Raw genomic sequence first — 72,089 nt, 5'->3', positions numbered from 1 at the left:
TGAGCTTGTCTAGAGCAGCTAGTTGCTTTGGTGATGCTACAGTGTGTCCTGCAATAGGACCAGGTGAAGGGGATGTTGCCTGTAAATCTTTTTGTTCTATTCTGAGGAGCCCCTCATAAGGCTTCCCCTCTTCTGTCAAAGAGAAAGTTTTTCTCCAAGTGAGAGATGTTTTCTCTTTCCACACTTGCCCCACTCTGGACAGGTCTCTTATCTGGATGATGCCTGCATCAGCAGTCCGAGCCACAAGGGGGTGATGTGTGACACCAAACTCTGAATGGGAAGGATATCTGCACCTGCCTGCAGGGCTACAAAGGGGCAGGCTGCACAGATATGAGGATGAGTGTGCCATGGGTGAGTACACAACCTTTCCCTGCTTCCAGTGAGTGTCAGATCAGTAAGCGTTTCACTGGGAGCTCATGTTACTCCAGGAGTGTGTTACACCCAACTCTCACCTCTCCCATTAAGTATCCTCTTTGCAATTAACTCTTCACCATCACCTTGTATTTCATTTGGAGAATTAAATATATGGAAGGTCTGTACTTGATTCTTCATATAAAGCCTTCCTCAGCAGCATTTTAGCTAGCTACAGCATACTGAAAGGCACTAGAGCATTGATAGCCTATACTCTTTTTCTTCTTTGTAAATTATGCAAAAAAAAAAGAGAGAGAGAGTAGAAGTCTACATGTAGCAAAATGAAATGTCACCCCTATCTCTCACCTTGTTCAAAAATCAACTCAAAGTGGATCACAGACTTAGGCACTAGGACAGAGACCCTTTGCCTAATAGAAGAAAAATAAGGCCCAAATCTCTACTATGTCATCTTAGGAATTGATGTCCTTAACAAGACTCCTATAGTGCACAAGTAAAATCAAGATCAATAATTGGGATGGATTCAAATTAAAAAACTTCTTCACAGCAAAGACACAATCAATGACATGAAAACAGAATCCACAGAATGGGGAAAAAAATCTTCATCACACACACCTCTGATAGAGCATTAATATCCAGGATATATTAAAAACTCAAAAAAAACACCAAATAAACCAATAACTCAATCAATAGATGGGCAAAGAAACTGAACAGACACTTCAAAATTAAATGCAATCAATCAACAAATATATGAAAAAAAATGTTCAATATCTTTAGCTGAAGTCAGAATTAAAGACAGACATTCAGTGTAGATAGGCAAGAATCTGATCTAGAGAAGGGAGTCCAGTTTAGGTCCAGGAAGTTGGAGACCCCCTCTGAGGAACTGAAATCTTAATGTCTTCAGAGCCCTTCCTCCACCTTTATCAAGATAACCTGCCAAAGCTCCAACCTATTGCTAAGGTAACCTGCCCCAGGGATTGTCCCTCCCTTCAGGGAGTTGTAAAAATTGTTAATTGATGCACCCTGGGACCACTTCCTGCCCACATCACTCCATCCTGGCCCCTCCAACCCATCTGCTTCTCACCTTTTGACCATCCCACCTGGGCAATCTCCTGAGCCTAGTCACACATGCAGGAAGGAAAGAGAGAAGGAGAAGAGAGCAGGAAAGCAAAGGGAGACAGAATGCTCTTGCTCTTTGGGACACCAGGATACTAGCTATGGCCCCCTTCTCTTTCACAGGAGAAGTTTGCATTACCCCTTTATAAATAAGCCCTGTCTTATATTCTTGCCTCCGCACCCTTTTTAAAGTTATATTTAAACATGTGAGGAAGCAGATCTCATCACTGATAACTGGTGTATCCTAGCCATGAGAGAAATGCAAATCAAAACTACACTGAGATTCCACCTCACTCCAGTCAGAATGGCAATCATCAAGAATACAAGCAACAATAAATGTTGGCAAGAATGTGGGGAAATTATACACTCACACATTGCTGGTGAGACTGAAAATTGGTGCAACCACTATGGAAAGCAATATAGAGATTTCTAAGAAAATGTGGAATGGGACTACTATTTGACCCAGTCATCCCACCCCTCAGTTTAGACACAAAGGACTTGCAATCAGCATACAACAGTGAAGCAGCCACCACTGTCTGTCCCTGGAGTCCAGTGCTGTTCCCTGACCCTAGCTGAAGGCTGCTTGTTAGGAGGAGGCCCTGCTGCTCCTTCTGGGCAGGATTTGGAGCTCTTTTCTCTAAGAGCAAGCACATTCTATAGGTTTCACTGGCTTCTTTTATATGCATTAGAGGCACAATTATGGATACAACAGAGATTAATAGAGAAGTAATATGTCCCAGATCAAAGAAAAATTTATTAGTGGAATATTAACTAGTGTGTACCTTTGCTAGAAGACAAACTGCCAATATCAGGGGAGATTTATTGAGATATCATCCTGGACTTAAGGACAATGGTCTCTGTAGGGGACAGAGGTAGGGGACATAGTTATCTGCCCTCATTTTATGATGCTATTTTCAAATCCATTTCTTCAACCTTGTCAAAGACTTTCATCCAGGGCTTCACACATTCCAAGTTTAAAGACAGTTTTTTCTTTTTTTTCTTTTTATTTTTTTTACTTTAATATAAATCTAATACACATAGCAGACACATGCTGATGGTAAAGAAATTTGAATTTTGAGAAACTACTAATCTAAATACTTAGATTAATCTACATTAATCTAAATACACAAATGAAAGAATACATTTCAACTTACAGTGACAGGAAGCAATTGCTGAGCCACAAAACCTAACTACTTAGGAGTATATCTATCAATATGTCATCATATTCTTCTCAATACAGTTTTTTCTGACTTCCCTGAGCATAAGAAACACATCCCATGCCCTTGGAGCTAAGAAGGCCTGCCCCTCTCCACTTTTAGATAAGTCCCTCAAAAGGATAAATAGATCTTTGTGAAACCTTCTGAATGTGGGTTCACAGGCTGCGCCTTGCTCCAGGCTGGGCCCCAGAGAAGAGAATAGCTGTATGAAAAGAAATTTGAGAGATTTACCTGCATCTTCTTGCTGCCTTTAGAATGGAGGTGCTGCTGTGGGCCATGCTGTAATTCTAGTTTTAACAGACAAGCTGAGAACCTGGGTGGGAGGTGAAGGAGGCTTTGTTTCCTGTGGGATTACATCATTATGCCAAGAAGCATCAGGTGTGTTTTCTAGGGAGGAGCGAGAGGGCTTGGTGTAAGTAGATACCACTGAGGGGCAACAGGTAGATATGAGTGGTCTGCAGCAGGTAGCTTAGAGAGGGATCCAAGGAAGGTCTCATGGCCCTGCCAAATTCATTCATGCAGCTGTTAGAAGAAATTAAATAAAGAAGTGCCAGCAACTAAAGAAATGTTTGCAGAATTATAGGTGATTTAAATAGTCTCTATCAATTCAAAATATATAAATTTAAATTATTCCAAACTTGACAAAGCTAACCTCCTAATTAGCACATCCTCTTTAGTTAAGCACTGAAGCTCAAGGCATTAGTAGAAATTGCTTCAAAGCTCAGTCCTGGAAGAAGAACATACTAATTTCAATTTCATAGACTCCTTGTGCTGTTGGAGGGTAAAATATTATAGAATTTTGCCCTCCAAAAGAATTTCTCAAAACCTAATGTTTGAATCACCTGCAAAATCTGAAATGTATATATTGGGCCGCACTCATCACAATCTATGTGATAGGGCATAGGCATCTCATTTAAACCAAGAACTTTAAGTGGCTAATTTGCACACTAAAGTCTAAGAAACACTGAGAGATATTGAATTGTTTTCTTAGTTTTCAGAGTTCCATAAAACTATGCAGAGAGTATTTCCTGAGGTACAATATATATTAACGAAACTCTAAGAATGAAAACAAAATGGTTTTCTTTTTAATAAATTTAATCATTAAACTAAGTTAATATTCCATCGAGTAAGTTTCCTAGTGGTTCCAATTACCATAGGTAGATATAAAAGAGGTTGACTAACTGAAAAGTGAACTAGTGGTAAGCCAGCAGAAAGCATGTTCCAGAGGTTTCTGGAAGTATACTCACAGCAACAGGAGCAGCAGCAGCAGGATAAGCCATCTTTGATGACATCTGAGGTTCTGAAGCCAGAATTAGTCAGGCAGTCTGTATAGACAGGCAAATTCTCAGGTCAGATCAAGGAGGCCAATTTTGGGTGAGTGCAGGAAGTTGGAGATGTCTCCTAGGGGATTGAAATGTTAATTTATCAGAAACCTTCCTCCACTCTTATCAAGAACCTGCCCCTGCTCCAGTCTGTTGCCAGGGTTAACTGTCCCAGGAATTGCCCGCCCCTTCCTACAGGGAGTCAAAAGGTTGTTAATTAGTGTGTCCTGGCCTGCTCCATCCTGCCCCCCTTCAGCCCACCTGTTTTCCACCTTTTGGCCAGCCCACCAAGCAGCATTTCCTAGGCCTAGTCAGGAACACACTCAAAAGGCTTTGTCTCAGTATGAATTCTCTGTTGTTTACTAAGAGTGTGTTTGTGGCCAAAGGATCTCCCACACTCACTGCAATCATAAAGATCTTCTCCACTATAGATACTTTTATGATGAACAAATGTGGATTTGAATATGAAGACTTTCCCACAATCATTGCACTTGTGAGGCCTTGCTCTCCTGTGCACTCTCTGGTGTACAATTAGGTTAGAATGAAGGCTAAATTCTTTTCCAATTTCACCACACGTATAAGGCAATTGTCCTGTGTGGATTCTCCTGGGCTGAATAAGGTTGCTTTTTCGACTGAAAGCTTTTCCACCTTCATTGCACTACTAAGTCCTTTCTCCAGCTTGAATCCTCCGGAGCTGGACAGTGTAGCTTTAGGACTAAAGGCTTTCCCACATTCCCTACACTTGTGATGCATTTGTCCAACATGCAGGATCCCCCTGCTTGCAGTTCTCTGGTCTGTTTTCCTCTTCTTTTAGGTGGTTTTTTGCGGCAAGGGCCCAAGCTCACCCAAGCTCTGCAGCCCCCAGAGCTCCTGGAGCAGCAGGGAGCCCACAACACGGAACCTCAGCCCCTCCACCCAGTCCTCCGATGCCCTGCTGGCCCAGTGCCTGCTCACCCTGAGATTATGCCCAATGAGATGTCTCTGCTCCTCGCCCTGGTGGAGAGCACTACCAGCCACTGGGCTGCCCTCCAGACTGGTGCTTCTTCTGCGGTGACACCAGCTCTCACCCCGTGACCACAGACAGGCTCCTCACGTGGTGCTCCCAGTTGGTGCAAAGGGGTACACAGCACCCAACTGCCAACAGCCTCCCCTCACGATCTCCCCATGACCATATGCACAGATGGGCCAGGTGCTGCGGGTCCCCTGCTCCCTCATAATTATTCCAGCTTTAAATGACCTTCTGTGGGGAGCCATTCTCACACGTGACTTGGCGACTCCCGGTTTGGGTCTGAGGCGCTCTGGCTATGTCGGAGCTTTCCCGGCCCTCTCCTGATGAGAGAACCCGTCTGTGTGGGGGACTGACCACTGACCCAGGGGGCCAATCCCTGACCCTGAGCTTGGAGTGCGGCCCCCCTCAACCTTCATTGGATGGAATTCTCCCCTGAATTTCTTGTTCCCCAATAAAAGGCTACTCCCTGGCGTGCTCGCTCTCTCTCTCTCCTGCTAGCCCTGAGTAATCCTTGCTGCCCTACAGGTGGTTCGAGGTTGGTGCCAGAGAGGGGAGCCATCTCGGACCTGGTCATAGAAAAAGGTAACTGAGTCTGTGTGTTTTATTTCGATCTCACTAGTTAACTTTTATGCCAAGGACCTCATTAATGAAACCAGTGCGCTGGCCACATGGTGGAAATGGAGCCCACGAGGGGGACATTCTAGATTAGCTAGATTGAGTGGGAGTGAGCTATAAAGATAAAGATAAAGATAAAGGAAGTGGTGACGATTTGGGTCACAAAAGTACCTGGAGATATTGAAGGAAAGAGATATTAAATTAATTAAAATGGGAAATTCAACTTCTACAGATAAGGAAATGTATCTAACTATTTTAGACAGTATAATTAATCAGAAAGGAAGACAGATAAAGAAAACTCAGTTATTACAATTCTTAAAGATTGTAGGTGAATATTGTCCTTGGTTTTGTGAACAAGAGTCTCCAAATTTATTTACTTGGGAGAAATTAGGAAGAAAGTTACAAAGGTTTGTCTTTCTAATGAATTACCTGGAGGCATAGAAAATATTCAGAAAACTTGGACAGCTCTGGAAGTTTGTCTTTTTGAATATATGGGCCAGAGTTCCTGGCCCCCTGAAGACCTATTAAAAGGCATGCAGAGAGCTATTAGGTCTATTCAAATGGAAAATCTGCCTGAGGCTAAGTTAATTCCCTTTCCATTGAGCCATTTAAAAACAAAGGCACTAGGGGCCAAACCAAAAGTTAGGAATGTGACTTTAAACTTGCAGGATCAGGCTAGCCCACCGGGAGATTATAGGGAGGAACATCATAGAGGAGAAACCTCTGCAGTTTTAGAAAATCCTCCAGAAGAGGTAGAGGATCTTCCTGGGGAGGAAAATCCGGATGAGATTCTCAGAGGGGCACAGTGTTCTTCTCCGCCACGTGGCTTAGAAGCCAAATTTCAAAATGGCGACAGCGCATGCAGAGTCTGACCATGACTCGAAGTCCAAAGGAGAAGAATCAGACGTTGAAATTCAGGACTTACAGAGAAATTTTAACAGGCTGCATTTAACACCACCTGCCCAGGCTATTCAAATTCGGCCATTACCTGCTAAAAGGACAAAATTTAACAGGTACGCTGGATTCACAATGACCTTTCTTACCCCATTCCAGCGAGGTATTAAGAAAGCACAGGAAGATGGGGAGGATACTAGCGGTTTTCAACTTTTTCCAGTTTTTGAGCAAGTTAATGAGCAAGATCAGAGAGTTAGAGTTCATGCTGTGATCTCATTTAAAACCATTAAGGAACTAAAAAGTTAATGTGAGACGTATGGTCTGAATTCGCCTTTTGTACAGAGCCTGATAGAAAATATTTGCTCGCAGCCCCTTCCTCCTAGTGATTGAATTTCCTTAGCTAGATCTTGTTTGTATGCTCTGGCATACTTATTGGACTGATTTTTCTACTGAACAGGCAGAAAAGAATAAAAGACAAAATTTAGAAACACCGGTAGAAATGTTTTTAGGAACAGGTGAATTTACTGATTTAGAAAGACAGTTAAATTATGAATTTGTAGTATACAATCAAATAACTGATTAGTTAGGTTAGTTGAGGAACAACTTCAGGCTGGTCATATTGAACCAACGCTTAGTCCTTGGAAAACACCTATTTTTGTTATTAAGAAAAAGTCAGGAAATTGGAGATTGCTACAGGACTTAAGGGTGATAAATCATGCAATTCGACCTATGGGATCATTACAGCCAGGTCTTCCCTCCCCCACAGCCATCCCTTTAGACTATAGCTTGATGGTAATAGATTTAAAAGACTTTTTTCTCTATAAGGTCACATCCTGGAGATTGCGAGAGATTTGCCTTCACTGTCCCAGCAATTAATTTTAAGGAACCTGTTAGAAGATATTGCTGGAAAGTACTCCCACAGGGAATGCGTAATAGTCCTACCCTGTGCCAAAAATATGTAGACCAGGCAATAGATCCCATAAGAAATAGCTTTCCTGATGCGTATATTATTCATTTTATGGATGATATATTATTGGCTCATGCTAATCCAGAGGTACTTTCAGAAATTTTTACTCAGTTAGAGACTTCGCTTACAGCAATGGGTTTATGCATAGCTCCTCAAAAAATTCAAAAGGTGCCTCCTTTTCAATATCTAGGTCAGATAATTCAAGGATGTACAATCCGTCCTCAAAATCTTCAGATAAGAGTTAAGGAGTTACATACCCTTAATGATTTTCAAAAGCTATTAGGATATATTAATTGGCTGAGGCCATCCTTAAAACTAACTACTTCTGAGTTAAGTCCTTTATTTCAGATATTACAAGGAAATCCCTCTCCAACCTCTCCATGTCAGCTGACCTTAGAAGCCAGAACGACTGTAAGGAGAGTTGAACATGCAATTAAAAATGCACAGCTTACTAGAGTTGATCCTAAAGAAATAGTGTATTTATTAATATTTCCAACTGAGCATACCCCAACAGGAGCCATATGGCAAAGATTAGGAGTTATTGAGTGGATTTATTTATCCCACTCCTCTCAAAAAACATTAATTCCTTTTCATGATTCTATAGCTCAATTAGTAATTAAGGGCAGGACTAGGATTTTACAATTAATTGGATCTGAGCCTGATATCATAATCATTCCATTTTCTGTTCAACAGACTAATTGGCTTTTTCAAACTTCTAGTTCATGGCAGATAGCTTTTGCTGATTTTCCTGGCCAGATAGATAGCCATTACCCTCGTGATAAGGTTATACAATTTGCATCATTAACATCACTTATTTTTCCAAAGATTGTATGTGCATATCCTATAGATGAAGCTTTATTGGTGTTCACAATACAATCTTTTTCCAAAGATTGTATGTGCATATCCTATAGATGAAGCTTCATTGGTGTTCACCTGTTTACTCAGGTAAAGCAGGTTTTTATAGTCGTGTTCACACAGAGGTAATACAAACTTCTTATACTTCTGCCCAAAGAGCAGAGATTCAAGCTCTGATTTGTGCCTTAAATTACTTTTCAAATGAGCCTATTAATATTTATTCTGTCAGCTTATATGCAGTCGGAGTTACTAAAAACATTGAAACTTCAGTTATTGGGTATACTTCATCACAGGAGTTATTTGAATTATTTCATAATTTACAAAAGGCAGTGCTAATGTGAAAATACCCATGTTTCATAGGACACATACGAGCTTGTACTAATCTTCCAGGACCTTTAGTTTCAGGTAATGACAAAATTGATAAATTAGTAGCTTTTTGTCAACAGATGTCTTCATATGACTGTGCACTAGCTTCCCACTCCTTACATCATCAAAATGCTTCTAGCTTACGTAAAAAATTTAGTATTACTAGAGAACAAGCTCATCAGATTGTAAGCCAAAGCCCTAAGTGTGTTATTCACACTCCATCTCTGCCATCAGGGGTAAATCCCCATGGATTAAAACCAAATTAAATATGGCAAATGGATGTAACTCATATTCCTCAATTTGGTAAGCAGTGTTATGTGCATGTCATAGTGGACACTTATTCTAGATTTATTTATGCCACAGCACATACTAAGGAAAATACTCAACATGTAATTTCTCATTGCCTAGCAGCTTTTTCTGTTTTAGGGTGCCCTATGCAGATTAAAACAGATAATACTCCAGCTTATGTAAGCTCTTCTTTTCAACAATTTTGCCAAGAGTTTAAAATTAATCATAAAACAGGAATTCCTTATAACCCCCAAGGTCAAGCCATTGTGGAAGACATAGAACCCAGATTCAAGCATCTGAGGATCGACCTGGAGGATCCCCTATCCAAAAGGAGGAGATATCAGAAAAGGATGAAGAAAGACCAGATTGACCCAGCTGAAAAGCTGATTTCATGGGAAGACGTGAAGAAGCTAACAACCCAGGCTTCCCGAATACTTCAACACCTAGGAGAGTACAGGACCCCAGTGACGATGGTAGCAACAGTAATTGCCCTGCTGGGCTGTCAGGTAAAGGAGGATCAAGTAGACACTTACTGGACATATTTCCCAGATCCACCCCTGGTACACCCAGCTGTGTGGACTGGAGAATCCATTCCAGTATTTACTAATGACTCATTCATGATGGGAGGATTTACAGATACTCATATTACTCCCAATCATGTGACTATATTTAATTATTCTGGCTACAGTGCCCAATTACCTTTGTGTTGGTCACATGATAAACATGCTGGCTGTCTGAAGGTATCATTCGAAGAAAAGACAGCGATTGGTAGACCTAGACTGACAAATAATTCTATTTATGGGGACTTAAAACCTTATACTAGATGAGTAATTGAGATGGGACTTTCCCATAACAAGCCAGTCATTTCTGCAAAACCTCCACGGATACACTACTGTCCAAATAGTTCTACAATTGAGATTGGCACCTTTCCTAGATGGATGGATTGTGTAAATGCCTTTCCTGTACAACATAAGGTGTCTAAAGATAGTGGGTATATTTTAGACTGGTCTCCAAAAATTGATGACACAATTATGAAGAAATTCTGCTATGACACCTACAGGATTTGTTAGTAATATTTTGACTTATAGTGAAGGTGATATTCAAAAGGATGTTTGGCGTTTAATTGCTGCCTCAGAATTCTTACATTTTACAGACAAGCCTTTACCAAAATTTGTTGGCAAGAACTGTAAAGAGGGATCTTGCTATGGCTTACGAACCTGTGTCCAATGTCCTTATGTTTTAATTATTGGAAATGTAAAAGTTAAATGGATAAATGACAGATATATTGTTACTTGTAATAAGTGCAACCTAACCAATTGTATTACTAGGTATAATGGAGGAATAGGAGTGCAGATACTTCATCAGCCCGCTTTCGTTTTATTGCCTGCAAATATTTCAGAGCCATGGTATGCTGATACTGGTTTACAAGTCTTACAGCAAATTCATGTCCAGCTAGCAAGACCTAACAGTGCTATTGGAGTTATAATTGTTGGTGTTTTGGTGCTAGTCTCCTTTATTGCCTCAACTGTCTCTGCATCTCTGACATTGTCTCAGAATATTCAGCATGCAAAATTTCTTAATAATTTAACCCAAAATACTTCCAAGCTCTGCGTAATCAAGTAAATATTGATGAAAAGATTGAAACTAAATTAAACGCCTTAGAGGTGACTGTTATAGACATAGGTAATGAACTTTCAGCCTTAAAATTTAAAGAAAGGCTTAAATGCCATGCTAATTATAAGTATGTGTGTGTTACAGCTGCCAAGTACAATGCTTCTCTCTGGGATTGGGAGAAGGTTAAAAACCATTTGTTAGGTATTTAGCAAAATAGTAATAATAGCTTGGATATTCTGGAACTTCATCACCATATCCAAGACATTCAAAATAATAGAGCTGATTTTTTGGATCCTTCTTCTTTGGCTAACCAAATATTGAAGGAGTTGAATGGATTCAACCCTGGAAACATTCTTAAACACTCAGCCTGGTACATTATTGGATTATTCTCTTTGCTGCTAATTCTCTTTTGTGTTGTAATTATAGGATGGCGAGTCTTCGGAACAAGAATACAGAAACTCCAAAGAGTGAACCACCACCTCATTTTTAAGAAAAGAAAGGGGGGATATATGGAGAGCCATTCTCACACGTGACTTGGCGACTCCCGGTTTGGGTCTGAGGTGCTCTGGCTGGGTCGGAGCTTTCCCAAACCTCTTCTGATGAGAGAACCTGTTCCGTGTGGGGGTGTGACTGACCACTGACCCAGGGGGCCAATCACTGACCCTGAGCTTGGAGTGCGGCCCCCCTCAACCTTCATTGGATGGAATTCTCCCCTGAATTTCTTGTTCCCCAACAAAAGGCTACTCCCTGGCGTGCTTGCTCTCTCCCTCCTGCTAGCCCTGACTAATCCTTGCTGCCCTACGGGTGGTTCAAGGTTGGAGCCAGAGAGGGGAGCTGTCTCAGACCTGGTCATAGAAAAAGGTAACTGAGTCTATGTGTTTTATTTCAATCTCGCTAGTTAACTTTTATGCCAAGAATCTCATTAATGAAACCAATGTGCTGGCAGCATGGTGGAACCTTCTATTTTCTACATTAAACATAGAGCAACACTAACCTTGGAGATGGAAACTAAGAAGAAAAAGTTTTATTTATATTGGCAATGATTTCTTATATTTGATATACAAAAAAGACAAACTATTAAGGTTAAAAAATGATGAACAACATTGGAATCATAAGCTTCTACTGTTTGAAAGATTCCATCAAGTAAATGAAAAGACAAGTCACATATAATATTTATAATAATAATAATAATAATAAACTTGATAGATTAACATTATTCAGATATCTTATTTTAGGCTTATATCTATTATTAAATTATTAAAATTTATATACTTAAGGGCACATAAAAGATTCTAACTTGGGAATAGTAAGACAAGCAACTTAAAGAGGGATCAAATATTTCAACCCATACTACACAAAGAAGAGAATGTAAACATCGAAGAGCATCTGAAAAGATGCTCAAAAGCATGAGTCATAGAAAAACAAAAATGAAGACCAACTCACATCCATCACAATGTCTAAAATTCAAATGACCATGCCAAGTGTTGGAAGGATTTAGAACAATCAATTGCAGCTCCATTCACTGTTGGTGAAAGGGATAGATGTTACAATCACTTTGAAAAACAGTTTGGTGGCTGCTCTAGGTGAACATACATTTATCATGTGCCCCGTTAATGCTGTCACCAGACATAGAAGCACAAAGCTACAAAAGGACCTGTAACATGAACTTCAGAAGTGCAGTACTCAAGAGCAATTCCAAATGGAAGCAATCAACATGACAATTAGAAAGTGCATGGTTGAAACAAGTTATAGTCCTTACAATGGAATACTACTCAGCAATAAAAAACAACAACTGATACTAGTAATAACAGGAAAGAATCTCAGAAATGATATGCTGAGCAAAAGAAGTCTCAGATAGCAAAGAATGTATGACAAATTATTCCATTTATATTTAGTTGCACAGGCACTTTCCTTCCTGCAAGTTGTTCTTTTCGGGTATTTTGTTCACAGTGAGAAAAACCTGACAAAAACAATTTTATTTCATGAACTTGAAAAATATGATAATATTGGCATATAAAGAAATATGCTAATGATATATCAAATCAGTGGAAGACAGGATAGCTTTTAAAAGGAAATCATCTATTCTGGCACAATTAGGTGTCCATCTACAAGGAAATGATGCTGGGCCACTGTCTCATCAGACCCAAAAATAATTTATGAATAGATATAAGCTAAAATGTAAAGGAAAATTAATTTAAATATTAATTTCAAGATAGTAGATGTATAACATTGGCATTGGGGAGAAGTTTTTCAACTAACACTGGAAACTCAGCACATGTAAAGAGAAAAGTAACTTATTTGGTAACACTAAAGTCTTCCAATTCTTCTCCATGATATATCTCTTCCTTTGTAGATACTTTTGGGGGTTTGTTCATTAACCTTGAATCCTATGACCCTGGCAAAAATCACAAATTAATACCAACAATTTTAGGAAGATTTCTTAGGATTTTCTACATACATTTTTTTGTAAATAAAAGTAGTTTAACATCTTCATTTCTGCACTTTATTTCTCTCGGCTTGTCTTTATTTTTCCTTATTTTGTGGACTAATGCCAGGTTTCTGTTCTTGTGACTAAAAAGCTCAGGGGTCACTCTAGTTAAACTGGGTTAACTGGGCTGCATGAAATAACCACACAAGAGACACAAATACCTTTTTCTTTGGGGTTGCTGTGACGGCTCCTCTGACCTTAAGGGTCCGCAGAAAGAGAGAGCAAGAGCATGTGCTGACCCCTTTTATTGAGGAGAAGCTATTCAAATGAGGCAAGGGGTCAGGTTTCAGGGGGCTGAGTCTGTCTTCATGATGTCCACTGTCAGCAGGTTGACTGACACCTGGGTAGGTCACACCCAGGGTACAGTAAGAGGAGGGGACACACACAAGGCACTTCCATGGAAGATTCTATCCTAAACAGGGCAAGGGGTTATATTTCAAAGACAGGTGAGCATAGCTTCACCTATGGGGCTGTAGCAAGACACACCCATTTCTGTGACTGAGCGCCTCAGCACCCAGCTGGGGAGTGTAACTCAGTCACCCATAAGCTTGGCCTCCCACAGACTAAGATATCCAGCATGATAATAAGTGAACATGGTTCCAGAATCTATCCTCACCTTGTTTCCTAGGTTACATGGGGAATATTCAGCATGTTACTAGTACCTGTATAAGTTGTTTGTTCTTCATAGATGCATTTTGTCATTAAGAATAATTTCCTCCTATTCCTAGTTATCACACACACACACAAAAAGAATTAAATCAGGAATGAGGTGAAGGAAGAAGCCACCAGCCAAGAAGTGGGTGGCTTCTAGAGCCAGAAAAATCAAGGAAGCCAGATGTGCCTGACCTCCACCACTAGGTGACAGCCCTGTTCCCCAGTGATTTTAAACCAGTGGGACCTTCTGTGAACTCCTAACCTACCACTCTGACATAATGGATTTGTGTTCTCCTCAGCCATGTCGCTTGTGGAAATTTGTTACTGTGGCAATGGAAAATCACCCCTAGGGCCTCTGTCACTCACCTCAGCAGTGAGGAGATCTGAGGGACATGACTCTGTAAATTCTGAAGGTCTTAGGTCAGCAGGTCAGGAGATACTATTCATATTTTAAGTGATACAACAGGTACTTGTCCTCTGTTTTCTTTTTGTCCTCTTTTCTGGGTCTTTTCTTCCCCTTTTATGGGGCTTTCACTCTATTTTCTGTAGTAAGCTGATTTGCTAAGTGTGACTATTTGAGTTGTCCTGTGATCATTGATTATTTTATAAAGGCACCCAGCCCATGAGGCACAGAGATAAAAGAGAGAACTTTGCAGACTGCTGAAATAACCTCAGGGCCAGAGGTCTTTACTATTGGCTGCTTTATCTTTAAATTCAATAATGGGTCTGAGGACTTTCCAACCATTCAGCTAATTTTGCCAGCAAATTCCTCTGTATTATAAAGGCAAAAGCAGTCATACAAATCCTTAAAACACCTGGTGAAATGCAGGTTGACTTCACATCTCCCCATAGGAGTGGCCAAGTCTCTACCCAGGGAGGTCTCTTGAAGAGTCTTTTGTTGTTGCTGCTGGTAATGGTCCTGGTTTCATTGATAATGATTACAGTTTTTGTTCTAGCTGCCATTATTTCTGTTCATTCTTAACTATTTCTAGGACATCATTGTAGAGTAATAGCTTTATTTTAATTGTGGAAGGTAAAGGACACAAGAATTTTCTGAAGTATTTTTTTTAATTTTTATTTCAAAATTTATGGAATGATTCGATTTTCAATTAAGGTTCATAAATAAGTTCATTGTTGTGACTCAGTGACATGCACAATGTGTGTATCAGAATCATCACCAGTGCGTTAAATCGTGCCTGCATCAGAATCACCTGGGATACTTACAGAAAGATGCAGATCCTAGGTGAGAATTCAACTCCCACTAAAGCACTTGCCATTGCAGCCAGGGAAGTTGTACCCACAATCCCATAGCTGATGGTGAAACAGACAGCCTTTGAAATGAAAATCTTCAAATTCTTTTAACCTTGATCTTCTTTATACTGAGGATGCAGGCCAACAAACTGCCTGGCCCTGATGGGCACTGTAAAGGGGACCATGCACTGAGACAGGTTTCTGGCTAACACAGCCTAGCTACATATATGCTTGGGTAATTCCTGTCTTTTTTCCCCACTGTGCCCTCTGTTCTTATAAAAGCCTTCAATGACACTGAGTCACCAACAATGGAGACTCATGAAAGAAAATATTCTCCTTTATTTTACTCAACCCACAATGGAAAGAGACCTATATTTTCATTGCCATGCAGACTCCTGAGTTTTAATGCTGAAGAATAAACAGCAAAATATGTCCTTCCCTGTGAAAACTGCAAAGGCACATCAAGTTTAAGAATAACTCCATCATATCTTAGATTGGAGATTTTTGCAAAATGGCAAAGAGGGAAAATTATAATTTTTAAATTTAGACTTCAGAATTAGTGAATATGGTTTCTTCATGATGTTTTTATTTTATAGTCTTCGTTTAAATTTTTATAATCTTTTAAATTTTTTTCTAAGTAGCTATACATGACAGTAGAATGCATTTTGACACACTGTACACAAATGGAGCACAACTTCTCCTTCTTCTGGCTGAACATGGTGCAGTCACACCAATAGTGTAATCACACATGTATATAGGATGCTGATGTCCTTTTCATTCCACTGTCCTTCCCACATCCTCTCCCCTTTCCTCACTCCCCTCTGCCCAATCCAAAGTTCCTTCATTCTTCTCTACACCCCTTCCCCCTCCCATTATGAATCACTATCCTCTTATAAGAGAAAACATTCAGCCTTTGGTTTTTTGCGTTTGGCTTATTTTATTTTCTATTCTTAACACTTGTTCTAGGGACTGGTCTAGAAATGGGAAACAAAGCCAAAAGAAAAAAGAATGAAAGAAAGAAAATAAACTTTTTTATATACAATTTTGCTTTAAAAGAAAAAATGTCACTGAAAGACTGTTATGCTGTTTCACCCTCCAGGTCCATGAGTGATGTTGGCCTTCAATGTATGGCTACAGCAACATAAAAAGAAATCTCTATCATACATGTATACACACCTACTCACATCCTAGGAACACTCTGAAGACACAAAACAGACTTCAGTACAATTGGTGTCTTGCCCACACCACTAAAAAACAAGGAGAGGGCTGCCATATGCCTTTGCATAGGCTTGGTGTGGACATCAGTCTCTTTCTGAGGGAAGTCAGGTTAATAAAATGGGACAGCATACTTAATGGGGGACAGGAGGGCAGTAAATTTTGGAGAACATGTTAATAAAGGAAGCAGATTATGATAAACTGTGAATCAGAGGGCCTTTTTGAAGTCACCAATATCCTTCCCCTTATGGACTCAAAGAGCTCAGACCTGATGGTGCAGTGCAAAGTCCAGCTGGCTTGGCTCAGAGGAGCAACCTGGTGAGGTGTGGATCTGTGAAAGGTGCTTGCTGAATACCACTGACACTGTCCAGCAGTGCCTGCTGCTCACTAGGGTGCTTCTAGGACTGCCAAGGAATGCCATGTTGGGAACTCATGTGTAGGGGGCAACTGTTGTCCCCAAGCTGATCATCTGAGGAGAGCTGCTGAGGTGAGAACCATGCTGCGGCAGGTGTTGTGCCACAGAAGCTGTTAGGAAGCAGTGTCACAAAGTTTACCATGCAATCTTAGGTGCTCTTTCCTTAATGCTGGACCTGGTAGTATTTGGCTATGGGTATTCCATCACTGTCAGGAAGTAATTTTGTCTTTCTGCCTACCCTAGTAGGACACATCTCTGATCACCTCTTCAGACCTGCACCAGCTTTGAAGGAAGAGGGCCCGGATGCTCCTTAGCAGATGGGGTTATTCAGATAGGGGGAGGAGGCAGGCCAAGGCTTCCTTATGCTTTAGAGACCCGTGGTGGCTTTGCTTCTTGTGTGGCTCCTAGAAGGCAAGGCTCTCAAGACAGGAGCACACAGCAGGGCCCTTAAGGATTTCATGGGCAAGCAAACAAAACAACCCTGTTCAGATGGAACTGTCAGATCTGATGATAATGCCCAGAGGCAGGAAAGAGGGCAAAGCATGAGGAAGGTAAGAACAGGGTGGGAGATGGTTAAGAGGATGAGCCAAGGGGATGCACTGGGTCTGGAGGAGATTCCAGGTTCCAGCTTAGAGGAGAAGTCTCCCTGTACCTCCAAATCCTTGCTGTCCCAGCCACCATCCCACTGCATGCTGTGTGGTCATATCCTACCACTTCCTTTTCATGAGCCAGTTCATGCTACAAGTTATGTAGTCTGAAGGGAATTAAAGGCCTTTGTCATATCCTGGGAAAAGAAGGATGGAGCATGAAAAACACACATGTAAAAACACCCTGTGGTGATTGGAGAGAAGATGTTGGGGGAAGTTCCCTGTTAAGTGTGTGTATCAGTTTTCCTAAGGAGAGGTCAAATTGACAGGGACCTCAGACATCATCTAAGTCTAGGTCCACCTTTTACAGATAAGGGGCATCAGCTCACAGAGACAAAGAGGCCAGCTAAAGGCATACAACCAGGTCGTGACAAGCCTGGAGTTACAGACCAGATATCAGGAAGAAAAGAGGGTGGACTGCACACTGGAGGGAGCCAGTGGGAACTGAAGGCTTCTGGGTTAACTTGGCAGGGACAGGATGAGGCTGTACAGAGACAACCTTTTAAGTATTGTGCTAAAGTGGCTCAGGAAAGAAAGCAATCCTCAGAGAAGAACCAAAGGGAAGTAGAAAACAAGAGCCAGTTAAATCAAGGCCCTTGATCCTTGATCATGCTATAGAGGTCAAAGCTCTAAGGGTACAATTTAGGAACATTCCTAGGAGAATGCTCAGCCCCTCTGATGTTTACCATCTAAGTGTAATGGTTTAATTTCTGATTTTTAAAACAATCAGTTACATATCAAGTTTTTCTTCAAAGTATTTCTAGGGAATTATAAGCACAGTATTTAAGTAAATGTATACAATATCTGGTACACATATTTTAAAATTTTTTCCCTTAAAGTTCAGTGGTTTTTATGAATTATCATTTTTTTTCTTTTATGACAATGAGACCATATGGATCTTCCTTCATTTTTTTAAACTGATGTGTCAAAATCAAATTGCTGTTCTTAACCTAATATTGTGCACTCAAGTCAATTTATAAGGTTATGCCTTATTTAATTTTTTATAAAGTAGTTCAGGAAAGTCCATAATATACAAATGGCCTCAAGATCTCCTTGTAGACAACTAATTTACAGACTTTAAAAGTTTCTTCATTCAAGGACGAACTTAACTGCATTTCTCCCACCTCCTTGCTTGACTGACGTCAAGGAGGGAAAATTGGGGTAAAGAGGAAAGACAATGACACAGGAGAGCAAGGGCAAGGCAGGGAGCTGAGAGGGCACGAGGGTGAAGGGATAGAACTCTAGCTAGAGGCTATCTAGGAGCTAAGACCTGTCTAGTGGACCAGAATATATGCTTCTGGAAGGTCAAAGGAGGTCAGAGTCACTTACAGATCTGATCATAGACGGTGAGGTGTTTGAAGCAGGCTCTGTGAGTGTGAAAGGTGCAATCGATTCTTTAGCTCCAAGTTAGTCCTTTCCTTCTTCAAAACATCATGTGCCCTGGTCACTGAAACAATAAAAGAGCCCCACAAAGCAGGAGTTACCAACTGGGCCCTATTTTCAACTGTGTTCTGAAGGAGCCTCTCTGGTTTGGATACTTGGGCTCGAAATTCCAGGAGCTTCCTTTCCATTGACTCAACCTGGGGAAGCGGGACAGGCTCTCAGACAACAGATTGGAGATTGGATGCATCCAGTGTTTTGTGGTTCCTACCAATCAGAAGCACAACTCCACAATCTTCTCAACACTTCCCAGACTGAGTTCTCTCCATTGCAGCCTCTCAATCCTCCAGCTGAGAACAGCTGAGGAAGAGACCATAGGTAGGAATTTTGAGAAACTAGCACAGACCTACATTTCTGTGGTCAAGGAGACCCTGACTCCACACCTGCAGGAAACTCCCAACTGCAAACAAGACCTCCATATCAGTCCTTGTAAAAGTTTTCTCTCACCCTTCCCCCATACATGATGGACTTGGAATTTCAAAGATATTATGTCTGGGACACAGGGATGCCCTGATGACAGTGCTCAGGTTTCAGAATGTCTGTACCTACCTGAAGAAGGTAAAGTACCCTCCTGGAATTAACATAGATTCATCCTAAAACATACCAGCAACATTAATGTAGAACTGGAAACTGGAGAGGGGATCAAGAATCTATCCCACCTCAGGGTTGGCAATAAGAAACAGCCTAATATATGAACAATTCTTTAATGGAAGGGCGGGTAGTGGTTGTCTATCTTTCCCTAAGACTGGCACAGAGATAAAAATTTTAAAAGTATGTTGGGATTCTAGGAGCATGACCAAAAGAAGTTGCAGGGTCATAGTGATATCCTCTGACATTTTGACCTAGAAGACCTAAGGAGTGAAGAAGTTTAAAAGACACCCGAATTTCTGCTCAAACTTCAGAATTATTGGAAGTGAACATTTATGGATTACCAGGGTGTCCATGTCTGTGCTCCTCCATTTCCTTTTCTTCTCTTTGAATTATTATCTTGGGGCTGGGTGTGAGGAGGAGTTAAGGTAATCAGAGCGTCAATGAAGGCAGCCACGATAGACCAGGAGTCTTCCTCCAGAATCCTCCACTAAGGTCTAGCACATTCTAACAACCCATGTAGCTCCTGACCCTCAGAAAGCCCTGCAACTGAGAATACAGAATCTTATAAGGCAGAAGAGCTAGGCTTTTACTAGAAAATGACAAACTGAATGTTATAATGTAATTTGAGAAGAATGCAGATATACCTATTAGCCATGGTGACAAAACACTAGGGATTTGTTCAAGAAATTGTGAAGAACTATAGGATTTTAGTGAACTATTGTGAATATAGAATTGAGGACAGTGAAGCTAGACTTGGACAAGATTAAAAAAAAAAAGAGCCATAATCTGGAAACCAGTGTTAAACCACAATGCAAAGAAAAGGCCACCAAGAAAAAGAAAGAAAGAAAGAAAGGAAGAAAGAAATGAAGAAAGAAAGAAAGAAAGAAAGAAAGAAAGAAAGAAAGAAAGAAAGAAAGAAAGAAAGAAAGAAAGAAAGAAAGAAAGACCATTTCCAATTTTAAACTAAGTACCATGGTTTTCCAGGAATGAATAACAGAATTTTCCTATAAATAAAGTCTGAGCATAGATATAAATTTTAAATTGAAGCTAAAATTGTGCAACTTGTATTATTTAAAAAATGTTTCTTCCCTTTTCTAAAATTCTTTTCCCCCCTTGATATGGCTGAGTGAACCCTGGGGAGATTTACCAATGAGCCACATTCAGAGCCCTTATTTTTTTTTTTTTCATGTTTAAGAAAGTTTTAAATGTTGCTTTTCTGAACAATACACTTTAACACGCTGCTGCCATTTCATCAAATTCATGGAGGTAGTTATATGTAAAAATAAAAATTACCATAAAGTAATATGCTGTATCATAATAATACATAAGTGTGCAAAATGCCGACAGATGGGTTGACCCTTTAAAGTTGAACGCCTCACAGAGATTCAACCAGATTCAGTTTTGTAAACCTTTCAGCTGATAAACTCTAAGACTAGATAAGCAGTTGTGTGACACAAAGCTATGGTATCACTGGAGGAAAAGAACACAAAGCTTGGAGAGGGCCCGAGGGCTTGGGCATGGAGAGCCTCACCATCTCGGTGAGACCATCTTGGACATGCACAATTGTCGCACGTCACACATGTCATGCGCTTCCCACCACCACTTCTCCTCCATTCAAGAATCCAGATTCGATTCAGGAGAGTATTTCTAAATGGAACATCTGCTGACATGATATGTCACCTTGACAGTCCATCATTTCTACGCTAATGGCTACTGGTCTAAGGAAGTTTTCTTTTAAAAATCATGTACCCCGGAGCATCAGGCAAAGAGTATACACATTTTCTTTGAACAATGTTTCCTGTAAACCTATTTCTTGTGAAATATTAAGTTCATATTTTAAAGCTTCTCTTAAAGGTAATGATTTCTTTTCCTGCTCACACAGCATCTGATTATTTCAATGGCTACTTTCAGAGGGTCAATCAGAGGCCAATGTACTGTTTTAATGGTTATATTATTTATGAATTGAGGATGATGAAAATTTGAGAGCAGGTTTTTTGGAAAAAAAGAAATTTAGACATAAAAATTTAGTAACTGTATGGTATACAAACTCCCCAAGGAAACAGATTATGTAGTCTACTAGATACGTTATCATTTCTTCTGGACGTATTTAAGCAGTGAGACAGACAGTGTGTTTCTGAGTATTCGAGGCATGCCTTGGAGAAAATAAGGCATGGGATTAAAAGTCAACTGGCTTAAGCATTTCAATGGGGTGGCAGTTTACCAGGAAATGCGCTTAAATTTCACTACAATAAGCACTAAAAGAGAATTATGCTAAACTTTGACCCGCTGCAACTTTCAAATAGCGATAAAGCATGAGTATTCATGTTTAAAAAATTAGTCTGACTATGTAGATGACTGTGTTCTTTAAACTGATTGCTAGTGATTAAATTTAACATGGGAACAGAAGTGCCTCACAAATGTTATGCCAATTATTTAAATCTGAGGTGAAAAATGATACATATAGGTTTATTTTTTAAAAAATGGTGTTTGGCTCCGAATAGCACATGCCACTAGTCTAAATATGACTTTTTATCAGACCATTTACTTGGGTCAGACGAAACCCTTTTGCAAATAGTTTTCCATGATCTATAACATGTTCCATTGTTCTCAGAAAATAAAGCTTGGGAACTTTGAAATGTCTATTTCCTATAAGGTTGAAGCTTAATTATTTGTAATCCTTTGCTGCTGAGCCTTCTTTGTGTTCAACATGACATAGTAAACCAAAGCAAAATGTTGACAAACCATTTTTGAAATAAGCTGGGCTAATGACTATACATCTGCCTAAAAACATCTCCTGAAATTGGTTACAAAGTATCTGTAAACATTACTCTGGCATAGTTCATTATGCATAATTGTTATTCTGATAAACTTTAGGGGAGTACAAATTATGATCATACCACACTAGCAGAATGAGCTCATTCTGTTGCTTATTACATGGGCATGTATATTTCTAATCAAAAATTACTTTAAAAGTTTTCTCTATAGATATCTTCCCAGGAATAAAAGGCCTGAAGTTCAACTCTCCCTAAATTTGCTCTTTCCTATAACCACTAAAAATCATCTCCCACAGCCTAATTTAGGCATTCTATTTAAAACTACATAAAATAGATTTATATCCTTCCATTAGAAAGAATAACATCCCCAGGCCATACTCTCCATTTGTATCACAAAGAACATTTTGCTTTTAAACAAACTAATTATTGTTATCTATTATAGTAAGATAGGATCATCATTAAGTATCACAAGGAGGAAATTATCTTCCTTCAATATTCGATGAATAGCTTTAAAAATGTCCACATCACCTTTTCCCTCACTTAGTGCTGTGCCCCAGCCAGAATGGGAATTCCCTTCCTTTATCCACTTCACCATCAAAGGCCTCTATTCCTGTTTGTGATCATGGAAGGTTTAAAATCAAGACAAGCATCTGTCACACTCGAAAACAAAATCCTGAAAACAGACACTCCCGGTATTTCCATCGCCACCCCTTCTGACGTACTTCCATGGACTCCTGCAGAACAGTACCACGAAACTCACAGTGAAAAATGACAGGTGCATAAACGGTTTACACGCAAAGGGCCGGGGGGGAGGGGGGTCCCTCCTGGACAGTTTGGCATTGATTTCCCTCAAGGTGGACCCTTGCATTTGACATTTTGCGGTGGCATGGGGTTTTTTTGTTAGTTGGTTGGTTTGTTTGGGAAGTGTCAAAGATCAGTTCCGTGGCCCCACTGAACCACAGACTGGGAGCAACACACATCTGTGGCATTTTAAAAATGGAATTGGCAACTGCATGACATTGAAAACGCATATTCCACTTACAGTGTCTAGACTTTCCTATGTGTGCTCAGATACAATTAATGAAGCCAAAGTATACATATCACCCCTACTGCTATTCAGTTGCTACAGAGCCATAAATGTGAAAAAGCAATACTCTGAAATAAAGATTTTTGTTTTGTTTTGTTTTTTTTGCCCTAGCCTACTTAGCTGCACAGTTTAAGTAAACACGAAAACTGTGCTTGAGATGCTTGTCTTTCCAAAGATGTAAACATCAGTCCCAGTGTCGTAAACTTTGCTGTATTGAATGAGACAGAAGATCTGAGGCAGAAGGACTATCACACACTAGTCACAGAAGCTTGTAAGCAGTTGGAAGGTTTCTGTAGTTTCTCAGCTTCGCTGGTCGGGGGGTCTGTACTCGAGCAGAAGTTGAAGGCTGACCCAGCTACACCATGGGCTGGACTCAGAGCCGGATTCTGACGACGGTTACTCTCAACAATGCTTGACGTGTTGGAAGCCAGGCTCTCCCGAGTATAGTCCAGATTGGTGATCTCTACAGCTGCAGAAACTTTTTTTTTCAATTCCGTGGGGAGTTGAATCCACTGTCCACGGTGATGCTGCTGCTGTCCATGCTGTCGAGCCGGGCTGAATGGGTGGCTCTCTGGTTGCTGCTGCTGTCGGTTTCTTTTGGGGTGAGGAGGGTGAGGTTCTTCTCAAACTTCCTCTGCAAGTCTCTTTCCTTCTCCCTCTCCAGAAGCCACTGCATGGTGCCTACATCATCTCTATTTTTCTCCTCCTCAGCGTTTTTGTTTGCCCCTTCCTCAGAGTCGTCGTCATCGGAGACATTGTAATAGTCAAAAGAGGCTTCCTGGTTCCCTCCAGACTCCTGCTGACGCTGGGAAGATGGCATGGCTTGTGCTGCCGAGGTCCCCAGGGACGGTTCCAGTTTCTCGCATCGGCCTGGCAATGTGTCAGTAGGGGTCTTCGGGTGCGATTTGAGGAGGGACAGGCTTGACTTGTGATAGCTGTTTACAGACAAGGTGCTGTGAAGAGGCTTGAACAGTGTGTCTTTGCTGAATATCTCTTTCCTCTTGTCCAGGCTGCTGGGTTCTGCACCGTGGTGCTGGACCAGGCGTCCGTTGGCAAGGCCTTCAGCCACTCCACCCGAAGCAGCAGGGCCCCCGCCTGACCCTTTTGGTGACTCCTCCTTGTGGCCGACAGGCTCCCTGGAGGAATGCGGGGCCTGCCTATCAGAGGGAGACAGCTTTTTCACGCCTTCTGCCAGGGTCAGAGTGGCATGGTCCTCCTTATTCTTCCCCAGAGGTGACGGTGCGGTAAGCACCGTCTCACTAGAAGTGTTGCACTGGAAGTAGTCATCAGCGGCTGTTTTGGTTGGACAGGTGCTGAGTTCCCCGTAGGGTGGCAAACTCTCGGGGTGGTTTGCCTGGCTCCAAGAGGCTACAAGCACTGGAAGGCTCCTTGCTGCCACCAACTATTTCTGGAATACATACCTCTTTATAGCTTGCGGATGAAAGGAGAGCCCTTTGATGACCAACAGCCTGAGCGGGCCTTAAAGTACTGTCATCGATGTAGGACTGGCTGGGGGTCTGGTCGTCTTGGCTACAGCCTTCGGCCAGGTCTTCGGGTGTGCCTAGAGAAGAAGCGCCCAGGGGGCCTTTGGAGTTATCCATGGATCTGGACCTCTCCTTGGCTTTGCTGGGTCTCTCATTCCTGGACCTTCGGTCCTGGGTATGGCTGTGGCTTCGGTGCACTTTGGAGTGCGAGCTTCCCCTGGAAGGTTCAGGAAAAGGCATCTCAGTTCTCCTTTTGGCCAATTCGCCAGACACATCCCATTCTGGTGTCATGGGGAAATGGGACTCAATCACGTTCGTGTTACTGTGCATGATGAAGTTGTCGCCTTTGTGTTCGATGATGAAGCAGCCCTCCCTGGGCGCCCTGGTCAGAGGGTCACAAAAGTCATACTCTCTTTCACCAGGAATGTCCAGATGCGAACCGTCCGAAGGGTCTCCCTTGGACACCCGCGTCTTGCTGTGTGACCGAGACTTCCCATGGGACTTTCGATGAGTCCTGCTCTTTTTACTTCTTCCGCTGTGGTGGGCAGAGGATCCTGCTTTACTCCTATGCGCTTTCTCTTCTTCAAGTTTCTTCATCAGTGCAGTGTGCCTCATGACATTTTCCATAGTCAAGTCCGGGTTGATCCGCCGAATGATCTCCATCTCCACTTCCCGAGGGATGGTAGTGGGCGTGTCTTCGTCCCGCAGGGGCCACTCCTCTGGAGGAAACTGGGCAGAAAAATTGGCCAGCTGTTTGGTCTTGTCTTTCTTAAAACTTAGCCGGAATAACTTGAGCCCGAACTTTTTGGACTGCTTTTCACTATCTTTAGGTTTCGAGAGAGTTTCTGTCTTATAAGAAAAATTTACAGTACTTTTGCTCTTTTCAGTGGGTGGCACCTGGCACAGAGAAGGAGGGCAGTAAGGGTCTTTGCAGTCCTTGGCAGATTTCCTCTGCAGAGTGGACGCGTGCATGCTGTGCATGTCTTCTCGGCAGCAGTGGCAAGAGTCGCAGTGGTTTCTGGGCAATGTCCTTTCCCTGACACAGCCTGAGGCAGAGGGCGTTATGGTTCCAGGTTGTGGAGAGGTACACTGAGACCTGTCAGGTATCCTCTCGTCCAAATGGTACCATTTACTGTTAGTTCTTATGAGGGAAGGAGTTATGAAGTAAGTCTGTGGGGTCACAATGAAATAGCCACCCGGAGTGGGATAGATCTTCCTCTCCAGTACCAGGGTGTTCAACGTGTGCCGCAGGATTTCTTGGCTTGGGGTTGGAACACCTGGAAAACAAGTTGTCAGGTGTTCCATCAGTGCTTCTTGGGTGACAGGTTTTCTTGCCGAGTTCATTGCCGATATTGCCAAGCAGAGGATTTCCCCGAGTGGAATAAACTGAGATTGACTGATGGGAGACATACTGATTGGTGATACATCACCCAGGCAGCGGATGTGGAAGCCCGAGGGTGGCCGCAGCGCCCGGCGGGTCCAGCCCTCTCGCAGCGCTTCCAGATGCTCCTCCTTTCCCTGGATCAGCAGGACCTGCTCGTCGATCCAGCCCAGGAAGAAGGTCTCGGCCACCGCCGCCGTGACCTTCTTGTTCCAGAAGTGTTGCATGTTCTCGGCCTTGAAATCGGCGAAGATCTCGTAGCCGATGTGATGTCGGGCGAGCTGCCGGGGCTCGACCGGGGACTCGGGCTGCGCTGCCCGGGGCCCCTCTCCAGCCGGCCCCTCGGCCGGGCCCAGGACGATGGCTAGAGAGTGAGGCGCGATCTGCAGAAACTTCTCCATCTTCGGAAGCATCCGCCGCATGGCCCCCGCTCACCGCGGCCGCCGTCCCTCGCCCGTCCGGAGAACAGCCGCTCGGACGTAGCTGCAGCTCCGGGCCACCCTCCCGGCTCCGCTCATCTTCCTGCGGCTGCACCCTCGCCTCCCACGGCACCGGGCGGCCCCAGCGGGGGCCAGAGCCCTTATTTTTTGAGACAGGATCTCACTAATTTGTTGAGACTGGCTTTGAGCTTATGATCCTCCTGTCTCAGACTCCTGAGCCACTGGGATTAAAGGCATGGACCTCCCATTCCTAAAATTGTAATTATCATATTTGTGCACCCAGATTTCTTTCAGGAGACTTTAATTGAAAACTCTCCTGAAGGCTGGGATGTTTCAGTGCTAGAACACTTTCCTTGCATGATGAGGCCCTGCGCTTGAGCTCCAGTGCTAGAGGGAGGGAGGGAGGGAGGGAGGGAGGGAGGGAGGGAAGGAAGGAAGGAAGGAAGGAAGGAAGGAAGGAAGGAAGGAAGGAAGGAAGGAGAGAAAGGGAGAAAGAGAAAGGGAAAAAGTGAGGGAGAGAGGGAAGAAAAAGGAATGGAAGGAAGGAAAAAACAAAGAAAGGAAGGCAGGTAAGGAAAAAGATCAGGAAAAGAAAATTTTAATTTTAATTAAAATTAAAATGTCTTCTGCTAACCTACATATTAATCATCCAATACAGGAACCAAAGCCCTTGTATGACTATTTAAATTAATTAAAATTTTACAAAATAAAATTTCAGTATCTCAGTCCCACCACTTATTTCAAGAGCTCAGTAACCACATGGGCTGGTGGCTATCATATTGACAGTGCAGTGCATATTCTGTACATTTCTGTCATGGCAGAAAGGTCTATTGGACAACACTGATAAAGAGGAAGCATCACATCAAGATACTGGCATTGTGGATGTGTTAAAGAATATTCAATAAAATTCAACACCATTTATGTTAAAAAAAAAAACTTAGCAAATTGTGACCTACAAGAGGAATCCTGAAACCAAAAGAAGACCTTCTTACCAAGCCAGTCAAATCGCAGCATCTCATTCATGATTTTGACAAAATAGCATCATTTGGAAAATAGCCTCTCTGCTGTGTATATACAAAAAAGCATTGGAATGACTTTAAAAGTCCCAATTCTTATGTACAAATCTGGGTTGATTATCAATTGAATGTTACAAATAGAAAACCAACCAGGAAAACTAGTTCATCTAATTCATAATAGCACAGCACTAAAATAATAGACCGGAAATTCTTCCATGAAACGAAGCCAAGTGAGGGGTGTGTTACCACAGTGAAAGTTCTTTACTGACTAACTGCTCAACAGGGGTAAAACTAGACTTCTGAAATTCATTAGGAATTTTCTAAAATTTTTTGACTGTGTCTGTCTTTAGCTCATTATGTACATATGTGAATATACTTTTTCAATTTAACTATTTTGTTCACTTTTTTCTAAATTTTTTTTGTTGAAAGAGTTCATAAAAAGTGATTTAAAAAACTATTGCTACTGCAGTTCTAGATACTAGTAGAGCTAAATTTCAATTTATATATGAAAATAGGGCCCTATATGATAACTTTGATCTTAAATCTGGTATCAGTAATCATAAGGTCTAAAAACCACTGCACTGAAGTTTAGTAACTCCTATTTATTCCATGCTGGGCATTATGCAAAGTGCTTAATTCCATTTATCTTATTTACTTCATGTAACAACTATGTGATATGAAGTAGGTAGTATTAATACCATAGCCTAACAGACTGATCTTAGTTCAATAATGTGCTCCAAATTGTGCTCCCAATGAGTCATTCTGTCAGAATTTGAACCCAGCTAGCTTCCATTTATTTTACTATCCCAAGATCTAAGGTTCTTAATGAGGAATATTAAAGAAAAAGATAAGTTAAAGTATTTAATTTTGACTGCTTATTAATATCAGGTAATTTTAAGTTTTTGTTTCTTAGTAGATTATTAAGACCACATGCCAACAGAGCACCATATAGGACTGTGCCATGACAGATGAAGGCAGGAAGGGCTAGTGCAATGAACTGGCCCAGGGCAGAACTGGAGCAGGAGCTGAGCCATCACCCAGGCAGCTGGCTGCAGAGCCTGCACACTTCATGGTGCTAGAAGTTCTGCAGGACTGTAAATATGTTCTGGTGTTTACCATCCAACCACAATGGCTCAGCTCCCTTCTATCAATGTGGAGAAGGGCCCAGGACAGCAAATCACAGGAGCAGTGCCTAGGAACCAGGGAACAGAGGCCAGCAGCCCCAAGTGGAGAAGGAAGTCAGATGAGATGATGAACCTGCAAGTGATGCTGATGTGCACCGGTCTGCAAACCACTGCCCAAAAATGTGAGAGAAGGACCAGGTGGCAGGGAAGAGGATTGTGGGCTGTGAACACGGCCAGTGGCAAAACTGTCAGACAAGTGTCAAGGTGCACAGTTTCGCTATCCCATGATATATATTACTCAATAAGAAATGTTAATCTTAACAAGGTGATGGTGAAGTGTACTGAGAATTTATTAGTTCGGGTACTGTTCTGAGCACTTTTCATCTCACTCAACAAACTCAAATGAACTCCTAGTTGATCTACAAGGTTATGCATCTATGAACTCAAACTTGGCCATTTAATTAAATACCAATCAAGTTTGGTTTGTAAAAAAAAAAAAAAAAAAATTGACACACACCAGGTACAGTGACACACATTTGTAATCCCAGTGAAGTAGGAGAATCTAAAGTTCAAGGCCAGCATGGGCAATTTAAAAAAGGTTTGGGGAAGTAGCTCTGTGGTAAAGCACCCCTGGGTTCAGTTCCCAGTACCAAAAGAAAAAAAAGTAAGTAAGAAAGAAAGGCACTTGTCCATTTTGTCAGGAAAAACTCAGTTCTTGCCCATGAACCAAGGTGCTCTTGAAAAAAATAATTCAGTAAATGTCTAGATTTTGCTCAGCTTCAAATTCTTGAACTGCTTTCTGAGTGCAGAAAATATTGTGGCCCAAACAGGCCATGATGTTCTCTAAGCCTCCTGAGCTCATTATGCACATCACTACATTTTGTGCTTTGGAACTTATAAAGACAATGTGATGAGTTAAAGGTCCTTTGATTTTTCATTCCCATAATGAAAAATCAGCATTTTTAGTTCATCTTCAACAAATTCCACTTGTCAAACTGATAGAATTAGCCAGAAGCAACTTCATTTTCTAGTCTGGAACTAAGTGCCTAAGTAGAGAAATAGTATTTCTAACTACAATGGTTAAAATAAAAATTTTACCACATAAACTATATGGGTGAAAAAAAGCTTGACTTAAAAAAAAAAAAACAGTTGTCCTATGTTAAGCATAGTTTTTATTTTCCAAATGACAATTGACAGCTTTATTTTCTAATATTTTCTGTATCAGCCAAAGTTCTTTCTGAATAATATGGTTTTGTTACATTTCAGTTTTTAGTTTTTTAAATATGTCCATAGTCTTTCAGCACAGTGGCTTCAACAAGAAAATTATACATTTCCAATAAAATTCAATGCTGACCATTTGAACATTGTATGTAACTGTAAAAGAAGTTCAGAACAGTGTTGAAGATTAAAAAAATAAAGTATGTAAAACAGAGCAAACATATTTAAAGAGTGATGAACTATTTCTGGTTTTAAAACAAGTAACATGGCTTCTTCAAGCCTCACAATTCAAAGAGCAGACTAACTGTATTTCTTTTATTGTAAAAATGATAATTTATAAAACTGTGAATTTCTAAAATTGTGGTACAATATAGTTTTTTAACAGATAAAGCTTTTTTTAATTTCAAGGAGTATCTATGTAATCATCAAGGCCACTATGTACAGACACAAGAGGGGAGCCTAATTTCTTGGTCTCTTTCTCCTTGGACAGAGTCTTGACGTTCTCCTCTTTGCCCTGGAATGCTCCTCACAGAGCTTGTATTCCTCTTTGGTCTCAGCCTGGTCAGCCAGAAGCTTCTTCTTGGCATTATCTGCCTTCAGTTTTAGAATATGTTCCATGACAATCCACTTGTTTTTGCAGACATTGCCCTTTACCTTCAGGTAGAGGCTGTGATACATGTGGTGGTTAATCTTAGATTCATGGTATCTCTGAGCAGCCTACACAGAATTCACATCCTCTTCACCCAGGTGACCTTCTCCTGCATTGGAGCATTAACTATACTCTTCTGCTTACCTATGCCCACATGCCTGTGTCTCTGGGGAGCCAAGGAATTTTTCTGGCATGGAGCCTCAGAATGAATAGTCACTGGTTTTGTGGATGATCAGCTATCTTTGTTCAGCTTCCAAATCTGATGATGAGAGTTGGCATTGAAGATTTCATTGGTTTCACTGGGATCCAACCAAAGCTTCTTTTGCCACAGCAAGGGAAACTGGAGGCACCTCTACTGAAGCCCGAGCATCCTCCTGGCTGCTCCTGTAGCTGTGAAAGAAAAGAGCCCAATATAGTTTGAAATTTTTCATACTATATCTAAGATTTAAATGTAAAATACTTGTAACATGTTTATATAGATGTTTATATATATTATATATATATATATAATGTACACATATATTCAAACAATTGTCTTCATTTGTTAACAGTGCACAAATGGTTACATAGTACAGAGATCATATTTACTTAAGCTTGTTAGCTTATTTCTGAAGAGTTCCGTGAATCTTGTTAGTTTTTCATTTTTCACATTTGAGCAAAACATCCTGAATTCAATGCATGACTCTCTCTCTCTTTATATATATATATATATATATATATATATTTAAATAAATGTGATACAAATCACATAGGCCAAATCTGGCCTGCCATTTGTTTTTGTTTGTTTGTTTGTTTTATACTAAAAAATGTTTTGAGGATTGTTTCAGTTTGAGTCAGGGTCTCTTCATATTGCCCAGGCTAGTCTTGAACTTGTGGGCTCAAACAATCTTCCATTTTCAGGCTCCAAGAAGCTGAGACTACTGGTCCCACCATGCCTGACTTTTTTTTTAATATTGGGGTCTTGCTAAGTTGCCCAGGCTGCCCTTGAACTCGATTCTCCATCCACAGCCTCTTGAATAGCTGGGACTACAGATGTGCATCACCTAAAAAATTATTATTTTAGGGAGACATATTGGACAAGATAATTCAAGTCTTTGAGATCAGACGTCAAAATCAATAGTGAGTATAGGAGACCCCTGAAAGATCTGCTTAAAACGTGGATTTCTAAACTCCATGCTTCAAAACCAAGATAACCCACATGTGCATACCCAGCTGTCAGTCATCAATTCCTGCTATACAAATTGTATTTGATGATTCAACATCAGAAGTAGATAATAGGCAAATATGACTATCTCAACTCAATACCTTCTAACAGAAAAAAATAGTATCTCTAAATATTGTAATACTGTATTTTATTTCTGAATTTCAACACTTGTGATAATAAGCCTATCACAACTTCATTTTCACAGTTGCCAATTATTTAGAAAAGTCCCTCTTTTTGGCAGATGAGCCAGCCATGAGGAGACAGTACCTCCCAGTCTAGTTCCCTCACTCCACAAGTGAGACTTCAACATCAGGGAATGTTCATGGCTTACCTGAGGTGCTTCTTCTCTTCACTACTTCAGCCTCATTAGGACTCTGAGCTCATGATTGCCTAGAAGCCTGGGGTTCTCTCTAAAAGAAAGATGTTAATTCTTCATTTAATGGCAAATTTGTTTTCTGTTGTAAGTTTGTGTGCATGTTGGGATGAAGCTATGTCTGGGGACAGTCAGTTGGAACCCAAGTCTGCACATTCTATTGTGCACTAGTAGATTAGACTTGGTTTTCAATTTCTCTGCCTCAAACTAACATTAGGAATTTAAGAAAATGCTAAAGTTGGTTTAAAACTAGTCATATATTAAACACAACTTGTACAGAATTAAAAGTATCAGCAATTTTCAAATGCAATTTGATGGTAATTTCTAACATCATCTAGTATTAGATGAATCTTTGAGGAAGACATTTACTCCCAACTAAAAGCATAGGACATACAAATTTCTTGAGGCACCATAGAAAAAAATATTATTTACGGAAAGATGAAAGAATAGTTTAAAGTTAAAAAATTTCAAAGCCAATTTCTTATGCACATTGCATAATGAATTAACTAGAATAAATCAACAGGGAGAACTTCAGCTATGAACACTGAACACTGAACAAGGTATTCGTAGACAATTATCAGAAAAAATACATCTTTGAAGCAATGCAGTGAGACCCCTGAATAGAGGTGACAAACTAGTCCTGTATGGTGATATCTATTTATTCAGAATAGAATTGAAGTTCCACTTTAAACTTACCTAAAGGAATTTTAATTTTTTTTTGGTGAGGGACAGGGTCTTCCTATGTTGCCCAGTTTGGCTTTGAAATCACATTCCTCTAGCTAAGTCTCCCAAGTCGATGGGATCACAGGTGAGTACCACAAGGCCAAAAAAATTTTTATAATGATATCAATTTAAATGTTAATCCAAAGAGGGATAGCTTTTTAAAAATGTAAAACAGTCCTTCATAGAGTAAGTTATTAAATTTTCATAGTTGGCTTAAAAAGAGTCCACCAATTAAGAAAACATTCAAGTGCAACAAATTCTAATACTTTCCCATTATTTCCATAAATGTCTAACAATTTTCTAGATTAATCATTAGATTAATCAATAGAAGAAATCATGTTAATATAAGTACCAAGAAATAAATTGTTCTGTCATAAAATTACACAAGAATGGCTATATATTGATAACTAGAGTCTAAATAAAAACAGATTAATCTGTTGACTGTTTATACAAATAATCACTAACCTAACACAGGCATGTTACTAAGAAAAGATTCTACAGAGTAAAAGGATCTCTGGCAAACACAAATCTCTCCTGTTTACCAAAATCATCACCTATAGCATACTTTGCATCAGTCATGCCTTCTCAGTGACATATTATTAACAACTACAACATCCTGATTGTGCAAAGGTCACACAATTATTTGTTTCTTAAATATGGACTTGTATGAATGACCATACTAGGATAATTGTCTTAATTTCAGTGAAATTGACCTCTCCATGAAAACATAGGGATATTAAAATAACCTCCCCTCTGTGTCACCATCAGCCCTGACTAGGTGAAGGAAAAAGCCATTGGCAGACTGTCACTGAGACAAGGGATCCAATCTGCCAATGTCCAGAGCCCCTCGCCGCCCCCCCCCCCCCCCGCCCCCCCCCCCCCCCGCCCATGCACTTCTGTAGCTTCTGCAGATTGCAGCCCGACTCTGCAGGGTCAGTGCTGGCAGCAAGCTCTGAGGACGAATTGGGTGAAAGTGCTATTCAAGTCACAATGGTCATCTTCTTCGGGGCAGCAGGTTGAGTGCTCTCCCTGGGCTTCCTGGGCACAATGCTCCAAGGTCTCCTTTCCTCTCTCTCATCCTCCTTGGTAATGGTCTGCTTCTTTTTGCTGGCCTCAGCACTGCTGGCAGCAGGGGCTCCAAGAAATATCTGTCAGGCTGATTCTCTAGGGCATCCACCTGCCTCTGGGGGCTGGATCAGTGGGCTTGACAGCTGATGGCCTGTGATCCACAACCGCCCTCATCTGCCGCTGGCCCTGGTTCCACCCCCAGGAGCGCTGGCCAGTGGCTGGTCTCTGGGGGACTTGGCAGTGCATGGCGGGGAGGGGCTTATGTGGCCAGTGTGGTCTTGGAGGTGGCTTGATAGGGCATCCAAGGGCCATGCGTGGGGATGGAGGCAGCGAGCTCTGGCCTCTCTCGCCATGCATTAGGCGGGAGTCTGAGTCCTGGACGCTGGAGGAAGCGCGGGGATGAGTGTGGGATGGAGGTGGTCGCTCTGGCGCTGCATTGGGCTGGGGACTGCAGAGATGGCTGCTGACCACTTGCCATCCATGGTCAGGACGGCCATAGGGTGAAGTGGGGGTCCCGCAGGGGAGGCGACTGCGGGCGGGGCGGGGTCTCCCGGGAGGATGGAACCTTGAGATGGGCGCCCAGGAGCGGTAGACGTCAGCAGCGGGCACTATGGGAACCAGAACACTGTGGTCCTTGGTGATCAGTGAGCAGTTGGAGCAGGACGACGGCGCTGAGGCAGCTGCGGACCAGAGGGATACTCGTGATACTCTGGATACTCATGGGTTAACTTGACTTTTCCTTCTTGGTTTTCGGGTCTTCACAATCCTCTTTCCCACTGGGATCTTTTTGTAAGTGTCTTGACATTTCCTGAAATTTCATTCTGATGAGCACCTAGGTAAAGAAACTAACAAGTACTGTTCCCTTTTTACTTTTTCTTTACCCACTTCACCTCATCTAGGCCTTGGTTGATGACTACTTTGGGGAGGGGAGGGGGGCCTAAAGGTGCAGGGACAGGCTCCTTGCCTTTCTTTCTGAGGGCCCCCTCTGTTGGATCTCTATCCTACCTCTTCTCTGTCTTTCCCTTATTACTGTCCCTTCTGTTTCCATTCACCATTTTTCACCCATGACCTTAGCACACAGAGTTAGGGTGTAAATTGGAATTGATAAGCTGGGAGATCCCAACTGCTACAAGGAGAGTATGTCCCTGTGAGTATGTGGCCAGGATGCCCCAAGACCCTGTGGGTGACAAAAATCTGGTGTTCCAAAGGTCGCCCCCCTTCTGTGGAAACCAAGTGGACCAGGACTGTCCTTTTCTTTGAGTCAGACAGGTGCTGGTTTATTTCACTTTTTCACTACTGTCCCTGCCTTAGAGACCAAGGAGAGGGTTCCACACTGAGTCATTTGGATCTTTGACATCCACTGAGTTCTTTGGATCTTTTGGGGGAAGGGAGGAGTGTAAGGTGTTTTGTGAATATTCCAAGACCATTTCTAAACAGCAGGCAGCTTTTTGTTCTATATCAGTTTTGTTCTTTTCCTCTTTGGGTTCACTTCACCTCCTGATTGAGTTTGGGTGTAGGGGTCTCCCTCTTCATGAAAAAGAATTCAAAATTAGATGTGAAGGTGAGTATTTAGGATGAGTAAATAAATCACAGCACATTATACATGTATACATGTGTGTCTTTGAAATTGAGAGCCTCCCCCAGCCCCAGTGTGTTTTTTAAGCAGTTTGCCAGAAATGCCTACTTAGAAATGCTACCTTATTGGAAGAACTGTGCAAGTGAGGAACAGTGACACTTAAGCCTCATTAGGTTGACAATACCTATAGCTCTGGTCTCATGATTTTGACAAAACCTTACAGACTGAATTGGAAGAAAGCCCAATGGGCCCAGGTAGAAAAGTTTCACCCCCGCCCCAAGCTGGCAGGATATTGAAGTTTGGCTGAGTTGACGAATCACTGTTCAGTGAATGTAGGGTAACACCAGGGCCACTCCACCCTCCCGAAAATAGAACAACCTCTCAATTATCATCGCCTTCACCTCCCACCTGTAAAAGCCCTTGACCTAGGAATGTGGGCATTTACAACTGCTCTTGGTCCCAGGGGGTTAGTACTACCAGTGAACAAAGATGATTCTTAGAAGGGATTCTGGAAGGATTTTGATTCCTTTCTATCATAATTGATTCAGCATTCACTCTGAAAATTTAGCAGGATCTCACTTTATGCTAGACAGAGTCCCTGTAGAACCTTTCCATTTAATGAGTGGCAGAATACAATAACCAAAAACTAGAGACAAAGGAATGATTATTTTCAATGGAGGGAATGAAGTGATATTTTTGTGTGAGCTTGAAAGTAAAGGGTAACTTGAATAAGCACAGAAGTGGGGAGGCTTTCTGCACAGAATTTCTGGTTATCTCTAATGTCTACCAGGATCTCACTGCTTTGACAGTGCAGCCATGTGCTCAGAGTCACTGAGGAATCTAAAAGAGAGCTCTGTAGGTGGCCAGAATGTGCAGGTGTCTCAAATCAAGTCAGAACCACTTGATTTGAGACAACAAGTCACAGACAATAGCTCTGCTTTCAAGTTTTGAAGAGTATTTGTTTTGCTGTTTCTTTTTAATTTCCCATTCACTATCATCATGATGATGAGCACACACATAAAGATAATTCATGTGTGTAAAGAATCCAGGGGATTGATAAAGGTTGGGAGCACATTTTGGTCTTTTCTGTGGAAAGTGGTATGTGTTTTATTAATTGTCTTTATTATTACGTGATAAGGAAATGACCCATATAAACTTTAGAATCAACTTATTAATTTCTGCATAAAAACGTGCAGGGTTCTTCCAAAATCCTATATACTTGGCAATAAAAGAAAATAAAATCATGGCATTTGCAGATAAATGGATGGTGTTGCAGAAGATAATGCTCAGTGAAGCTAGGCAAGCCCAAAGAAACAAATGCCAAATGTTCTCTCTGATATAAGGAGGCTGATTCATAGTGGGGTAGGGAGGGGGAACAAGGGAGGCCTCTGGAGCAGAGGGGTGGGAGGGGAAGGGAGAGAACATGGGGTTAGAAATGATGGTGGAATGAGAAGGTCATCATTATGCCAAATACATGTATGAAGACACGAATTGGTATGAATAGACTTTGTATATGACCAGAGATGTGAACTATTGTGCTCTATATGTGTAATATGAATTGTAATGCATTCCACTGTCATAAGTAAATTAAAAAAGAAAAAATGTGTCTTTTATAAGAGACCAATAAATGAGATGCTTTTTTATGTTAGAAATGCAAAATAATAGCTTTTTGTAATATATAAATAATTTCAAAGTCTAAAAATTATTCCAAGTACAATATCATGTGGTATATGTTTTTGTCCTTTACCCTTCTTACATAGGAACATTTCTGTTGTTAGGACCCTGCTCCCTTGGAACATTTCAGCAATCATTAATGGCAAAAGCAGCTACCACCCATAAGTTCAGAAAATGGAGATTTCCTGCAAGATGTATATACTGTGAACGCATTGTCCTATTTCGAGGTTTTAAATGCGAAGAGGTAAGATCTTTTTGGAATCACAATTTTTTTCTTTTGCTATATACTTTTTTGTTATGATTTTACTTATTTGGAGATGTGTGTGTCCACACACAAACACACATATAAATATGTTGTCTGTACACCTGGGAACTAAATTCAGGGTCTTTCACATGCCATATTTTTAGAGAGACAGAAAGAGAGAGAGAGAGAGAGAGAGAGAGAGAGAGAGAGAGAGAGAGAGAGAGTTTTTTTAATATTTATTTTTCATTTTTCGATGGACACAATATCTTTTTTTTAATTTTATTCCTATGTAGTGCTGAGGATGGAACACAGTGACCTGCGCACACCAGGCGAGCGCATTACCACTTGAGCCATATGCCCAGCCCATCCACCCTTTCTTAAAATTGTGTTTTGAAATGGGTTCTTGTTAGATTGGTCTGGCCTTCAACTTGTGAAATTCCTGTTTCAACTCTCAAGTAGCTGGAATCATGGGCATATGCCATCACACCTGGCTTGCCAATACATTTTGAATAAAGTCCCACAGTTTATTTCTATAGTTTTCTACTTTGTTTTGCTGTTAAATGCAATTCACAAACCACAAGTAGTACTTTTTAACTTATTTTTGTCGTTATTAGTCTGCCTGTAATTTTCTTAGTTGTGAATAAATTTAAGGTGAGTCAATCAGTTTTCAAATATCATTTTCTTATAGTGTCTTCTTGTCTGCCATAAAAATTGCATGGCAAACTTAACCATCGTTTGCGGACATCGGAAACTTCCAGGGAAAGTGCACTTATTTGGAGAAGAATTGTCCTGTGTTGCCAAAAAGGAGCCAGATGGCATTCCTTTCATAATCAAAATGTGTATTTTAGAAATTGAAAAGACTGCCTTGTGTTTACAGGTATGTTGTTCACTCTTAAAACTCTAAAAACATAAATGCCTTTGTGATTTGTTTTAATGAAAAAGAGACTTTCAGAAAATCAGCACTCTCCATTTGTAATAACTAAATTTATTCACATTTATTTGGAAAAGGTTAATTTATTTAACTTCAACTAGTATTTTCTAAATACTAATAAAAATTGAAGGAGATACATCCACTCTGTCTACATGTCTGCATTTAGCCCTTTGTACTAAAGTAAAATATTGCATTCTGTTTTTCTTTTCTCTTCAAGGGAATTTATCGAGTCAGTGGCAACAAGGCAAAAATGGCAATGCTGTGTCAAGCCCTGGAAAACGGAAGGCATTTAGTAGATCTGTCCCAATTTTCTTCACATGACATATGTGACGTGTTAAAATACTACCTTCAACAGGTTAAAGTTTTATTCTAAACCTACCATCAAATGCAAAGAGCAAAAATATTTTATATTTCATATTTTTCATTGGTATAGACTATGTCATCACCCCCCTCATTATTCGAAGATTTTATAATGATGTATTTTGATGTGGATATATTTCCATCCAGTATTCTGGCCACTCCATGAGCTCCGTCAGTTGTGAGCACTTTAGTTCTTGGAACTTTTCTTGATTTTTATTGCCATTCTCCCACCCACCAACTGTCTTTGTAATTTGCACTTGAAGCTCTTGTTTGGAGATGTGTGTGTGTGAACATACACAAACACATATATAAATATTTATAAATTTGTTATTTGTACTCATGGGGATTAAAAATTCAGGGTCTTGCACTTGCTTGGCAAGCATACATGTACTCCAATTCCCTTACCATTTCTTTATTGTTCTTTTTTTCTTCAAAAACTTTCTAAGAGAGTTTCTTGTCTTTTTCTTCTTGAATAAGTAAATTATTCCATATCTGAGATCATGTTTTAATATTCAAGAAGTCTGATTTTCTATTCTTTTGATAACGTTTTTTAAATGATTATATGATGCTCTTTTATTGTGGATATTCATAGATTTTTCTCATTAAGGGTTCTTTTCTCTATTTGGCCTCTAACCTCTGTAGAAATACAATGTGACCCTCATATATAACATTAAATTTTCTATAGCAACATAAAAATTAAAAATGAAGTGAAGTGATTTTTAATATATCATTGAACAATTTGAATATCTAGTTTTTCAAATTATGAGGTATTTTGTTTATTTATTTATTTGTATTGCAGCTCTTCTTCTTTGAAATCTGGTGTCTATTTTTCATTTAGTGCACATCTCAATTTCGATCAGCTGCATTTCCAGTGCTCTTTCTCCATATCTGACTAGTTGACAGCATATCGATAGCATCATTTTACACCTTCAATTTGTTCTTTTTCTACCCATTTTGATTTTTGTCTTTCATGGTGCCTAGATATATTAGAGTTTGGACTTGAAATCACTTTGGAAGCACTTGAACACATCAAGGCTTTTTAAAAACTTTGAACTTTACTATAAAGTGGTCTAGATGGACTGTTTGGTATGTGCCTAATTGCATGTCTAGTTCCCTGTTCTGGGACTGGTGTGATCTTCTTGGGAAGGCATTTTTTTAATTGTAGATGGACACAATACTTTTAATTTATTTATTTATTTTTATGTGGGGCCGAGGATCAACCCTAGTGCCTCACACATGCCAGATGAGTGCACTACCATGAGCCACAGCCCCAGTCCCCTAGGAAAGGTTTTTTTCCTTGCCTAGAGATACAGTACCAATACCGTGGGAGCCAGGGTTACTAAGACTGTAGGATCTGTGCTTTCAGTGTGCATATAGCAATCATATCCCCATTGGAAGACAGTTACCTCTCTGTTCCTTATGTTTGGCAATGCCTCGATTCAGAGAGCCTCTGTATCCCATTGCCCAGAGAAAAAATTCCCAGAGCTTTAGGAAGGAGATTGCCCTAGTACATGGAGTGGAGATAGGATTCTATAGAGAGCTAAGCTTTCTCAGCTGGCCCACCTGCAACCTAACCCAAGATCAGAGGACCTGGTAATGATTTTCCATGTCCCTTTAGGATTCTGAAAAACATGTTGAGTGACAAAGGGTCAGTTCTCTTGGAAATGCTGCATCAGGACTTATTCATCTGCTCTTCTACTTGTGAATTGTTGCTTTTTGTTTTCTCTATTTTCCTAGTCCTTATGAGCCTACTGTATTTTAGTGGAATTGCAGGAGGGAAAGAAATTAAGTATACATTGCTTGATCTACAAAGTTAGCCCAGGAAAGCATTGATAACCCTTTAATCACATTCTACAGACCCCTCAACTGAGAAATGGAGGTGGATACCTTTGAATGACTGGAAGTCTCATAATGTGTCATCCTTAATCTTGTTTAGTCAGTTAGGGAGAGGAGATGAATTGGGTCCAATACAATAAACTTGCATTCTGTTGAGGAATTTTGTATGTCTAAGACTTTCATTTGGGAAAGTGTGCTCAATTCTTGCAATAGTGTTAGAGAGTAGCCTTTATCTGACTCATTGACCTAAAGCTCCAAGAGGTGAAGATAGAAACTGATCACAGGGAAACACCTTCACTTCCCACAGATATTATAGGACATCAGGTAGCTAACAGTTCACTGAATTTTCTATTGTAGATCAGTAGAAACATTGAAATTCATTATGGCAGTGGATATTTGTTGTAAGAACTTCTTTTTTTGATCTATTCATGGCAAATCAGCCTGTTTTAAAGTTTCATGAGATGTCGACAGTATGTTTTTGTAGGTCATATTATCTTGTGCTAATCTTCATTCTTGCCCAAGTAAAATCTGTGCTCTTTAGCACTTTGATATTTTTACCCCTTACTCATAAAATCCATGGGTTTCTGATTCATTTTATAGATTTTGTTCACTATTCTATGTTTGTTCCAGTAAAACAGCTGAAGATTATGCTATTTGGGGGGCAGATGTGAATATAATGTGTTTAGGATAGAGATGAAGAGTTTTAAAATCCCATAATGAAGCTTAAAGCTTAAACTTCATTTAAAGTTTAGAATTTCACTCATTATCTATTAATTTGTTATTAACATAAATATAATTTATAGTCAAGATTTTGATTTGCTTTCTAAGTCACTTCTCTGCCAAACATATATTTTTTATTTTATGGGCAGGGATGAAGCTCAGTACTAGAGTGCTTGCCTAATAGCATGCTTGAGGTCCTAGGTTCAATCTCCAGTACTGAAAGAGATATCAATAAATACAGATTGACTTTAGATTTTGTTAATCTAAAGGGACATGCTAAATTAATTGAGTAACTCTCACTTATAGTTGACTTTAACAAAGAAAACAGGCAGAAGATTTTTTCAAAATATTTATTTTTTGGTTGTAGTGGGATGCAATACCTTTATTTTATTTATTAATTTTTATGTGGTGCTGAGGATCAAACCCAGGTCCCCGCATGTGCTAGGCAAACACTCTACCTCTGAGCCACAACCTCAGCCCAAAGGTATTTTTAATATAATTTTGTTTCTTTAGCTACCAGAACCATTGGTTTTATTCCAATGGTACCAGGAATTTATGGAGCTTGCAAATATCATCCAACATATTAACCAAGAACAGGACACCAAAAGGGACAACTCTGAAGACAACACATCTCCAAATATGGGTATGGAAATCAACCAAATTCTTCTCAAAACCAAGGACCTTCTAAGAAAATTGCCACCGTCCAATTTTAACACTCTACGTTACCTTATCATCCATCTTAAGAGGTAAGAATTTTTATACCATCTTAGCCATTGTTAATTGAACAGGGCAATAGTATTCAGTACATTTATATTGTTGTGTTATGATTTTCAAAATGATTTTTAGGATCTTCTTATTATGTGTTGAGAGAGGGATACATTGAATATATGTTCATGCAGCAAACATGGTGCCCTCAGATGCTTCCTGTGTGCCAGGCTCTGGCTGGTGAAACTAGGATGGAAACATAGGTTTTCTGCTATTTGTGGGCTTATCCTCTTGGGTTACAGATCTGTATATAACCCACAGTTCACCATCCTCCTTTTTCTAGTAGCTGTGCACAGCTTGTAGGCATGCAGAGGAAGTTTTGGGGGTAGAGATAGAGCAGAAGAGGCAAATGCCCTTGAGTTCAACTTTAAGAACTGCGTGATGATTTGGTAGAGAATGTGCAGAAGAGCATACGAGGCAGAGAGAAACAGACATGGAGACACAAGAAAGCATTTTGCATTTGGAAAATCTGATTTCATTAAGCTACAATATAGCAAGCAGTAGCAGGAACTGTGCTACTCTTCCCAGAGACTTGATAAAAAATCTTACGAACCTGGCAGATGAGTTGACCATGTTGTTTCTATACCCACTAAAGAACTTGGAATCAGGAATTTCGCATATTCAGATTTGCCAGCTAGACCTTTCTGACAGCAATTAAGATCTCCTTTTTAAATTTTTTTTTAAATTTATTTTTGTGGCTGGAACTGTGGCTCAGCAGTAGAGCATGTGCAAGGTCCTAGGTTCGAACCGCAGCCCCACATACAAATAAATAAATTAAATTAAAAATTTAAAAAATTTATTAGTTCAAATCAGTTATAAATGACAGCAGAATGCTTTTCAATCCATTGTACACAAATGGAGCACAAATTTTCATTTCTCTGTACATGATGTAGAGTCATACCACATGTGCCGTCATACATGAACTTAGGGTAATGATGTTCGTCTCATTCCACCATCATTCGTACCCCATACCCCTCCTCTTCCTTCCCTCTCTTGAGCCCAATCAATGTTCCTCCATCCCCAGAGACCCAATTATGTATCAACATTTATTTATCAGAGAGAATTTTGGCCTTTGATTTTGGGGGATTGGCTTACTTCATGATATTCATGAACCCCATCCATTTACCTGTAAATGCCATTATTTTATTCTCTTGTAATGCTAATAGTCCATTGTGTATATATACCACAGTTTTTTAAACTATTCATATCTTGAAGGGCTTCAAATTATTCCATGAAATAGAAAAGGAGGAAACCCTTCCAAACTCATTCTGTGAAGCTAGTATCACCCTGATAACCAAACCAGCCAGAGACACATCAAGGAAAGAAAATTTGAGACCCATATCCCCGATGAACATAGATGCAAAAATTCTCAATAAAATTCTGGCAAATCACATACGAAAACATATGAAAAAAAGCAATGCTCCATGATCAAGTTGTGTACTTCAGGGATGAAAGATGGGTTCGACATACAGAAATCAATAAATGTAATTCATCACATCAATAAACTTAAAGAGAAGAATCCTATGATTACATCAATTGATGCAGAGAAAGCATTTGACAAAATACAGTACCTTTTCATGTTCAAAACATTAGAAAAACTAGGGGTAGTAGGAATATACCTCAACATAGTAAAAGCTCTCTCTGCTAAACCTAAGGCTAACATCATTCTAAATGAAGAAAAATGGAAGCATTCCATCTAAAAATTGTTCAACATAATCCTTGCCACTCTAGCCAGAGCAATTAGATGAAAGAAATTCAAGGGAATACAAATAGGAAAAGAAGAACTCAAATTATCATTCTTTGCCAACTACATAATTTTACACTTGGAGAATCCAAAAAACTCCACCAGAAAACTTCTAAAATAATCAATGAATTTGGCAAAGTAGCAGGATACAAAATTAATACCCATAAATCAAATGCATTTCTATACATCAGTGATGAATCCTCTGAAAAACAAATAGGAAAACTACCCCTTTCACTATATATATATATATATATATATATATATATATATATATATATATATAGCTGTGAGATATATATATATATATATACACATATATATATCACAACTTTTTTACCCACAGATGAATCTAGTATCATCCTGATAGCTAAACCAGGCAGAGACAGATTTCCTTAGATAGTCATAGAAATAACAAGCTGAGAGTGTTTGAAGTAAAACCAGAACATTGATAGTGGCAATAGAACAGAGAGATGTTCAGGAGAGAGAATCATTTGGGCTAGAAAACTAGCTGTGGGCAGCTGGGAGTGTGGCTGGTGATAGAACACTTGCCTAGCACATGGGAGACACTAGGTTTGATACTCAGCACTGCATAAAAATAAATAAATAAAATATTGTGTCCATCTCTACGTAAAAATTATTTTTTAAAAAAAAGAAAACTAACTGGGCAGTGAGAGAGAAATTGACAGTGATGTTTCTGATTCCAGTATAAGAAACGGGGAATATATCCCACATACAAAGATGGAGCAATTTTTAGAGGTGTTTTTCTTCCTTCTGCTACTGAGTTCAGTAGTTCCTTCTACTTACATGCATTTTATCCTAAAATAGCACTCTGAAACTCAGTTTGGTGTGTGGTAAGTATCATAATGAAACAAAGGATTCTTTCCCTAGACCCACCAACCTTGACCCTTGACAAACGTTTTGTAGTCTTCTATAGCCCGAGTTTTCTCCACCCTTCTCAAGTCATAGTAAACTACCATTAAGGACATCTATTAGGCAAATCTCATACACTTTATGTGTTCTTCTTTTCAGGGTTGTAGACCATTCCGAAGACAACCTGATGAACTCAAAAAACTTGGGGGTGGTATTTGGACCCTGTCTGATGAGGCCCAGGCCTACAACCACTCCTGGTACCATCTCCTCCTCTCTTGTTGCATATGCCAACCAGGCCCTGTTAGTAGAGTTCCTAATTACCAATGCACAGATGATCTTCGATGGGTCCCTAGAGCCAAAAAATGTTTCATCCAGTACTGATGTTGTTGCACCTTGGATGGATAAAAGCCCTCCTTCCAAACACGTAATATCAACAGAACATTCCACAAAGTCACAATATTTTTCTACAAAGCAAGTGAGTTTTGACCATTACAGAATTGGATTAAATATGTGATGTATATGTTAACAAGTTAATAGTCTTTGAACTGTTTGTTTTTGAGATGTGTTTTGCTTTTAGTTTAAAACTTTTCTTGTATCAATAGGATATCCACACTGCAGATATTGAAATTAAAAATTATGAATTGGCTACATCATTTGAGGAATCAGAATGCAAGCAAAATGCATTGGAAAAATGGGATGCATGTGTCATTGGTGAGTGGTCATGTACCATATATCTTTGCATATTTCAAACCTTGCCAAGAAGTCATGATTAAAAACCAAGGTGAGGGTTGGACTTGTAGCTCAGTGGTAAAACGCTTGCCTTGGCATGTGTGAGGCCATGAGTTGGATCCTCAGTACCATATAAAACAAAAAAATAAAGATAAAATATTGTGTCCATCTACAATACTCATCCTTTAAAAAAAACAAGGTATATTAATTTGAGGTAAGTTCAAACTTCAAGGTTTTATTAGTTAAATTTCTAGCCACTGAGAAAGTTTAATGAATGTCATTTAAATGAATATCATCCTTTGTTTCTTTCTTGTAAAAAGATATCTTGAAATTCATAAATTATTTTTGTTCTCTTTCTGAGATTTGTTTTCACCTTTACTTCCTTGTCATCAATTAAAGTCAAAACAGAAAAAAGCTGGACTCCTGAAACTCAAAAAACTATACTCCTAAAGTTTTTTGATGTCCCTTTACCTGTGGCCTAACTTTAGCACATTAAGCACACATGTCTTCCATTTTCTTGGCTCCAGTCTTTTTGTTCACTGTTTTTTGATCACTTTATTTCAGTGAATGGTTTCTGGTAAGGGGGTTGAAAACCTTTCATTCGTTACTGCTTTAGTAGAGCTAAATCTGAATTTTTCAATATATAGCCATAAATGTTAAATTTGATATATAAAATTAATGAAATATCAATGAGTGTAGCCTGAGAAAGTCTGAAAACAAAGACAGTCCATTACCTCTCTGCCAAGAAAAGCACTGGACTCACTGATTCCATTTATATGATTTGATCTTATTAGCACTTCTGTGCTATGAACCTTGGGCTCCTTTAAGCCACGGCTAACAGTCTGAGGAAGGTAAATAATGCCAAGGGTCATGTCCCTAAATTATTGTTGATTCAGGGTTTGAATCTCATCCTCTCTCTTTATAAAAGTAACCTTGTTTTTTCTGTCCAATGAAATTGGATTCCCAGGTAGGTATAGTAATAACAATAAATAATTTTAAAATATTTGACATTTTCATTACATACCAGGTAATTCTGAGCCTTTTCTTTAGAAGATCATTAACACCACTTGCCAACATATCTCCACATAGGAGTTTGTCTTGACAGAAGAAGGCAAGTAGGGCTAGTGCACTAGGCTTGCCCAGGGCAGAAATGGAGCTGGAGCTGAGCCAGCACCCAGGCAGCTTAAAGTGGTGCTAGAAGTTCTGCAGGACTGTAAATATGTTCTGGTGGTTGCCATCCAACCACAATGGCTCAGCTCCCTTCTATCAATGTGAAGAAGGGTCCAGGACAGCAAATCACATGAGCAGTGCCTGGGAACCAGGGAAGAGAGGCCAGCAGCCTCAGGTGAAGAAGGAGGTCAGATGAGATGATGACCTGCGATCATCATCAAGTGATGCTGCTGTGCACCTGTCTGCAAACCACTGCCTAAGGATACGGGAGAAGGACCAGGTGGCAGGGATGAGACTGTGGGCTATGAACAGGGCTGTTGGAAAGCCATCAGACCAGTGGCAAGACACAGAGTTGTCTGATGTTTCTCAGCAGGGAGTCGAGGATCATGGCCAGATGGCTGCACCTTTCTAGCAACAGGAGCTTCTGGGGTACATGCAGCAAAGTTAGAGTGAGAGATGCTATGGTTCTAGGTGAGAAAATAGGGGCCTTGGGACCAGATGAGAGGAGAAAGAGAAGGAGGTAAATCTGGAGTCTCCAGGACCAGTAGCACAATGGCAATTTTGACAGCTCTTCAACCTTCCTTTGTCCAGAGGATGTTACCATGTATTAGTGGATCAGCTGGGAGAGCATCCAAGTCCTCTCTGGTGTGTTGCCCTCAGTATGGACAGAATGTAACTGGAAAGCAGATTAAGTGACAGGCAAAGTCCTTGGGATTCAGGACATGGCGTTTGTTGGTGTACAGAATAGTGTTACTGCTCTAGAGTTACCATTGTCTGCCTGGTGAAATCAGGAAAGTCTTAACACAGAAAATATTCATTCATGGGTAGTATATTAAAAGAAGTTGCTACAAGAAGTGTTTTTTTAATTTTTTTTGCTTTGTGACTATTTGTTTTATTAAGATGAATTTTAAAAAGTAATGCTTTAATTCAAAATGTGCCTTTAATATTGTATGGATTTTTAATTCCTCTGCATAGATGACTGAGAAACTAATGTTGGAAAAAATATGTAAGACTCTGTTGTTTGAGAGAATGCCCATTCATAAATAACCACACTTCCTTATTAACCAAGCTTCATGAAGTTAAAAAAAAAATCTCTTCTTTTTCAGATCACAAAGAACTTGAATCATCATCACAAAAGATGGACAATATGTGTAAAACCACGAAACCACTTAGTCTGAAATCTGATGTGACAACAAATGATATACAGAGGCCTATGCCAAGCCCCAAGATGAGATGTTTCTGTTTGCCTGTAGATAGGTTCCATCTTGCAAGCTCCCCTAATGAGAAAAACAGCAGAAATGTGGGAACTGTCAATTCAGACAAGTTTGGCCAGAATCTTACCTTTGAAGGACTTAATAGAAAAGATACCCCTACTAGTTTTGGCCCCCAAATTAATGGTTTTGATCAGCAGATTCCACAAAAAACTCAGGGACAACAAAGTGAACCAAAGAACTTAACTGGCACGAGTGCAGTGATTGTGCCAAGTGTACTCCAGGAAAAAGTGACAATGAGCATCCAGGTGAGTGGTGACCATTCCAATGGTGCCACAGAGCCCAACACGCCAGCCAGTTTAGCAAGAGAGGCACCAGAGAGACTGTCCTCGCATTCTCACCGTCTTGCTCCTGCAAGAGCACCCAGAATACTGCAGCCCCATCTTGGGACAACATTTTACAAACCACCTACCCCGACCAGCAAAGTCAGGGGGACTGAGGAGAGACCAGCTTCACCTTCAGCAGCAGTGCCTCCTAGCACAGCTCTTACTCCCCTGAGTCATGTGGAGAAATCTGTGCCAGAGGCAGACAGCACATCAGCTTATGCTTTGAAGCCAGCTGCTGAGCCTAAAGAGAACCCTGAGGAGCTCGGCCTACCTGACATGAATCCAATCTGCCAGGGACTTGGGCTCAAACTAATGGAAGAGTTACAAGACCTTGAATTTGAAATGCCACAGTTTGTGTAGTTGTCAAAATTCAGTTTTTCTTTTTATTGTTTCATTTTTATGCATTTTGTTTATTTTATGAAAGAATATTGTAATAGAACCCCTTTTGTTTAGGATTGCCAAAGTATATATTTTGCCTTTTGGGCTTGTATTGTCTTTGCTAGTCATATAGAATGGTAGTGTTTTAGTCATATAGAATGATAGTGCTCACTGGTATTGTCTTTAAATTCTGTGTTTTTGAAGTTGGGCATAAAATTGCCAAAGTTTATATTTTTCCTTTTGGCCTTGTTTTTTGCTAGTCATATAGAACGATAGTGTTTTAGTCATATAGAATGATAGTGCTCACTGGTATTGTCTTTAAATTCTGTGGTTTTGAAGTTATGCATAAAATTGCCAAAGTTTATATTTTGCCTTTTGGCCTTGTATTGTCTTTGATGCCAGTGGCAAGCAACCAAAGATGCTGGAACTATTGCTGGCCTGAATGTTATGAGGATCATCAATGAGCCTACAGCAGCTGCTATGGCTTATGGCCTGGATAAGAGGGAGGGAGAGAAGAACATCCTGGTGTTTGATCTGGGTGGTGGAACCTTCTATGAGTCTCTTCTCCCCATTGACAATTTGATGTCTTCAAAGTCATGGCCACCAATAGAGATACTCATCGGGGTGGAGAAGACTTTGACCAGCGTGTTATGGAACATTTCATCAGGCTGTACAAAAAGAAGACTGGCAAATATGTTAGGAGAGAAAACAGAGCTGTGCAGAAACTCCAGCATGAAGTAGAAAAGGCCAAGTGCGCCCTGTCTGCTCAACATTAAGCAAGAATGAAAACTGAGTCCTTCTATGAAGGAGAAGACTTTTCTGAAACCCTGACTTAGGCAAAATTTGAAGAGAAAACATGGACCTGTCCTGGTCTACCATGAAGCCTGTTCAGAAAGTACTGGAGGATTCTGACTTGAAGAAGTGTGATATTGATGAGATTTTTCTTCTTGGTGGCTCTACTCAAATTCCAAAGATTCAACAACTTGTTAAAGAGTTCTTCAATGGCAAGGATCCATCCTGTGGCATAAACCCAGATGAGGCTGTTGCATATGGTGACACTGTCCAGGCTGGTGTACTCTCTGATGATCAAGATACAGGTGACCTAGTACTGCTTGATGTATGTCCCCGGACACTTGGTACTGAAACTGTGGGAGGTGTCATGACCAAACTGATACCAAGAAACACTGTGGTACCCACCTAGAGTCTCAGATCTTTTCTACAGCTTCTCATAATCAACCTACTGTTCCAATCAAGGTCTATTAAGGTATAGGACCCCTGAAAAAAGACAACCACCTTCCAGGTACATTTGATCTCACTGGAATTCCTCCTGTGGGGTCCCCCAGATTGAAGTCACTTTTGAGATACATGTGAATGTTATTCTTTGGGCGACAGCTGAAGACAAAGGTACAGAGAACAAAAATAAGATTACAATTACCAATGACCAAAATTGCCTGACACCTGAAGAAATTGAAAAGGTGGTTAATGATGTTGAGAAGTTGGCTGAGGAAGACAAAAGACTCAAGGAGTGCATTGATAGTAGGAATGAGTTGGAAAGCTATTCCTACTCTCTAAAGTATCAGATTATAGATAAAAAAAGTTGGGAAGCAAACTTTCCTCTGAAGATAAGGAGACCATGGAAAAAGCTGTAGAGGAAAAGATTGAATGGCTGGAAACCACCAAGAAGCTGACATTGAAGACTTCAAAACTAAAAAGAAGGAACTAGAAGAAATTGTTCAGCCAATTATCAGCAAACTCAATGAAAGTGTAGGCCCTCCCCCAACTGGTGAAGAGGATACAGCAGAAAGAGAGGAGTTGAAGACACTGATCTGCGAGTGCTGTAATATTGTAAATTAGACTCAGAACTTTCCTTAGGAGAAAACTGAGAGAACTTAAGTCTCCAATGTACTTGGAATCTTCACCTCAAAGTGGAGTTGAAAATGTTATAGCCCAAGTGGCTCTTTACTGCTTTCCATCAGCAGTTGCTCACATGTTTTGGGGAAGAGAGAGAGAGGAGGAATTGGCTATCTTAAAAAACTGGATATAAAAATGTGGGTGAGGATGTGTGTTCACCTCATAAATGTTCTATTTAATGATTGGGTCATGCAAATCTGGTGTAGGAACTTTTTTCTACCATAAGTGACACCAATAAATGTTTGTTATTTAAAAAAATACTAAAAGTTTGGAACTGTCATAAAATAAAAATTTGTACAGATAAAGCTAAGCGATAAAACACTATCAGAAGCATTAAAACCATCTAAAGCCAAATAACTAAACTATATAATTTAAATTATAATATATTTATATATTATATATTATATACTACATATTATAGATTTACATATATCTATATGATATATTATAAGTTGTTTATATACAATTATAATATAATCCTATGTTTTATACATTATATTAATATATATTATACTAATATAATAATTGTATTATTATCTTATTAATAATAGAAATTATATTATTATATAATTACATTACAATGATATTCAATATAATATAAATTAATATAAATCTAAATATATTATATGATATATAATAAACATGTTATATATAATAAAATAATATTTATATATTTAGTTTATATATTATTTTATTACATGTGTTTATAATATATATGTATTTCATATATTATATATAATTTATATGAAATACATATGAATCATAAACATTTGATATATAATATATATAATTTATATAATATATATTTATCTATTTATATATTAATATATATATAATTTATATATAAATATATAAGTATGTTATGTAAATATATTATATGAATTATATATAATATATTATCATTAATATATAATATATTTATATATTAGTATACATAAAATATGTATAATTTATATATTTTTATTTTATTAGATATGATAACATAAATGTATTATATATAATATAATATAAATTAGAATATTATATAATTATATTGTATTTAATTTATATTATATATGTATTATATATTTATATAATATATTTATATAATATTATAATTTAAATTATATAGATAAATTATCTCTTATTTGACTTTAGATGATTTTAATACTTTTGATAGTTTTTAACCTCTTAACTTTATCTGTATAAATTTTTATTTTATGACATTTTTAACCTTTTTACTATTTTTTATAATGGTCTTTAAAAATGCTTGCTTCAGATATTTTTAATTTCAATGCATTTTCTCTTGACATTATGAGGGTTTGGTTAAAACCATTCCTTTGAATGTATGCCTGTAATCCCAATAGCTTGGGAGGCTGAGACAGGTGGATTTCAAGTAGAAAGCCAGCCTTAGCAATGGCAAAACTCTTAGCAACCATTTCTTTAAATAAAATTCAGAATAAGACCAGGGATGCGGCTCAATGGTTGAGTGTCCCTTAGTTCAATTTCCAGTACCCGCCCAAAAAAACTCCTTTTGTATGAAATGTTTTGACTAACAAATCACGTTACCTACTTTTTCTACATGGACTATCAACCAGTGAAAACGTATATGTCATTACAATTGAGCAATAATTTATTTAAGTTCATTTTGAGAGTACAGTAAGTCACATTGTTTGCAATTTGAGAGATGTAGATGACTGAATGTGTTTCACTTATACCCAGTTTTTATAAACTAGTCCAGTCCTGTTATTTTTCTGGGTTTCATCATCTTGCCTAAAATATGATGTAAAAGGGACAAAAATAAAATATCCTTCTTTGGTATGTGTCAACTATATTGTGAGTCAATGTTTTTGTATGATATTACACTTGATAAAAATTATGTACAGGTTTATACACACATTATTACATGTAAATTATTTCAAGTACAATAAGTTTTGTGGCTTCTCTGAAATTGTTGCCTCTTGGAGTATGATACTTTAAGATTATTAACTATTGACTCAGTGGTCAACACATGGGCTCATCACTGGACTATGATATGAAATGCGTTTTAGGGCATGTTGTCTTATAGTTCTCCATAACATTAAGGACTAAGGAGAAATGAACAAATGGCCTTTTTAATGCTAAAGCCATTTTTTAGCCTTCCTTATACAAAGTACAAAAATCATATTGGTTTGAAAACTTAAAAATAAAATCAGATCTAACATTTATTGAGCTTTCTTTGTGTATTTACACTTTACCAAGTTGAAATTTCACAGCAACCTCTAATGGGTAAGTAAGCATTTTATAATTCCTGTGTTACAGATGAGGAAACTGAGGCTTAGCTAAGTGACATGCTTTTAGTTTTCAGAGATGCAGCAAGCAGAATTGAATCTCAAATACAGGGTTGTGAAATTTTGATTAGTGCTTCTTTTTTGGGGTACCAGAGAGCCACATCCACATTAATCCTACAGCCTAACAGGCTGATCTTAGTTTAATAATGTGCTCCAAATGAGTCCTTCAGTCAGAATTTGAACCCAGCTAGCTTCCATTAATTTTACTATCGCAAGATCTAGAGCTCCTAATAAGGAACATTAAGAAAAGATAAGTTAAATTTTTTAGTTTTGACTGCTTAATACATACCAAGTAATTCTAAGCCTATTCCTTAGTAGATCATTAAGACCACATGCCAACATATCTCCACATAGGAGTCAGTCTTGACAGAGGAAGGCAGGTCGGGCTAGGGCAGTGCACTTACCCAGGGCAGAACTGCAGCAGGAGCTGAGCCAGCACCCAGGCACCTGGCTGCAGAGCCTGCACTCTTCATGGTGCTAGAAGTTCTGCAGGACTGTAAATATGTTCTGGTGTTTACCATCCAACCACAATGGCTCAGCTCCCTTCTATCAATGTGGAAAAGGGCCCAGGAGACAAAATCACATGAGCAGTGCCTGGGAGCCAGGTAAGAGAGGCCAGCAGCCTCAGGTGAAGAAGGAGGTCAAATGAGATGATGACCTGCAAATGATGCTGGTGTGCACCTGTCTGCAAACCACTGCCCAAGGATGTGGGAGAAGGACCAGGTGGCAGGGATGAGGACCATGGGCTAGGAACAGGGCCATTGGAAAGCCATCAGACCACTGGAAAGGCACACAGTTCCACTATCTCAGGATATATAGTACACAATAAGAAATGTTGATCTTAACCAGGTGATGGTGAAGTGTACTGAGAATTTTTTAAGTGAGTTACTGTTCTAAGCACTTTTCATCTCAACAAACTCAAAGGAACTCCTAGTTGATCTACATAAGATCATTCTATGATTGCAAGAAGAGTTTGTGGTGCTATTTAGTCCAGGGCCAGTGCAGATGGTGTGAACAGTTTGGGCATATGGGAAAATCGTCAGGGAGTTTAAATTAAAGACACAGACACCATTTTACCTTTAAACCAGCTCTGGGATGGCTCCTTGAACCCTCAGCCTCAAGCTCCCCATGGGGGCAGTGAGGTTTTACTAAAAAGGAGAGAGAGAGAGAGAGAGAGAGAGAGAGAGAGAGAGAGAGAGAGAGACAGAGAGAGAGAGAGAAAGAGAATGCTAGGGATAGGGCTTTTATTGGGGAACAAAAAATTCTGGGGAAAATTTCATGCAATAAAGGTCAAGGGGGGGCAATGTGGCAAGGTCAGGTGCAATGATTGGATCTTTGGAGCAGTGATGAGACACGCCTCCACATGGAAAAGCTCTCAAACCCAAAGAGGGTGGGGAGAGCTCTGCTACATTAAAAGTGTCTGAGCACCTCACAACTAGCCAGGAGTAAACTCAGTCAGTTCAAGGATGGACTCCCACAGAGCTGCACTTCAAAGGGAAGGGAAAAAAATATATATAATGACTCCTCTCTAGGGAGCAGAGTGGCTCAGCAGCTCAGCAGTTTGGGGGTGGCCCATTCCAGGAATGGTGGGGGGTCCAGAAAACTCACCTAGTTCCAGAACTGCAGGGTTCTGGGACATCACTCCATTGTAGGGTCTAGGATTCTTATCCAGTTCCAGGACTGCAGAATCTTGGGAGACCTGCCGCCCCCAGCAGCCCAGGCAGTCAAACTAAAGGTTGCTTGAGTGAATTTCCTAGGTAGCCAAATAAAGCACCCAGGACAGCTCCTCTGCCTCAAGCTCCCCCATGGGAGAGCAAGGAATGTCACGAGGGGCTGGTGAGAGTGAGCATGTCCAAGAGTGGACTTTTACTGGGGAGATCCTCATTCTTCAGAAAATTCCATCCAAAAAAGGTCAAGAGGAGCAGGGTTACAAGGACAGGTAAGGTAATTTGATCCCTGGGGTTATAGGAAGGCAAGCCTAAGCATGAAGACACATTCTGCTACTTCCAGGATCAGGGCAGCCATGTAGGGCCACTTTGAATGTGGCCAGATCCCTGGAAGTGACTGACAGAGCTGCAACCAATCAGGGAAGGAAAATGCAACAGCCCCCCACAGAGGCGGATCCAGTTCTAGGGCTGGAAGGTCTAGGAAGCTCACACAGTTCCAGCATTGCAGGGTCCTGGGTCTTACCCAGGGTTGTAGGGTTTTCTGACCTGTAGGGTGAGGATGCAGCTCAGCCAATGCTCTGTTTTCTGAACCCATGGCACTACATTCATCTCAGCCCTTGCAAGTCTGGCTGCTCAGCTAGGTCCCAAGAAGTGATGTGAAACTTCAGTCAGACATGGGTTATGACTGCTGTGGGCACTCAGATGCCTCTTCCAGGAGGCAGCCTACAGTCCCAGACCAGGCCCTGAGGGGCAGGGTGCACCAGAGACTGGGAGCACTGATGTGTGGCTTCACTGCAGCCTGGCCCCATGGGGTAGGCTGTGACAGGGGCTGAGCTCAGGAGTGGCAGGCCACCAAGTGTGGGTGGTTTAGCAGTGCCTAAGTCTCAGGGAAGGTGGGGTGCCATGGCTGTTTGTCACCTGAGCAAGACACAATCCAACAGTATTTCCAGTCCCCAGGTGCCACGGTCTAATAGCTGTGCTGGCCACAGGAGTGGGGGACACGGTCACCTCCTTCTCTTCTGGAGCTCAGATGTGTGGACTCCAGGCAGTCCCCTCAGGGGAGCTGAGTGGCATGAGAATACAAGAGTCCTAGTAGTGAGTATGGAAGATGTCCAAGGTTTGGGTGGGAGCCGCTGGGGTCCTCTTGCTTCATTAGTCCACACAGGGAGGAGGCTCCCTTGTTCTGAGCTGCTCCTGGCTGTTGATGGCGTGTCAGACACTAAGTGTGTCCTATACTCTGTGTGAACATCCCAGGTTCCCATGCTCTATCTGGCTTCTGCTCATCCTTAGATGTGCTCTGAGGCTCTCTTCACTTACCCTCACCAAAATGCATTGCTTATTTTGGGAGTTGTCTTTGTGGGAGGAAGGATGGTAGGGCTTCTAGTCAGACTTCTTGCTAGCATCTCTCCTCCCTAGAAATGTTTACTTTCAAATCAGAATAATCATACCCGGTATCACCATGTTTAATCACATTTGTATTGGAGATCCTCTGAGTAAAATATAATGAGAATAAAAGAAAGTAGAAGAATGGAATACTAAAATATAGAATGCTTAAACTTCCATTATTTTCAAATGATGACTATTTTTTCAATATTTTTTATTATTTTTTTTAGATGGACCCAATATCTTTATTTTATTTTTTTTAATGTGGTGCTGAGGATCGAACCCAGTGCCTCCCGCATGCCAGGCAAGCGCACTACCACTTGAGACACATCCCCAGGCCAAACTATATATATTTCGAAAAAAAAATGTAATCTCCAGAAAGATTATTGGAAATACCTATAGAAATTGTCAAGGTTCCTGATAAAAGTTTGAGGTATAAAAGTAAAAATAAAGTATTATATTCCAGTGGCAAATGATTAGAAATTGTGATTGAACAGGATATACTATTTGCAATAGTATCAGAGACTGAAATTGCCTAAATAATCAAAAAATAAACTTAAGACTTCTGTAGACAGATTATAAAATTTTATTAGGTGATGTTCAAAAGAACATAAATACATGACGGCATATACTACATTTGTCAATATAAGACTTAGTCTAGGCCATTTTTAAAAGTATTTTTAAGGTAGCCAGGTGTGGTGGTGCAAACATGTAATGCCAGCAGCTCAGAACGCAGAGACAGGAGGATCATGAGTTCAAAGCTAGCCTCAGCAAAAGCAGGCACTAAACAATTCAGTGAGACCGTGTCTCTGAAACAAAATACAAAATAGGGCTGGGGATGTGGCTCCATGGTAGAGTGCCCCTAAATTCAATCCCCAGTACATCCTCCCCCTCAAAAAAAAAGTATTTTGAACCTAAAACACCATGAAATCTAAAGAGGAACCTGGAGTGGGTCTAGTCTATCAACTAACTATTTAGCTATTATTATTATAAATTAAGCTATTGTCATTATAAAGTTGTTCTGACTAAAATAGTATGATGCTGGTAGAAATTACGTTAACTACAAATATGTAGAAATTACATTAATTAAAAAATGTAGAAATTATATTAAGTACAAAACTACTTTGATGTAACAGCAATCTCCTATCAAGTAGACATTCCATATTGCATGGAAACACAGAGGCTCACAAAACAACTCAGCATTCTAGAATCACAGAGTTTTTGAAGAATTTAAAAATGTTCAGTAAAATGCAAGAGGAAATTCATTGCAAAATTACACACTAGGGTAGTGTGCAAGACGAATGCAGAATGGAAGCAATATACAATCTAAATGTCTGAATGTTCTATTCCTCATGGCATACCCACTCCCATGCACACATTAGGCTTTCTCAGTAACAGTGTAAGAGGTCAGTTGTGAGGACCAGACTGAAGGTAAGCAAGGCTTCTCAGCAGAGGGAGTTTTCCGAGAGCCATGCACTCTTGCTCTTTTGGGAGATGCAGGAGCAACGCTATTGGTCAAAGCCACAATTCTCTCTTTTTTAAATTTTTAATGTGTTTCAATTAGTTATACATGACAGTAGAATGCACTTATATACTTTGATATATCATACATAGATGGGATATAATTTCTCTTTTTCTGAGTGTACTTATTGTAGAATCACATTGGTTATACAGTCACATATATATAAAGTAATAATGTGTGTTTCATTCTACTATCTTTCTTATCCCCATATCCCCTGCCTTCCCCTCCTTTCACTTACCTCTACCTAAGGTAACACTATTTTTTTTTGCATTACAATTCTTAATACACATATATACCACAATTTTTGTATTTCTGTTTGTATATAAAGTATGTGGACACCCAATTCAAGTCTTCATACATCACATTTCACCATGCTTGCTAATCCCCTGCCCCCTCCCTTTCTCTCCCACCCCTCTACCCTATTTCTCCCATGCTCTGCCTCCCAACCCCACCATGAGTCAACCTTCTTATATCAGAGAAAACATTCAGTATTTGTTTTTTGGAGGGGATTGACTAACTTCACTTAGCATTATCTTCTCCAGTGCCATCCATTTACATGCAAATGCCATGGTTTTGTTCTTTTTTAATGCTGAGTAAAATTCCATTGTGTATATATGCCACATTTTTGTATCCAATCATCCACTGAAGGACATCTAGGTTGGCTCATGTCTATTTCATTCTACTAGCTTTCCTATCCCCACATTCCTGCCTTCCCCTCCTTTAGCTATTGTGAATTGTGCTGCTATAAACATTGATGTGGCTGTGTCCCTGTAGTATGCTGTTTTTAAGTCCTTTGGATATAGTCCGAGGAGAGGAATAGCTGGGTCAAATGGTGGTTCCATACCTCCATACTGTTTTCTATATTGGCTGCACCAATTTGCAGTCCCACCAGCAATGTATGAATGTACCTTTTTCCCCACATCCTCACCAACACTTATTGTTGTTTGCCTTCATAATAGCTGCCATTCTGACTGGAATGAGATGATATCTTAGAGTGGTATTGATTTGCATTTTTCTGATTGCTAGAGATGATGAGCATTTTTTCTTATATTTATTGATTGATTGTATATCCTCTTCTGAAAAGTGTCTGTTCAGGTCCTTAGCCCATTTGTTTGGGTTATTTGTTTCTCAGTGTTTAGCTGTTTGAGTTCTTTATGTACCCTAGAGATTAGTGCACTATCTGATATGTGAGATGTAAAGATTTGCTCCCAGGATGTAGGCTCTCTGTTCACCTCATAGATTGTTTCTTTTACTGAAAAGAAACTTTTTAGTTTGATTCCATCCCATTTATTGATTATTGCTTTTAATTCTTGTACAGTAAGAGTCTTATTAAGTAACTTGGGGCCTAATCCCACATGATGAAGATTAAGGCCTATTTTTTTCTTCTATTAGATGCAGAGTCTCTCACAACTCTCTTTACAATACTGAGTAAGTGGTAATTATTTTACTTGGTTAGACTTTTCATAGGGTCAGAATAGATGACATGAAAGAAAGAGAGCTGTCCATCGGTGGGGGACAGGTCTCTGCTTCATGGCTACTTAGTGTTGAGTGGGTTCTATAATCAGTGTTCTGATACTCACACATTAAAAAAAATATGTCCAACATATATTCTTCCCAAGGAAAGCTCTATCACACAGGTTAATACTATTATCCTTCTATAAAAGTGGATGTCTTATGATCATATTTTTTCTTTTTACTCTGTAGTGGAAGGAAACATTCTCAACCGATGTAGCAAGAATCATTTATCAACAGAATAAAAACACAAGTTTATCAACACATTCTTAAGATTCCCAGAAACAGAACTGTCCACATGGACAACTTGGATTCACGATGGACATGGCATCATAGAGAAGTACGAAAAGAGATAATTACTTAACAAATGGGACTGGAGAATTGGCATTCCACAAATAAAATACACACTTGCATTCTTACATCATTCCATATGCATGGTCAACTCGAGATATATTAACCATGTTAATATTTTAAAAGGAAATTTTAAAATGATTAGTGGAAAATATTGCAGATAGCTTTTAAAACACATGAAAACACAGGATCACATGAGAAAAGATTATTAATTTGAGCACATAAAATTAAAAACATCTGGGGTTGGGGCTGGAGCTTGGTGGTGGAGTGCTTGACTACCATGTGCAAGGTGCTGGGTTTGATTCTCAGCACCACATAAAAATAAATAAATAAAATAAAAGTATTGTTTCCAACTATAACTAAAAAATATTTTTTAAAAACATTAAAGATATCTGTATGTCCAAAGATGTATTAAACAGGACGACCGGGGTGCTGCGGGGTGAAAAAGGGTGCCCAGCAAAGATGCTGCTGGACTTGTCGCAAGAGCCTAAGGAGCACCTGGCCTTCCTGCAGAAGTGGTAGTGGAGTTTGAGTGGATCGGGGTGGAGTTCCTGAGGCCAGGGACCATCCCCAAGGTCTACGAGGGCGCCGCCAGGAAGCTCAACGTGAGCAGCAACACTGTCCAGCAAGGTGTGGAAGGGTTGACTACCTGCTCACCAAGAGCTCCAAGCTCATGATTTCTGAAGTGGATTTCCAAGACTCTGTTTTTGTTCTGGGATTTTCTCAAGAACTGAGCAAATTATTGCTTCAGCTTTACCTCGACAACAGAAAAGAGATCAGGACTAGGGGCTGGGGATGTGGCTCAAGCGGTAGCGCGCTTGCCTCGCGTGTGTGCGGCCCGGGTTCGATCCTCAGCACCACATACAAACAAAGATGTTGTGTCCACCGAGAACTAAGAAAAAAATAAATAAATGTTAAAATTCTCTCTCTCTCTCTCTCTCTCTCTCTCTCTCTCTCTCTCTCTGTCCCCCTCTCTCTCTCACTCTCTCTCTAAAAAAAAAAAAAAAAAAAGAAAGTAAAAAAAAAAAAAAAAAAGAGATCAGGACTATTCTGGGTGAATTGGCACCCAGCCTTCCCAGTTACCACAGCCTTGAGTGGCGACTACATGTTCAACTTGCAAGCAGAAGTCTCAGGCAACAGATTCAGCCAGCAGTGACTATCAAACTACACCTAAATCAGAATGCAGACCACAACACCAAAGTTCTGCAGACAGACTCAGCCACCCTACTTCATTTAGTTCACAACTGCAACAATCCTTGGAGGGGATGAAAACAAACCACTGTAGGAGAGTAGGTCACAACATCAAGTAGTACCAAGTGTTAAGGTCCTAATGCCTTTGACTCATTTGTGAATGGAGGAAATTCAGGAATTACTTTTCAGAATTACTTGTTATTAATTGGTGTTGATAAATGCATCTAGATTCCATGAAATTCCTTTTCCTATTCCAGGATATTGAGGTCATGATCAGAAGCTCAAATCAGGTTCCTTTTCTGGTGCTAAATGTGGTCAGCTTCTTGACAGACTGAAATTTAATTTTGTATTTTAAATGTGTAAATAGGATTGAATCAACTAGAAATAAATCTATACTGTTCATATCTTCTGTATATATGAGTAATACCCTGGTTTTCATACATTTTTGTCTGCTTAACTAGTATGTTCCTCCTTATTGATCAATTTTGAGAAAATTGACAGCTAATTCCTTTCCTATTCAGAGTATTTATAAATAGTACAATATTTCTGACTTTTCAAAGCATCTCATGATGTTACTAGCTACAGAAAAATGTAAAGTGAGTATGAGTTTTTTAAATTATATGCCCATATTGTTATAGGAAGTTCATGCATTTTTCTTTGAATGTAAACATAAGTAGTTTTTACCATATTGCTGAAGTTTGACTTATGGTTCATTGACTTAAGTAGTACTCAATTTTGTGTGATTGTTAATAATATTTTCACAAGGATTAATTTTTCCCATATACCCAAAGCAACTAAGAGACACACTGTCATTTACATTTGTAAATAATGGATACAAGAATAATGTAATCAATGCTTGATTATCCAGGGGAAAAATTATGTCTTAAAATAAAAATGTTTAGAAATTTAAGAATATATTTTCTTTTTTTTTTTTAATGTTAATATAATTTATTTCCAAGTGTTAGGATTACAAATTTTTTTCCCTTTTTTTTTTAGCTTATAAGTGAATTCTTTCCTTTGACAGACTTATGATTCAAGAGTTTTTGCCATTACTGATAATAACTGCAATTCATATTTTATCTCATAGTTTTCTCTGGTAACACCTTTACTTTTTGGATGACTTTACAATGGATGAACATGAATTATTTTGAAAAGTTGCATTATATAAAACTACAAATCATCCAGTAACTGATATATAAATCTAACAAAACTGCTGAAGATCATCCATACAATCTGGAATGAAAATAACAAAATATTACCTCCAAGGTCTCCCAATTTGTAACACAAAGAGAAGGCATACTACTTCTTCAAGTCTTAATCATATAATCTTCCTAACTAGACAATGTTGTTCCTACTTAACTACATTTAATGAATAAATGACATGCAAACAAATAACACTTTATATTGTATGAATCAATATTGTAATTACTGTACAAAAGATCATATTTTCACATTATGTCCAATACTACTAAAATAGTTTGAAATTCAACATCAGTACTAACCATTTTCCAAATTCCTCTGAAATGTTACCAAAATAAACACTTTATTGATAACAACTTCATGCTTTTTATTTTTCTAACTTCTGATTCCCAAAAGGAACTAATGCCTATAACACAGATGACTATCCCAAAACTTACTAAACAGAAAGAGAATCAGTCTAAGTGTAAGCAACACTTTCACAAATTACACCTTACTCCATAATTTCTGTAAGAAAAATACAAAGAATGAAAAACAAATTTATGGCTAAATTCCAACTCTTTGATTTGCAAAGCTATTACTCAATTGCCACATATACATTTCAAGTACTTCTATGCAATAATTATCTTCCTTAAGAAAGCGAAAACTATTATGAAGATCAAAGTTGTTTCCCCAATCTGGGAGGGGAAAGGAAAGGGAAAAATCATCAACTCCCTATTTGTCCTTATCTCTGTGCTCTTAAGTACATCAAAAACGATCTTAAAACTCATCTCATTCTCTAGTGTCAGTAACTATGTGGGTTTCACCTCTGTACATCACTTGTGATCCATGCTACACAGGCAGAATTCATCTAGAATTATGGAGTGAACACTACATCCAGAAAATCTATCTTCCCTTGATGTAGTATGCTTCATAAACCAATAACTAGTTATTTCAGGTAGAGATCAGATCATATATTAGAGAAGGTCACTTTTACAATAGGTCTCCTAAACTCTGAAGGCTAAAATCCAGGAAAGGCAAAGAAGAGGACAGCATTTACAAATTATTTCCCCTCCAATTTCAATCATGCTTAACAAGCTTACACAGACAAAACCCTGGACATTAGAGATGATGAGGAATGGCTTTTCAAAGATAAGGACAAAAGTTTACCTGACAGCAATTAATCCCACATAGTGCAACAAAAACAGACACAAGACACATGGTAAACGCAAGGAAGAGAGAAATTATTTGATCCAAACCCATGTGTCCAAGAGTTTCATTAAGGATAGCCTCCTTTCTTTAAAAATTAAAAAAAAAAAAAAAGAAAGAAAGACCCTGCTACTTTGTGAACCAAAAAAAAAAAAAAAAAAAAAGAAAATACAAGTAAAACATTATTGACAAAAAGATGTGACATATGAGATGGTATTTTGTGCAATGCAGGAAAGCCTAAAAATTGGAATAAACTTTCCTCTGGCAACAATTTATAAGTACATAAAGTTCCTTATTGTTTTCCATCTTAAAAAGAATCTCTTTGAAAAGTTCTACTTAAAAAACGTAAATTGTGCATTAGACTATGGTGTGGTATAACTCTTGCTTAACAATGATTAAAGGCATACTTAAAATATGCACTCAAAACACTAAAAAAGAATCTGATTTTACTAGATGGGACTATATCTGAAGTAGTCTTACATAATATTCTTTAAGTTCACTTACCACTATTCTTCAATAAAAACAAAACAATCACAAAACACATTTTCATGCTTTTTTACATACCAATTTTTGTAAAAGGCAATCTGAAATAAACACTTGAAATTTTTGGTTAAACTACAGTTTCCCACAAATTATGACTATATATCCAAATGATATACATAAAATACAACAGTTCTAAATATACATATATGTACAATCAGAAATAATATCTATTTCTTTATGGAATACTACACATTTATGACTTTTGACTAGCAAGACACACAGACTATGGTAATGTACAAGGCTGATAACTTGAAGGAAAGGATTCTGAAGGTCTGTAAATACTCATACATTTACCAAAGGCTAAGTCAGTGAAATGTTGTTATCACTAAGGCATACACCTATCCTTAATGAAGACTGAAGCAACTTGACTACTTGTCAAAGATGTTATGAAATAGTAATGAAAAATTATTGGGCATTTAAAAGCAAGCAGGTATTAAACATTGAATATGAAAACATCAGATTACTTACAGACTTTACTAAGAATTCTGGAAAAGCTTTGAGCAACAAGTTATAGTCAGAAAGGATCTAAACTAGCTCACAGCCATAATGCTACTTGGGAAAAAAAAATTAGTTCCAGTATGGTGTATTTACCTATCATAAAATATTTTACTCTTAAGCTAAAAGAATAATGAAATTCTCTCCTGCTGCTTCTCTAGTTCCAGAAAGCAGTAATCTTGGTCTTTTAAGGTATACTGACAAATCCCAAACTCCTAGATCAGTGCCTGGTACTAGTCCTCAGTATTTCTTGAACAAACAAATGACTGGGAGTAGAGAACAGGTTAAGAGCAGACAAACCTAAAACTATCAAAGAATTGATCACAAACAATGATAGAATTGATTAATGGCAATAATAACAACCTAAGTGTGTTGAGGTCAAATATGAATTGTTCCATATTTTAGCAAAAAAACCTGAATGAACTGTGTAAGACAATGAACATAACCTGTTATATAAAACTAGTGACTTCACAAAATTGTGAATAATCTCACTTCTGCTAAAAAAAATGGATCTGGTAGTCAACTGGACGATTTAGGTCGCAAATTCATAAACCCAGTTCTTTGCCCAATTACAAAGAAAAATGTGCTAGTGAACTTATTAATGCTCTTTTGTCAATACTTCTCAGTTTCTGATGTAGTTTCTCACAAATATTTAGAAAATATTTCAAGCATCCAACCCTCCTTAATATAACGTAAAAATACATATCCTACTTATCTACATAAAGCCGGAAGTTTCCACACATTGACACTAACTAGTACTTATGTGCAGGCAATTTCAAAATTCCAAGTATATTCTTTTGTTTTAAATTTTATGAATTTAAAGTGATCCTCAGTTCTCTAGGACCAAGCTACTCACTCAATTAGGACAATTCCATTAAAAGGTGGGTCACTCTCCTCATCACAACTAAACTTCAGAAAAAGTATGCTTTAAAAAGTGAATACAAACCCGCCATTTCACACCTGATATAATGTATTTATGAATCTAAGGCAAAATGAAAATATTTCTCTAGTTCTACTTCCAAAAACTTGTTTGATTGCTAGTTTGTCTATCTTGACTTATACCTGTTACTGCAGCGACGTGAGCAAGTACGTCCAGTTTCTGTTACAACAATATATTGTAATTGCTTGCCACTGGCTGTTTGAATCAAGTGTGACATCCAGAGTTAGACCCTATACACTAAAGAGTGTATGACTCCATGTAATGACAAAAGAGAACGTTTTTAAACAGAATACGTTTGTTGTCGCTAAAAGTGACAGCAGAAAAGTACAGCAGCTCTGCGTGGTGACCAGACTCCTTCTTTCAGACTTCCAAGGCTAAGAAACGGAACACTAATTGTCCAATTTGTTGGGTCTCGCCTCCTTCCCGCCGGCCCTCCTACGAGTGGCCAGACAGTTCCTGAACCAGAGTTTGTGAAGTGCTTCGGAGGCTTGTGGGATGAAAGATGCTATAAAGACGCTTCATGTTATGAGTATATTGCCACTGAGCTTTTCGGGGAACCACTGTCACTGCGTCGGGGACAGGTTGGTGGCACAACCCTTGCCGAGGAGGGGGGAGAGGCGGGCACAGCCCCCTTGGTGGCCGTGAAGCGAGGCTGGGTCACGTTTCACGCCGCAGCTAGACCACACGTGAAAAGCTACACACACGCCCCACACCCAGGACTCCGGTCGGTCTCCATCCCCGAGGGCTGGAGTGCTTGAGCCGGGGGCAGGAGAAGCGCGGGGGCCCGGGCCTACACCCCACAGATGCAGGGAGGGCCAGGCGGCGCGGGCCCCGCGCAGCGACGCCCGGGGCGGCGGGGGCCGGGCGCGGGGAACGGCCCGGGAGGGCGGCCGCGCCGGGCCCCGCGCAGCCCCGTGGCCGGGAAGGCTCGCGCCCCGCGGCCGGCGGCGTGGGGGAGGGGAGGCGGGCCTGCGGCCTGTTGGGGGAGTTCAGCCCGGGCCTCGCGTGCGGCTCTCGGCCGGGGCCCCGGCCCCGGGGTCCCGGGCGCCGAGGAGGGACTCACCGGAAAGGCCCGGATCCGCATCTTGGTGTCCTTCCGGCTGCCCGTGCCTTTGCTCAGATTCGACATGGTGCTCGTCCCCTACCCGGCGGCGGCTTCGGGTCGCACTCCCAGGCGCCGGTGTCACATTTAAGGCGGGCGGGCGGGCGAGGGGCGACGCTGGGGGCGGCGGCGGCGCGGCCCCCGGGCTGCGCTGGAGAGCGGCCGGCCCCTGGGCGGCCGCGGCGGCGGCGGCGGCGACGGCTCGGGCTCCCGCGACTCGGACTCGGCTGGGGGCTGCGCTGGCGCGGCGGCTCCGCAGGGTCCCCCTCGCGCCCGGCTCGGCTCCCTTTATCGCGCTCCTCCGCGATGGCGGCGGCGACGCCGACGGACAAACATCTCACTGCGCAGGCCCAACGTCCTCCTCCTCCTCCTTCTCCTCCTCCGCCTAAGAATATATTGTCAATATAACTGATAGAGTTTCAATATAATTAACACACTTGAAAATTAAAAATATGTAAAGATAACCTGCAAATTGGTAAGAAAAATATAATTAATCTAGTTAAAAATGACCAAAATATATGAACAGAAATTTTACAAAGGAATACAAATGACTATCAAACACAGAAAAGGGATGTAACATTATCAATAACAATAAATATAGACCTCATAATGAAATAGCTTCTGAAGGTTTTATTGCCAACAGCTAAGAGACCTTGAGAAAGTGCCTGGACACCTCCAAGGAGACTAGACCAAGGGCATCTCACATGTGATGGACACTTGTAGCAACTTTTGCTGCTTCTAGGAAGAGAGCTGGGTGTGATCCCTGGGCTGACCTCTCATATGCCCTGTGACCAGCAGCCACATTCCCAGCACATATACTAGGGACAGTCCCACACAAGGGAGGCCTGTGCCTGAAGCTCTTGGCAATGAGGTTCAGAGCAGCATAAACCTGGAGACTCTCAAAAGTGCATAAGCAGGAGAGTGAGCAAGGCAACCAGGTACATCCACAGGCTAACTCCAGTCAAAACCAGTGAGCACAGTGGATGAGTTTAAGGACCACCACTCTTTGATGTCTATTTTTATGTGTCCAGCTGGCAAGGTTATGGTCCCCAGTTGTTTGGTTAAGCATCAGTCTAGATGTGGAAAAATACTTCTTAGCTGTGATTAACATTGACTTTGAGTAACACAGGCCACACTTTATAGTGTAGGTGGACCTCATCTAATCAGTTGACAGCCTGAAGAGCAAGAACTGAGCTTCCTAAAGCAGAAAGGATTATTCTCAAGGCTGAAACATAGAAGACTCACCTGAGTTTTCAACCTGCTAACTTATGGAATTGATTCGAGATTGCAGCATCTACTTTTTCCTAAATTTCCAGCCTGCTGACAAGTGCCATGGATGGTCTGCTCCCATAATATGAAACAACACATCAAAACTAATCTCTCTCCCATTCTCTCTCTCCTTATCTCTTCCCAGACTACACAGAATGCAGATACATTCAACAGAATATTTTTGTTAAATTAAAGGATCACTAAACTGTTATACATTTATATGTATTTGTACACACACACACACACACACACACACACACACATACACATATAATGTTAGGAATACTAACAGCTTCAATAAAACTTCAAAGAAAGTGAGAGAATAAGAACTCCTAAAGGTGAAAGGAGGCAGGGGAAAGCATATACTTCCATGAAAGTTATTACACTTGAATTTTCAAGGTAGGTTTATGAGAAATAACTAAAAACTTAATAAAAGCAGGCCAGTATGGACAATGGAAGTGTGTTATCAATGTGAGCTATGGGCAATTGAATCTTTGGCATCTGATATCTTTTGAAACATGAGAAAATTAATAATCAATGTTTCAATGATGTGCATGGATTTCTGGTGGCAGTGGATGGGGGTGGAAGAGGAAAACAAAGGCCACATGATGAGGAGAGACACTTTCCCACACTTGTGCTCATTTTTCAGTCATCTGACCAGCGAACAGAACTGTGGAACCTTGGCTGTCCCTGGAGTCCCCTGGGAAGTTCTTAGTGCCTGGATCTCGCCCCCGACATCCACATTTCTTGAGTTTAGTAAAGGACATATCTGAAGGCTCACCAAGGGGTGCTCAGTGCAGGTCTGGGATTCCCTACAGGACAGGATGCTCTCAGGCTGCAGGTGTCTGAGCTCTGATTTAAAGTTAGTTTCAAGCAAGTGAAGAGCACAACCAGATCTGCTTTGTACAAAGAGTACAGGGCAGAGGGTAGAGGACAGATGAGCAAGAGGACCGGCTGGCAGTCGCAAGGCAGTTGGACTCCCTTCTTGGTGGCTTTGGAGAAAGGTGAAGCATTTGGAAGCAAATGTGCTGACTGCAGAGTGTGGAGACCAAGAGGGGAAGATGCTCAGGGGTGTCTTGTGGGGCCCAGCATTTCAAGTTGGTGATTAGGTAGGTAGTGATGTGATGTGATTAGGAAGTAGTGATGGTGAGCAGATTGGAACCCCTGGCCCTTTGATGTGCCAGCTTTGCAGCGCCTGGGAACTCTTTGCTGCAGAAAAATATTTGTTAATCATTGGATGGCTTGAGAGAAGGTTGAAAGCAATGAGTGATTATGGGCATGGTGACATATTCCTGTAATCCCATCTGCTCAGGAGGTTGAGGCAAAAGGATCCTGAGTTCAAAGCCAGCCTCAGCAAAAGTGAGATGCTAAGCAACTCAGTGAGATCCTGTCTCTAAATAAAATACAAAAAAAGGGCTGGGATATGGCTCTGTGGTTCAGTGACCCTGAGTTCAATCCCTGGTACCCTTACTCCCCCCCCCCAAAACTTTTTTTAAATAAAAGCAATGAGTGATCTATGGGTTTCCTCCCAGAGGACTGTTCAGGAAAATTTGCTTCTCGTTCTCTGGTTCCTTGTGCCATGTCTGTTGGTGGCACAGCTTTTCTAGAGAGCAGGATTGATAGTTACTATGAAACCCACAGACTTCTCATGAGTTGTTCCACGGGCCAGTTGCACTCACCTCTGTCTTCAGGTTTCCAAAATGCTGGTGTAGTCCCATGAACATCTTCTTGGTTTTATTTTATCTGTTTTTAAACAAAAGTGAGGATCTGTTGAATTGTCATCTAAAGTAATTAGCAAATAACATTGTCCCCCTTAGTTCACAGTGTCACAGCAAACCATCTAAAAGGTATTCATGAGCAGAGTAATTTTAATATTGATAAACCTAATGATGATTTAAAAGCAAATTAAACATTTAATCTTTCATTAATTCATGACATAGTTATAGAAAGCCTAGTTATTATGACTTCAATAAAAGGTCTTTTGGAGATTATCACATTTTATTTGGAAAGAAACTGAAGGGTAAAATTTTCTAAATCTAACTTGCAGTTCAAATCTTACAATTCCCCGTCCTTTTCTGGAGGCAGGGTGAGGCTTAAAGACTTCCTTTCACTCTTTTGTGCTCTCTTATTATGGACTTCCCATCTCCTCCTGGCTGATGATTTATGTGAGTTTCTTAGGATGGAGGAGGAATAATCCAGGGGATGGGAAACAACCTTCAAGAGCTGCAGCTTGACTAGACAGCACACGGACAGGTACCTGGGTGAAAAGCTGCAAGTGCTGGGTCCAGGGGCCCCCCCGCAGCCCCAGACACAAATGTTTGCCAAATTAAGCTTAGAAATACGTCAGGATTTTTTAAGGGCTTGGGAGTAGAGGAAAAGCATCTATGGATTGTGAGATCACATGAGGAGAAGATGGTCACCTGGGCCGCTGCTCTGTCAGGTCACTGGCTCTGGAATAGAGCTAAGTACAAGAAAAGGTCAGAGCCCAGTCAGAGGTTGCCCTGCCTCTCGCCTCCCTGTAACTGTGCTTTCGCAGCCTGCACCCTCTGATGGACTCAGCGCCAGTATCTGCAGCTGCTCCATCTGCCAGAAGAGCTGTGTGAAGACAGGCATGTCAGGAGGTGTCAGGAGTAGTAGGGATGAGAGCCTGGGCCTGGCTCCAGCACAGGAGCGAGTCTGAGCCGCACCAGGTTGTAGAGATGGCTGCATGGCAACCTGGCGAAACTCAACTGCCCTGCCCCCTACACACACCACAAGAGCAGCATAAATGGAAACAGACCACCCTCTTGTGATGGAGACATGACCTGGTTTCTCTACCTTTGACTTAAATTGCTTCTATGTTCTTTGCAATGCATTTTCCATTTTCAGAACAACTAACCATGAACATACATGGGGCTATCCCAGTCAGGCACATCGTTTCCCTCATCTTTCTAAGTTCATGTATTTTTAAGTCAGAAGGGTTAAACGTGGTATCAGTCTAAACTGTAAACTAGAGTAATGCTAATAGAAGCCACCTCTGGATGCAAATTCACCAACAGACGAATCAACCAATTGATCATAGGGTATGGATAAACAGGGATGGGCAGGGGATCATTACACCATCTTATTTACTCCATTATGATCCCTTAACTTGTAGTGATGTGTGAATGCTGGGTAGCTATTAGGGATCACAATTCAAAGTCAGTGTTTGAGAGTCCAAATCTGTCTGACCCCACATTTAAGGTACTGCACTACAGTCTACAGGTATTATTTATGGTCCTTGTATTTATTTTTCACTGATATTCTTAAGAGTGGAGATGTATTTTTTTCTTTACACTGAAAACATCTATCTTGTGGCACTTAGTAGTTCTTTAAAAATTCTTTCTGAATAAATCACCAAAGGCACACACTGGGAGTTCCCCCATCCAACTTCTGGCTTTTGTGCGTGTTGAGCCTTCAGACAGTGAGCAGGTGGGACGTATCTTCTTCCCTCCTCTCAAAAGCCCCTCATCGTGAAGGAAAAAGTACATCCTCACCCAACTCCATGCTCACTTTCTTTTAGTTGTCAAAGATAGCTTTCTTATTTTTCATACTAAGCGCATTTTAAAATCTTATTCTAATTTAGTAGCAATAATAAAATATATGAAACTGTGTGAACAGAGTGTACCTGAACATGGTCTGTTCCATCATAAGTGGGTTCTGAGACACGTAGCATTTCATTGCTCTGGGAGATCCACTGGCTTCCTTCCCGTTCAGCATCTCCTCTCACCCATGGGGAGGCCTCTAGCAACCATTCCACTCACCAGGGGATGGTTTCATTAACTGTTTAGTTAACTTGGTTTTGACAAGCATACATATGAATACTGCTTGCCAATTTCTTTATTTTCAGTGAAATAGAGAGCTTTTCCACTGCACTGAGCCTTTTGAAATTTGAAATTCATTCTTCTTGTAACAAATTAGGTTGAGTCACTGACAAGCCTTGAGTACCTTCTTAAGAAAATAATTGAACTGTCGATTTTGTAATCAGACTTCAGGTGTAACCACTTTGTTTTACTTTTGTTATAATTTTAAAAAGACAAATTATTGTAAATGTTAAATCTGCAGTGTGGTTTGATTCTAGAAAAGAAATCTTTCCATTGTTTTATAATAATTTGAAGCTGAGAATATTTTTTTAAATTTATGCTCATCAGTCTAGAAAATTAATTTTTGGAATATTTTTCCACCTAGTTTCTTGAATTTTAAATATCTGCATCATATATATATATATATATATATATATATATATATATATCTGCATTATATATATATATTACACATATATATGTTAGATACATAAAATTATATAGCTATATAGATACTATATCTATATATCGATGATATAGACATTGATATATAGACATAGACAGTTTTCTACTTACCACCTCATAATCAAATTCGTGCATTCATCTTTACTAATCAGAAGACTGAAAGGAAATCTTTTTAAGTGCATTTGCATTTACTTCATTTGCTACTGCATTTATTACAATTAATAAAAGTAGTGCAACCAGCTTTTATTGATCATCCTTTTGATTTCAGGCTGCTGAGTACTCAGGAAACCAGAATCCTTAGATATACCAGACAACACTCCTTTCAAGCTGATGTTCCAGTGTTGGAGACAAACATGTCAACTGTGACTCATCGAGCAGCAGTTCTTCTAAGGAGGAGAATGAGCCAGGAGAGTGGAGGCTTTCTGAAGGCAGGCAGTGCCCTTGCAGCTTAGCAAGATCTGGGGGGCACAGGGGGCCAGCACTGAAGCCACCAAGCATTCTGTGCACAGGGGCTCCTACAGACAGACTACTGAAGCAGTCGTTAGAAATGCACTCAGGTTAGAAGTTCAACTGACAGGTGTATGCTGGGGACAGGTGGGTGTGGTTGTGTTCATCTGTATTCTGAGTACAGGAGGCAGAGTGCTCCAGGTGGGCAGGCTATCTGGCATTTCTGTAGTTGTGCCAGAAGATCCCTGTGACTTGAGTCTGGCCCTTGGAGAAGCAGCATGAGCAGACATAGTGACTTTCCATCACCA

At 40.0% G+C, this 72,089-nt stretch overlaps 1 protein-coding gene, 1 long non-coding RNA gene and 3 pseudogenes across 2 annotated transcripts; 2 read left to right on the top strand and 3 right to left on the bottom strand.

Annotated features, from left to right (window-relative positions):
* Window positions 1-23,315: 23,315 nt before the first annotated feature.
* LOC144249197 (storkhead-box protein 2-like) lies at window positions 23,316-26,460 on the bottom strand (annotated as a pseudogene).
* Window positions 26,461-29,205: 2,745 nt separating this feature from the next.
* LOC144249401 (large ribosomal subunit protein eL19 pseudogene) lies at window positions 29,206-30,975 on the bottom strand (annotated as a pseudogene).
* A 400-nt stretch (window positions 30,976-31,375) lies between these two features.
* On the bottom strand, window positions 31,376-65,935 carry LOC144249089 (uncharacterized). Its single transcript, XR_013342152.1, has 3 exons — window positions 65,741-65,935; window positions 32,042-32,120; window positions 31,376-31,549 (listed from the first exon to the last, which is right to left on the bottom strand). It is a non-coding gene; the product is annotated as an uncharacterized LOC144249089 (long non-coding RNA).
* On the top strand, window positions 34,485-48,450 carry LOC144249141 (rho GTPase-activating protein 29-like). The gene is made up of 8 exons (XM_077791330.1): window positions 34,485-34,575; window positions 37,211-37,368; window positions 38,057-38,245; window positions 38,517-38,654; window positions 41,729-41,961; window positions 44,754-45,069; window positions 45,197-45,305; window positions 47,600-48,450. Exons 1-8 carry the CDS (start codon window positions 34,485-34,487, stop codon window positions 48,448-48,450), a joined length of 2,085 nt encoding a protein of 694 aa, XP_077647456.1.
* Window positions 59,586-60,879, top strand: LOC144249221 (COMM domain-containing protein 2-like; annotated as a pseudogene).
* Window positions 65,936-72,089: the final 6,154 nt, after the last annotated feature.

Source organism: Urocitellus parryii, chromosome 11 (genome assembly GCF_045843805.1).
Source record: "Urocitellus parryii isolate mUroPar1 chromosome 11, mUroPar1.hap1, whole genome shotgun sequence".
NCBI lineage: Eukaryota > Metazoa > Chordata > Mammalia > Rodentia > Sciuridae > Urocitellus > Urocitellus parryii.
This window is presented reverse-complemented; position numbering and strand designations above follow the sequence as displayed.

Bases quoted from the DNA above. Each gene is read 5' to 3' on its own strand.
- LOC144249141 (XM_077791330.1), top strand. From the start codon at position 34,485: ATGGGAACCAGAACACTGTGGTCCTTGGTGATCAGTGAGCAGTTGGAG. The intron at 37,369-38,056 runs GTAAGATCTTTT...ATTTTCTTATAG, and splicing joins GAGGTTTTAAATGCGAAGAG to TGTCTTCTTGTCTGCCATAA. The intron at 38,246-38,516 runs GTATGTTGTTCA...TTTCTCTTCAAG, and splicing joins AGACTGCCTTGTGTTTACAG to GGAATTTATCGAGTCAGTGG.